General features: G+C 48.1%; 8 protein-coding genes across 8 annotated transcripts in view; 1 reads left to right on the forward strand and 7 right to left on the reverse strand.

Moving 5' to 3' along the window:
• The window catches only part of LOC123451387 (proteasome subunit beta type-6-like), a 4,293-nt gene extending 64 nt beyond the window's left edge, over nucleotides 1–4,229 (reverse strand). Inside the window, exons 1-8 of the mRNA XM_045128249.1 lie at nucleotides 3,999–4,229; nucleotides 3,421–3,497; nucleotides 3,245–3,300; nucleotides 3,033–3,105; nucleotides 2,813–2,924; nucleotides 2,422–2,495; nucleotides 1,943–2,017; nucleotides 1–657 (exon numbers count right to left, since the gene is read on the reverse strand). The exon at nucleotides 1–657 is cut by the window's left edge and continues 64 nt beyond it. Coding sequence (XP_044984184.1) covers nucleotides 526–657; nucleotides 1,943–2,017; nucleotides 2,422–2,495; nucleotides 2,813–2,924; nucleotides 3,033–3,105; nucleotides 3,245–3,300; nucleotides 3,421–3,497; nucleotides 3,999–4,134 — 735 coding nt within the window. The 5' untranslated portion in view covers nucleotides 4,135–4,229 and the 3' untranslated portion in view covers nucleotides 1–525. The remainder of the gene's footprint in view (nucleotides 658–1,942; nucleotides 2,018–2,421; nucleotides 2,496–2,812; nucleotides 2,925–3,032; nucleotides 3,106–3,244; nucleotides 3,301–3,420; nucleotides 3,498–3,998) is intronic.
• A 6,436-nt stretch (nucleotides 4,230–10,665) lies between these two features.
• Nucleotides 10,666–11,645, reverse strand: LOC123420348. Its single transcript, XM_045107331.1, has one exon. The coding sequence runs from the start codon at nucleotides 11,323–11,325 to the stop codon at nucleotides 10,879–10,881; it is 447 nt and encodes a 148-aa protein (XP_044963266.1). The 5' UTR covers nucleotides 11,326–11,645; the 3' UTR covers nucleotides 10,666–10,878.
• Nucleotides 11,646–30,136: 18,491 nt separating this feature from the next.
• Nucleotides 30,137–34,792, reverse strand: LOC123402584 (zinc finger CCCH domain-containing protein 39-like). Its single transcript, XM_045096512.1, has 4 exons — nucleotides 34,775–34,792; nucleotides 32,316–32,703; nucleotides 31,128–31,993; nucleotides 30,137–31,005 (listed from the first exon to the last, which is right to left on the reverse strand). Exons 1-4 carry the CDS (start codon nucleotides 34,790–34,792, stop codon nucleotides 30,637–30,639), a joined length of 1,641 nt encoding a protein of 546 aa, XP_044952447.1. The 3' UTR covers nucleotides 30,137–30,636.
• Nucleotides 34,793–34,968: 176 nt separating this feature from the next.
• LOC123420361 lies at nucleotides 34,969–36,017 on the reverse strand. The gene has a single exon (XM_045107343.1). It carries the CDS (start codon nucleotides 35,875–35,877, stop codon nucleotides 35,308–35,310), a length of 570 nt encoding a protein of 189 aa, XP_044963278.1. The 5' UTR covers nucleotides 35,878–36,017; the 3' UTR covers nucleotides 34,969–35,307.
• A 9,754-nt stretch (nucleotides 36,018–45,771) lies between these two features.
• Nucleotides 45,772–47,632, forward strand: LOC123420375 (zinc finger CCCH domain-containing protein 39-like). Its single transcript, XM_045107345.1, has 3 exons — nucleotides 45,772–45,857; nucleotides 45,985–46,620; nucleotides 46,737–47,632. The coding sequence occupies exons 2-3, from the start codon at nucleotides 46,003–46,005 to the stop codon at nucleotides 47,100–47,102; spliced, it is 984 nt and encodes a 327-aa protein (XP_044963280.1). The 5' UTR covers nucleotides 45,772–45,857; nucleotides 45,985–46,002; the 3' UTR covers nucleotides 47,103–47,632.
• A 5,958-nt stretch (nucleotides 47,633–53,590) lies between these two features.
• On the reverse strand, nucleotides 53,591–55,096 carry LOC123420391 (probable 2-oxoglutarate-dependent dioxygenase AOP1). The gene is made up of 3 exons (XM_045107346.1): nucleotides 54,531–55,096; nucleotides 54,075–54,405; nucleotides 53,591–53,987 (listed from the first exon to the last, which is right to left on the reverse strand). Exons 1-3 carry the CDS (start codon nucleotides 54,914–54,916, stop codon nucleotides 53,736–53,738), a joined length of 969 nt encoding a protein of 322 aa, XP_044963281.1. The 5' UTR covers nucleotides 54,917–55,096; the 3' UTR covers nucleotides 53,591–53,735.
• A 2,128-nt stretch (nucleotides 55,097–57,224) lies between these two features.
• On the reverse strand, nucleotides 57,225–58,195 carry LOC123420407. The gene has a single exon (XM_045107347.1). It carries the CDS (start codon nucleotides 58,051–58,053, stop codon nucleotides 57,559–57,561), a length of 495 nt encoding a protein of 164 aa, XP_044963282.1. The 5' UTR covers nucleotides 58,054–58,195; the 3' UTR covers nucleotides 57,225–57,558.
• Nucleotides 58,196–61,506: 3,311 nt separating this feature from the next.
• LOC123420424 lies at nucleotides 61,507–63,017 on the reverse strand. The gene has a single exon (XM_045107348.1). It carries the CDS (start codon nucleotides 62,951–62,953, stop codon nucleotides 61,757–61,759), a length of 1,197 nt encoding a protein of 398 aa, XP_044963283.1. The 5' UTR covers nucleotides 62,954–63,017; the 3' UTR covers nucleotides 61,507–61,756.
• Nucleotides 63,018–69,846: the final 6,829 nt, after the last annotated feature.

The raw sequence follows: 69,846 nt of genomic DNA on the forward strand, positions 1-69,846 counted from the left end.
ACAAACCAGACATAGTTTCCACTACTAGCCAGGCAGAGGCGAAACCTGGGTGCTGACGGTTTTAACAAGAAAAAGAAAAAGGAAACCTGCTTTGCATCTTCATCTGGGTGGTCAAAAACCTGGGTTTAATTCGTCCATTTCATGTTAGCGCTTCTACAGGCATGTTAAAGAGGTCACCCAAAATTTTAAAGTAAACTAAGCCATATTGCTCTACGCAGTTCTAGATTTATTTTCCTTTCCAGGGAGACTATCCACTACTACACCAGGAAGTATAAGTTTCAGCATCTAGCTTTCGCAGGTACATCTTTCCAGCAAGCAATGCCGGATTGCATTTCCTCGACCAAGACGTAGCCGTGTGTGTTGCCACAAGCATATGTCATAGTCAAGTTGCACCGCAAGGCACGCATGAACACCAGAACTTTTTTAAGTTGTAATAACAAGGAGGAAAACAAGTTGGTGTCAGCAGAATCTATTCCAAGCAACGTTCGGCCCAAATCTAGAACAAGACATCGGTACAATAGGATTTCACTGGACCATCGCATCAGAGCTCCCAGCTGCGAGAATGTCAAGGAGCGAGTTCTGGGGCTTCATCTCTTCATGCCACAGTGGCAGTATGTCACCAGGGTGGAAGCTCCTCTTAACACCCTCCTCGTTAATCTGTGAAATAGTCCTCAAATCAGTACGGCTAACTAGGTAGACAAAGTCTTTGGGAAAACAAAGAGCAGTTATTAAGGTGCAATCTCAAATTTTAACAAGGAGGCACATTTCGACAAGCTGGTAAGATTACCAAAGGCACAATTTGCAAAACAAGATGAGAACAGATCGGACAGAGAAAAAGGTGTGCCAACCTATTCCAAATGACATTTTAAGCACAACCCAATCTAGACAAGTTCAAAAAATGAAGGCACAAGGGTACATATCTCACACCTATGCAATGATTTTCCACGAAAGTTGGTACATTTGGTTTTAAAATTTTACTCGTCTCATTTTAAAAACCATGAGAAGAGACTGAGATGTTGGTTTTAGTTTTGACTGATACCTGATCTTGGTTATTGAAGCCATCACAGGAGAGTATTTATGTTGCAGAATAATAAGTCCATTCAAATAAGTCCAGATTTCTATAGTGTTGTGCTAAAAAGCACGGATACGGGGACACAGACACGGCGACACGCATTCGGGGACACGGGATACGGCATTTTCCAAAAACAGCCCATCGGGGACACGTCAAGTATATATATAAATAAATAAATAATGCCATGTAATATAGAGGTAAAAAGGAAAAAAAATTAACAAGAGATCGCCCCCAGTCAACAGTAACTCTCTTAACAAAAGCCCAGAGAGGATATTAGTAGTTGGGTCGGCCCAGCTAGTGCATGCCACGGATCAATCTGCACCGTCAAAACTCAAGCCCTTTCTCTCTCTGCCCTAATGCTTTGACCAAGCCGCCACTCTCTTGCCATTGCCCCTCCTCCCAGCGATGGATCTCTCAACTCCCCCGCAGCACCTCTCGCCACCCCCCTCCTCCCAGCGTGCTCCTCTTGCCGCTGCAGCAACGGCAGCAACGAAGCACAACAGCAGAGGCACAACAGCAACTGCGGCAGCGGCAGAGGCACAGCAGCAGCAGCACGGCGGTGGGAGGGTGCTCCAGATCCACGCTGCCTGAAGTCGGAGGAGGGTGCTGCTCCGACCGGTGGATTAATCGATCCCTTCGCGTGTCCCCTACGTGTCCCAGCCGTTTCCTCCCTTTTCTTTTCTTTTTTTAATTCATAATTCAGGAAATACGGCGGGATACGCGTATCCCCGCGTGTCCGAGCGTATCCCCGTGTCCGACCGTATCAGCACGGGGATTCGGCAACTTCTGCCGTGTCCATGCTTTTTAGGTGTTGTGTATTTCTGAACCAAAAGAAACAAAGAATGAAATTTGTATGAAAACAACACTTACAGTAACAGTGCGAACAACCCCTCCACTAGCACCATCACGAGCAATGGCAAGGGAAACCACCTTCACCACAAACTTCTGTTGAGATCAGGACAAGGAAAAACATGTTAGGAGATGCGCTGCAATGATCCAAAGCCTTACTAATGAGAAATGATGGTTCAGCCATACAATTCAGTACTATGTAACAGGGATCAAAAAAATCAGGACTATGTAATTAATATCACAATTTATTCTCACAATTTCAATGATGATGCTAATTGACAGAAAAGCCATAAAAAACTTTATTGCACTTCAAGGAAAAAAGAGCACCATTGCATGTCACAACTACAAAATAAGCACCATAGAAGCATTATGGAAACTGAAGATAGCTCTAGACTGGACTGTGGCTCATGCATTAGATAAACTATGTCCTATCACTAATGTTTTGGCAGAAAAGATCTCCTAATTCTTTCTAGTCCCTCAGAAGAAACTAAATGACGTACCTCAGCTTCTTCCTGGGTCATACCCTCTTTCCACTCATGATCCATCAATCCATACAGGTAACTGGAACCAGATCCTGAAAAGCCCAGCGATAACATAAAGTGTGAGAACGTGCACCTGGTATATCATACACTAAAGCCGGATTAGCATAACTCCATGCTCAGTGTTTCTCAGCACTCAACAGAGATAGATTGCACTCAACCAGAATAAGAAGTGTTGTTAACATCCCAGTATATTTTAAAAAACCGCAAGCGACTAAGTGCGTACAAGCTTGCCAGAGTGCACAAGGTTTGTTGCAAAAGAGACCTAGAAGTAGAAGCTACTAAAAGATGTCAACTCAACTACTCAAGTATAGGTAAGGAATGATGCACTTCTACTATTGGGGAAGCTAACCTCCAATTGCAAATGGTTGCCTCAGAATCGTTCCACCAAGAGGGACAGAGTAAATTTGGCCTCCCTCGTATTTGTCCCATCCACCAACTATCATTCCAGCTTGCAACATGCTCTGGACATTGATAAAGAATAAATAAGAAATGGCATGACATGTGTATCAAGAAGGTAAACAAACATTAAGCACCATCTCTTGTTATCTCGAAGGCTAGAGAAGATATACCTTGTTCTGATAGGCCAATAACCTAACTAAGTTGGATGCAACTTTCACGGTAGCTGGTTGCCCAAGCTGGATTCTGTACATGATAAAGGACAAATTTAACATCAGAAACTTCCAAATCAAATACTCAATTGACTATGATCATGACCTACGGGATCTAAGTTCCATGTAATTCATTCAATGCTAAAAAGTGGTTTGCACAAAGTACTTCTTACGTGTGCTGGTGGAGAAAATAACGTACATAATCCGAAATAATTTGTGTGTCAGCAGCCTGCAAGATAATGAGAAACATGCTACCAATGAGACATACGGCGTATATGAAAAGAAAATAGCATGTCTGACTAGCAAACACAAAGCAGACGATGAACACTGATGGTTTATAAGCACTTACAGATCCAGAGCGGCAGACGTAGACATTATCAGTCAGTTGACTAATCTTGTCCGAAGCACGGTTCGCCACATACATTCCTGTCAGGCAGCAAACAGACATTAAACAATGCAAGTAAAAATGCAGAGAGCAAAACAGATCAAATGTGGGGTTCATTTATTTATTTATTTATTTCGAACATACGCAGCAAGACTTTGCAACGCTACGGAGATAGCACAGCAGCAGTAACACCTAAGAGGAGCCATGTTTTCCTTCCAGTCGGTGGGAACATTGTGACAATGGTAGAAGGTTTCAGACTTGACAAAACACAGCACTGCACTCCAAACAAAAGGAGGCAGCAGATATCCGAGTTCCTCAACGACCCAATAATAACTATCATAGCAAATCCTGGGTTTCCCCTGATGTCGCAACTAGAATACCAGGGGAATCCCCAATAATAACATGGCCCGCAGCACCAGCCGCGTCCCTCACGGCGGAATCGGACGTCCGACGCGCCATCTCCAACCCTGACCTAGCCGCTGCTGGTGGATCCACGGGGCGGCGCATCAAGGGGGGGTCGGGATCGGGACAGGGGGGCTTACCGGTGCTGGTCCTGGAGTCGGCGGCGAGGACGACGCCGCCGTCGTAGCAGACGCCGACGATGGTTGTGCCCATCCGGTGCTCCCCGTCGGTGGGCGCGTCGGCAGAGGAGGGGCCCATGAGCGAGGCGGCGTCCATGGCGGAGATCGACGGACTCGAACCCTAGCAGGCGGTGAGCGAGCGAGCGAGATGTGGAGCGTGTGGGGGTTCCGCCGCTGGCAATTGTTGCCTGCGCCTCTGCGGGCGGATTTGGCCTCCCACGCAAGAAAGAAAGGAGACGGGCCAGGGCCGGTGTCTGGGCCGGACGGGCCGGTTTTCCTTTAAAAAATGCAAAATGCCCATTCAACCCAAAATCACTAATTAAGGAGTACGCATTTCAAAAATCACTTTCACCTTTTCAGATTATGACAAATGGCGTACTACATGGCGTGTCACTTGTCGCAACCTCGAAGTTTTTTTCTTTTTTCATATATTTTGTATTTTCAAAACGTGTTATCTCCTAAATCGTGCGTCCAAATCTTGAACCGTTTTTACCCTTGGGTTTCTTGCGTCAATATCTTCAAAACTATATCTCATGTTGATAGTTTTGACAAAGTCTTTTTTTACGGAAAAAAAAAGTATGCCTCTCGCAATAGGAAAAAACAAAAAACATAATTTTTTCGCTTTTCCTTTTTTGAGAGGCACGGTCGTGCCTCTCACGAAGGCATAACCATGCATCTCGCTGAAAAATGCATTTTTTTCCTATCCGAGAGGCATAGGTGTGCCTCTCGCAAAGAAAACAGAAAATGTGTGTTTTTTCTTTCCGAGAGCCGTGCCTTCCGTGAAGGCAAAACCATGTCTCTCGCAAAAAAATGTGTTTTTTTCATTTTCATTGCGATGCATCTCGTGATAAAAAAACAAAAAGGGGGGGTTTCGCACAAAAAAAAGATTTTTTTAGTCGAAAAGCTAAGAAAGCGGTGAAAAAACAAAACACCAAAAAGGTCATAAAAACAATCTAAAAATCCGAAAACACGTTCGACAAAATAAAAAAACGAAGGAAGCGCTCGGAACGCGATACGTGATGGCGGCTGAGAACGCGTCAAGTAATGACGCATGAAAGTGCTTACTGCGAGGCTCCTGAAAGAACGCTCGCTAACTAGTGGCTCTCCATACAACCTGAAATGTTTATCTAAAAAAAATGCAACCTGAAATTTTATCTGGCTTTTTGGATTTGACCAGTTGATATGAAGCTAGGGCTTGAAACCCGTTTTGAGATGTTTTCTAGGCAATTGATGTGAAGATGTGTCTAGTGGCCTTTACGAGCTTGTTGTCAATCTGTACTATGTCAATTTAGTACATGATAAAGAACCCATGTAGTCATGCCTTAGTGATGTATTTATAATGGTGAACTTCGTTAAAAAATATTATATCTTCCACCAATTTTTTTGCAACAACTATTCCAACTCCTAAATACGGAAAATGCATTTTGATTCCTCGTTGTACATGCATTTTGGTTCCAACTCCTATTAAAAAATCAAAATAGTTTCAAAGTATTTTTAGATTAAACTTGACTTTGTTTTGCAACAGTATATAAATTTTCGTAAAAAAAGTCAACATTGACTTCTGGACAAAAAAGACAAAAAATATTTACTATATAGGTCACTATTCACACTATTTTGACCGAAAATTTGTCTTTTTTGAAAAGAAGTTAAAGTATAATTTTATTTTTATGGATTTTTTCTTACAAGTACAATGAAAGATCAAGTTTATTTCAAAAACAATCAGATTTTTTAACTTTTTGTTGAATTGCTATTTTTTTGCATATAGGATGTATATACATCTAGGTTCTAAAAGTTCCCCTCCTCCTAAACACCCTTTATGGTGCTCGTCAACGTCCCTCGAGATTGTCACCGTTGAACTCGGGCCTAAGCTGGAGAACAAAATCCTTAGATGTTGTCGGCACCGCTTCGTTCGCAACAAGGTACACCAAATCTGGCACCCGAAAGGAGAACCGAAAACAGCCCCCACATAACCCTCAAACTCACCGCTCTAGTTGCCCCCATGATGGAGCTAGGACTGGGGATATTCAATTCCAAACAAGCCTAACCCTGAACTACTAAGTCGAAGGAGGTGGGGGAACCCCGAAATCACGGGTGCCTACAAGAGGGTTGCTAGATATTTCCTTTCTACCAAACAGTAATTTCGATGCTCGGGTGTTTATTGTCATGAGCAATGTTAATTTTTATCCTCTAAATTAAAACGGGTTTGTTGAGCATCATGCGCCTCATTTCTTTTGTGGCATTTAGCAACTTTTTCCAAAGCGGATTGTGAGGCCGAAAACCGAGACAACTTGGAGTGTCGACCACATGAGGGCGAGCAGTATGAGCGTGTGTCCGTGATAGCCAGTGGGCGCGAGTGCAAAACTTAGGAGGAGAGGGGCAAGAGGGCCGCTGAAGTTTTTCATCGAGGCTTGGCTTAGAGAGATGACGGGGCGACGATCATCAGAATGATGGGGGGAGATCGAGGGAATTGTTGCCTGCGCCTCTGCGGAGCGTGTGGGGGTTCCGCCACTGGCAATTGTTGCCTGCGCCTCTGCGGCCGGATTTGGCCTCCCACGCAAGAAAGAGAGGAGACGGGCCAGGGCCGGTGTCTGGGCCGGACGGACCGGTCAAAAGAAAAATGCATACGCCCATGCAACCTGAAATTTTTGTCTCAAAAAAAAGTGCAACCTGAAATTTTATCTGGCTTTCTGGATTTGACCCGTTGATATGAAGCTAGGACTTAAAACCCGTTTTGCGTTTTCTAGGCAATTGATGTGAAGATCTTTTTCTAGGCAATTTATGCAATTTATGTGAAGATATGTCCAGTTGTCTTTACGGGCTTATGGTCAATCCGTACTATATCGATTTAGTATTGTACTCCCTCCGTCCCGAATTAAGTGACGCGGAGGGCGAGCTAAGCTAGTATAAATTTGTATACAACTCGCATGAGTTAAATCGGGACAGAGATAGTACATAATAAAAAACGCATGTAGCCATGTCTGAGTGATGTAGTTGTAATGGTGAACTCCGTTAACAAATATCATCTCTCCTGCCTACTTTTTTGCAATAACTATTCCAACTCCTAAACATCCTTTATGGTGCTAGATTTTCATTGTTGAAGCTGGGCGTAAGTTGGAGAACAAAATCCATAGATGTTGTCGGCACCGCTTCGTTTGCAACAACAAGGTACACCAAATCTGCCACCCCAAAGGAGAACCGGAAAACACCCCCCGCATACCCCTCAATCTCACCGCTCCGGGTGTCGTCATGATGGAGCTAGGACCGGGGATATTCAATTCCAAACAAGCCTAACCCCTGAATTACTTAGTGGACAGAGCTTTGGGGAACCCTGAAATTGCGGGTGGCTACAAGAGGGAAGCCAGATATTTCCTTTCTACCAAAGTGTAATTTTGATGCTTAGGTGTTTATCGTCATGAGCAACGTTAATCTTTAGCCTTTAAATTAAAACGGGTTTGTTGAACATCATGCGCCTGATTTCTTTTGTGGCGTGAGTCACTGTTTCCAAAGCGGGCTGTGAGGCCGAAAACGGGGACAACGTGGAGCGCCGGCCACGTGAGGCCGAGTCATATGAGCGTGTGTCCGTGGTAGCTGGTGAACGCGAGTGCAAAACTTAGGAGGGATGCAGGAGGGTCGCCGAAGTTTTTTCGTTGGGGGTTGGCGTAGAGCATCTCTAGCAGACCCATATAAAGCTGACCCGCAAAAGTCGTTTGCAGTTCGTGAAAAAACGCTTTTGCGGACCGGCGTGGGTGGCAGCCGAGCACACCCCGCAAGACGGACCCGTATGAAAGGATATTCAAATCTTTTATTTTTATTACATTTTCAGGCATGAAAACACATTTTGTTGCTTTTTTATTTTCTTCAAAGACATTGGATACATCATGATTCACTTCGCCTAATCTTTGCTAAAACAGCAAGACAAAAAAAACTACAATTATACATTTTAGAAGATATCCAACTTCCATAACTGCTTCCACTAGTTGGATCAACATCTTCTCCATGCATTCATTGTTGATCTGGGGTTCTTCATCTTGCATTCTTCATTCTTTGGCTTTGATTCTAAAGAATTAGACGTTGCTTCCGCTCTAATTTCTTTTCTAATTACACATACAGCTGCATCGTTAGGCTCAATTATACTAAGGAATGCACAAACATCTATTAAGTTTCTTTCTATCAATAGATCGATTTATTCTTTTTCCCAATACCAAAATGAGTATCCACCTTCCTACACAGATGAACACCTCAATAAGCTAACGTGATTTAACCAAATAAGTTGACAGAGCCGAAGAGGAAGAAGAGTGTAGCCCATCGTTTTTGCATTTGAAGAATACCCATCCCAGGTGCTGTTGTGTGTTGGATGTGAGCCGCATCACTGTTTTTTGGTAGTCGTCGCACCGTATGAGCGGCATCGGCAAGCCGGCGAGTTGTTGCGCGACCATCGAGCTTGGGCGACGGATGGAAGAGTCCTTGTCGGCAAACCGAGCTGGCGACTAGAGGATGAACCAACACCTGCATGCGGCGCTGACGCTTTGCCGGGGTTGTGCGGGGTGCTCCATGACCAATCCATGGCTTTGGCGCAGCCGCCGATGGCCGAAAAAGCCAAATCCGATGGTCGCGACAAAACAGACGCCGATATGTACCTTGCCGGTGAGCCGAGGCACGAGGGCGTGGGGGAGGTCGATCTAGGGCCTACGGCGGCCAACCGGTGTGATCCCGACGGCTGGTGTGGCCAGAATCGAAGGCGGCGCCCGGCGACGGTGGGTGGGGGAAAAGCGCGGGTGAAATGTGCCACCAACCAACCGCTTCTAGATATATTTAGGCCATCGACGGGGCGAAGGGAGGAGAGGACATGCTTTTTCGCGGGTTGGGGGTGCACATTTTGCCGCGTCCCACAATTTTTTTTACGGGTCGGACGCGGTTGCGAGGATCTGGTCTGACAACATTTTTCGTCCCGACCTGTATTTTGACGGTTATTTTACAGGTTCAACCCTTTTACGAGGTGTGGTAGAGATGCTCTAAGAGGGATGGGCGGGACGGCGATCAACAAAATGATGGGGGATGAGGTCGAGAGGAAGGCGGGGCGACAATACGACGATAGCCGCCGGCCATGCGGGACGGTGGCAGGCGGTTAGGGCAGGGTGGGTCACGAGAGAAGGGAGGAACCACCTGATGGAGGATGAAGAGGAAGACGAAGAGGAGGTTGCGCGCTGCTGGCCGCTGGATGTTGATCGGATGGTCCATAAAAAGTGACTAACGATGGATGTTTTTTTTTGAGGTAACTTACGTATAGGCGGCCCCGAATTAAAATGATGATACTCTACTTTTTTATTTCCAGTGCTTCGAGTCATATGCATGCATAGAAATCACGAAGTTCTTTCGGTTTCGGGGTTTCGGCTGTTTCTTCTTCCCTGTATACTACCTCGAGTCATTGTCGTACTGCAGGAACCGGCTTGTACTCCACCCCAACCCATTGTACTACCACGTACAACTACTACGAACCTGAAGCTGTTACCGAAGCAAACACCAGCTGTTGAAACGATCTGTAAAATTCTGAATCTTAAAGCATCTCCAGCCGTTGCCAAGAGCACCACGGAATAAAAAAAAAATAAGGGATCAAATATTTCAGCGGGCTACAATAGGAATGCATGGAAGGGGCATCTTTTCAACCACACCCCATCCGAATCGAAAGTTTATGAAAAAAATGATTAGATGAGTCAAGAAAAATAACACGTAGGGAGGAGATATATGATTCACCGAAACTTCTGCATGCGCTTCCAAAAGCCCCAGCGCGTTGGGTTTTGTTTGGGTATATTGATGATACTAGCAAAAGGGCCCATGCGTTGCAACGGAAGAAAGAAATACCACACGCTCTTAATTATAAAAAAATGGTCTATAATCTGAAAATTTGTAGTTACGACACAAATAAAGATGGTCTTATCTTACTAAAATGCAGTTCAAAATTTCACAGGTCTTCTATTTTAACACGGCTTGCATATAGATTTAATACGTACAAAGAATCAGTCAAGTGACCTTCAGTTTCATCTATAATTCTGATTTTGTTGACGTGTTCATCCCCAACCCGGATGAGTACCGGTATGAAAGAAAGACGAATAATGACTTATTTATAAGATTGCACCCTAGATAGTATTTTTATTAAACGTTTAACAGATAAAATAATATCATATTTAAATTCTACATATTTTTCTAAACAAATTCCATATATAATATGTTAAATTTGGAGTTACGGTTTAAAAGATATGAGTATTTTAAAAAACATTTAATATATACTACGAGTTTAATGTCATAAACAGTAAGGTTTTTTTTATAAAATCACCTCGATGGATTTTCCGACGAAAGCGATAGCCTTTTTATTATATTGATGATTGATGATGATGATATTTTAACGTTCCGAGAAAATGTTGGAAATGTGGTTGAGCCGTTTTTCGATCGAAAGGCGTCTCCGAGCCTCATACCGAACCTGGCTGGAGATGCTCAACAAGTTGGCTGTCCGATCTCGCTTTCAGGTGGAGTGCTCGTCGTGTGTCTCTCACCCTCCTCCCACTTTTCTGTAGAAAGAGACGTGATCAGACACCATGACAACGTAAATGTAGCCAATAATAAGACGGACAAATGACGAAATAATGATTAACTAGCTCTTTTTCGAGCAATGAAATGAAATACATAGAATAACATCATCACAGATAAAACAATATGTTGGTCGTATGTACCCCCAGCTCTCACCAATACGAGAGCTAGCTTATTTGTTCTAGAAGCTACGGTAATTAATTAATCTGCTAGTCTAATCACCTGCTTACAATCTACACCACCTATAGCTAGATTAAATTCAGAGGGAGAAGCAGCCCATGCCGGAGCCGGAGCGTAGCACCAGGAACGGGAGCACGGCGTCGGGCGCGGGCGCACGCCCCTTGTCGGCGGCCGCGACGCCGTTGTACCTCCGGCGCGCGGACGGCCGGGGCAGGTTCTCCGGCACGACGTTCTCCAGCGAGTTGGCGTGCCACGGCGGGCACTGCCTCCGGTCGCTCCACCGCGCCGGCGCCTGCACGTGCACCAGCGCCGCCCCGTGCGCCGCTCCGTCGTCGACAGGTCCCCGCGCCATGGCCGCGCCGTCGACGGCGCCCATCGCCCCGACGGCCACCACGCACGCCGCCGCCGCGAAGCACGCCCGGCGCAGCGCAGGGAGGTGGGCGGGCGCCTGGGCCCCGCCGGCCGGCTGGAGGTGAAGGGTCGGAGACGGGGGCTTGAGCTGGTGGCAGCAGCTGATCGTCGGCATGGTCGCTGATCTCCTTCGATCGGTCTACTTGCTCCGAGATCTGTGTCTAGTTCTTATAGGCTCTGTCAGTCTGTCTCTCCCGACTCCCGGCGAGCTGGGGGCCGGTGCAGTTTCTTGGCAGGGGGGAGAGGAGGCTGCCTGCACGTTGCGGGGGAGATCGGCCGACCGGGGCCGTTGATTTGGACGTGGACGCTGGATTTGTATGTGCACTGGTAACTTGGCGTGTGGAACCACCTCCTCCCCGTCCGTCCCGGTGGCGTGCCGAGGGAGAAGGAGCAGTTGGGCACGACGTCGGACAGGGGACGGGGTGGGGTGGGGTGGGGCCCGGCCGCCGGTAGATATTTGGCGGTGGCGTGCGCGGTTCACGACGACCGATCGCCGGACGGACCGGGCTGGCAAGCTGGTAACTGTTCCGGTGTGTGGACTGTGGAGTTTTTGGGTGTGGTTGCACCACGAAAGTGCCCGGTTAAGAGCAACTCTAGCAGACCCAGCAAAAATTCGATCCGCAAAAAGCGTTTGCGGTTTCATGAAGATCGCGTTTGCGGATCGAAAACATTCGCGACCGAACAAAACCCATATCAAAACATGCATAATTTAAAAAAACACTTTCGCGGAAGAAATTACACAAACATAGTTTATCACATACTACATAGTTCATCACATTATCAACAAACTACAAGCATAGTTATACTACATACTACGTTAAACTAGTATTAGAGGGGTCGGATTTGACGGCGGCGAGGTCGCGGCAAATGGACGACGCCGTGGAAGAGCCGGACGCTCAATCCTCCTCGCCGGAGCTGCACAGGTCGACGTACTTCGCCGCCTACGACCACTCCCTCTTCACGGGGACAAAGCCCACGCCGGAGGACGACGAGGATCCGGCGTAGGAAGATCTCGCGAAGGAGAAGGACGCGCTCCGGCGGTCGTACTCCTCCGTCTCGCGGTGGTTGAAGCTCGCCGGCGGCGACATCCCGCGGTTGGTCCACCTCCGGGCGCCGCGCTTCCTCGCGTCGTCCGCCCGGACACGTCGCTCGCGCCCCGGGTCCCTCTCACGGTCGGATCTGCTGCCGGGGTCGCGTCCGGAGCTCCACATTCGGTCCCACATGGCGGCTGGAGGCGGGGCGGGTGGTCGCCAGCGACGAGAAATGTGGAGAGGGGAAAGGGGAATCGGGTGGCTCGCGACGGCGGGGATAGGGTTTGGACCCGCAAAATGGTCGCGGAACCGCAGTTATACTGCTCGGGGCGTGTGGTTTGCAAGCTGCGGCAAAAAAAAATGCGGGCCGGACGAGTATGCAGGCTCTGTTTTGATTGAAAAATTGGGCCAAGCCTGCATACTCGACGGAATTTTTACGGGCCGGGCGTTTTGCGGGGCCTGCTAGAGTCGCTCTAACACCGGTTTGGTCGGCCACGTGTGAAATGCATCGGGCCCGTGGTCTAATGACGGGTCGAGTCTGGTGTCTGGCGAAAGAGAAAGGAGCGGGCGGAGCGGAGCGAGCGCCGGTCGAACTCCATGCGGGAGAACACAAAGGTGCGGAATCTGGCATTCTGAAAGAAAAAAGGGGTGCAGAATCTGAACTGCAGAAGCGAAGAAAGGTGCACAGAATGTGCACTGCAGAAGCGCGTGGCCGACCCCCGCGGCCAAATTCACGGTTTTCACTTTTTTTTAACTTTAGCCCCATCTGATTCCGTATGTAACAAAATCGGATTTGATCATTTTCTTTGTGACGGTAAGCACCCACACCCTACCGTCATTCTCTATGGCGGTAAGGGTCAGGTCAACACAGAAGATGTCGTTTGACCCCGCTGATCCGACGGAGCCGCCTGCGTTGACCCAATTTGTACCGCCACAGGAAGTGGCGATAGGGTGTGGATGTCTACCGCCATAGCGGATGCCGATAGAGAAAATATCAGATCCAAAAAGAAATCATGAATGAAGTTAAATCGGGCTAAACTATATATGCCAAAAGGGTCAAAACCGTGAAATCGGCCACCTCCCTCACTCCCGGTCTCGTTGGGTTGGATATTTGTCAAGGTCCGGTAAGCTTTATTGTTTTACTGGTAAGATCAACGACTTAGATTTATTATATACTATTGTCTTTCATGTGAAAAGAGGGGTAAAATATGTTAGGATTTCTTTGATTCAAAGTAATTTCATAGGTTTTTAGAAAATTGAAATTCTTAGGATTTTTTAATATTGATCCTTCGATTCATTGGATTGGATCTCATAATTTTTCCTATGAAATCTTGTGTACTACATTTCATAGTAAATCTAACAGTCACTCCAATTTTGTTTTTTGTTCTTTATGTGACATCAAATGCTCCTTGCTAATCCCATGAAGTTTAAAGGGACGTGCCACTCCTTTTATTATTCCTATGTTTTAAATCCCGTGAATCAAAGAAGCCCTAAAACTTTTAAAAGAGCATCTAATTCAGAAGGAGAAATGGCCTCTATCGCCTACTATATCATTTGGCACATTTGGAAAGAGTTTAATAGGAGGAATATTTTTTGACATGATAGGAGGATTTTTCTTTGCCAGATCATAATTACTCCCTTGATCAGAACGTCAACGGCCTCCTTCTGGAGGCTTGTGGCGACACATTGTTTTGTGTGTACACTGTACAGCCAACGGCAGCTAGCAGATTCAGGCTTTCTTTTACTTGTGTGTTCCGTTACTGTTTTCCTCTAGGTTGTTTTCACTCCTTGTAATTATGCCATGCCTCTAGAAGGTTCGGCCCTGAATATCTCGATTGTTTAAGTCCGGAGAAACATCGTCATCTTGGCAGACTTTCTTCATGGTTGGTTGCACGGATATCCTCCAAGGAACAGGGATATCTCTTTTATGTGAGGGATGCCATCTGTTTGGATCCGAGACGAGGGAGGACAGGGGCAACCTGATGTCAAGAATATTTTCTCAAAACAGGGATGGGGTCAACCGCCCAAAAGGGGGGGGGGGTCGCGGCATCCACCCCATGCGATGTGTTCACTGGCCGGCGCTTCTCTCCTTCCTCCGCGCCGTCGGACGGTCCTCTCCTTCCTTCGCGTCACCGGCCGCTCCTCTTCGCCCTCCACGCCGTTGGCCGCTCCTCTCCTTCCTCCGCGCCGCCGGTCGCTCCTCTCCTTCCGCCGCGTCACCGGTCGCTCCTCTCCTCCCGCGTCACCGGCCGCTCCTCTGCTTCCTCTGCGCCGCCGGCCGCTCCTCTGCTCCCTCCGCGCCGCCGGCCACTCCTCTGCTTCCTCCGCGTCGCCGGCCACTCCTCTCCTACCTACCTTCCGCGCCGCTGGCCACTCCTCTCCTACCTTCGCGTCGTCGGTCGCTCCTATCCTTCCTCCATGTCGCGGCCCCTCCTCTTCCTCTGTCACCAGTCGGTCGTCTCCTTCCTTCGCATTGTCGACTTCGCACCCTTATCCTTCATTTATATCCCTCAAACCAAACAAAACATAGGATAACACCACCCTTTCAACCAAACAAAAAAATGACTATCCCTAATCAGGTGGTTGGGGATGCCCTCAACCACCCTAGCATGTCCCTGCAACCAAACGCACCCTTAGTTACCCAATGAAGAAACACACCCATCTGCGGGGCACGTCATACATGGTAAGAAACTAAAAAATACTAGAGGCTTTAACAAAGGGAAACCCTACGCGTCTGTCGGTTGATTTCTAAAAATTATCCGTCACCTGGGCAGCCGATGGATGCCCGAGCTGACATCGTTTGATCTAGCGTCCGCATCCCGCTGCATGGTCATTCGTTATTTTCCGCAACAAACGGTCTGTTGCAAAAACTAGACACTCTTCCTCGGCCCCGACAGAGCTGCGCCCCACGCGAGGTCGCCGCCAGCGTGCAGGAGCTAAACTGTCGTCTTCAAGTAGATGGCATCGAGAACCCGAGTTAATTTCTGAAACATCATCTCCGTCGCAGAAACAATGGCCATGTTATAGAAACAATTTCTGAAACAACAGTCGCGTTGCAGAAACAACGACCGTGTTGCAGAAAACAACTCCTGAAACAAACAGCCGGCGGATCATCGGCAGATCTAGCAATCTAACGGTCGTGTGTGGTCCTTTATTTTTGCAACAAAGATCATGTTGCGGAAACCTTTGAAACATATATCTTGCTACAGAAATTTTTGCAACACAGATCATGTTACAAAAAAAAAATTTACAGCAGAGATCATGTTGCACAAAGAGGATCAAAGAGTCGAACAATGGAGAAAAGCAAATTGGTTGAACGAGAGTTAGTGGTGGTGGATGCCCCAGGCTAAATCCACCGACTGATTGTTAGACTTTACCTTTAACAAAGGGGAACAACAAATTGAGAAACTCATTTGGTTTCTCTTGTCTAACCTGAATGTGAGCTCAATTATTGAATATTAATTGTGTCAACTAAATAAAAATAAATCAGCTTTAGTTGGCCATAAAATTGTTTTGTGCAATGCAATCCATGCAAAGGCTCGTCTCATACCTGCTAAATATGATGCCTCTCAAATCGTAGGTATTTCGTGTTTATTGCAGTATTCGAGTGGATAACCACTAGGAGAGTTAAGCCATGGAGGGGCTTACCGCCGGCACAATCTTAGATCGCCGTCGTCGCTCCAATTGGGTGGACATGAACCGCTTCAGCGTCACCATTTCCATGATAACCCGACGAGGAATCAGCCTCCCCCCTCCCCCCTCCCCACTTCCTACTTCGCCCTCCTCCTCCGCTGTCGCTCCGATTGGGTGGACATGAATCGGCATGTGTACTTATTTGGGCCAAGCCATGACCAAACCGGCCCAACTCGGGAGAAGCATTTGCTCACTAGCGCACACCCTATGTTTTTTTTCTTTTTTTATATATTTACGAAATTGAGAAGTATTTTATTTAAATTTTACAAAATGTATAACGTGCGTTCAAAATATGTTGAGACGGTAGTACCAAAATTGTTTAAAATTATTCGTACCATTTAAAAAAGTTTGTGATATATAGTAAATGTTCACGTGTTTCAAAAAATTATAGTTTCATGTTAAAAAATGTTTTATGCAATGTGGAAATAGGTTTATAAATGTTACAATATGTTTTACCATTCAAAACAGAGTTTGATGACATTTAAAATAAATGTTCACTCATTTCAAAAATATGTTCATGAAATTTTCAAAAATTGTATATACATGTAAAAAATTTGTTCATGTAATTTTCGAAAGAGTTGTACCATTCACAAAAACGTTTGTGACACTTAAAACAAATATTTACACCTTTCAAAAATATGTTCTTGACATGTCAAATTGGCAAACAAATGTAAGACAATGTTCACATAAATATAAAAAACGTTTTGTGCAACTCAAATTTTTTTACATGTATTTAAAAATGTATACATTTAATATATTTTTTAAAGATCAAACATGTATTTGGAAAATGTGGAACATGCTTGAAAAAATGCTATGCATGTATACCAAAAATTTAGAAATGTGTATTGAAAAAGTCAACATGTATTGAAGAAAAGGAAAAGAACAAAAGCAAAAATACATATAAATAACAAAACCGATACTAAAAACATAGAAACAACAAGAAGAAGAAGAAACCAGATGGAAGGTTCTAAGATTGGTTCGAAACTGTTCATGCGAGGTGACCCACACGTATGGTTTTTAGGGGGATCCGGTTGGCAGCGCCCACAGGACTAAAGGGACTCGGAAATTAAGAACGTTTCCAAACCGCTCAAGATGGTAACATATTGGGATGACCCATTTAGTGTCGCCCACCCGACTAGAGGGACTAGGAAATTAAAAAACTTTTCCAAAATCGCTCACAGCGACAGCAGCGCTTCGCGCCGCGCCCAAAAAAATTATTTGCCGCGCGCGCTTCGGCTGGTTTGGCGCGTCGCGCAGCGCTAAAATGCAGCGCGCGCGCCGCTCTAGCAGCGCGCAAAAATGCAAACATGTGAGTTTGACACAAATAAGTTGATGCATAAAAGTTCATCCAACCAAGTTCAAAATACAAACAAGTTCAAGACATATGAATGAAAGACACATCAATCATCATCTTCCAAGAAGAACAAGTGCTTCTCCCATTTCAACAACTTAGCTCGCTCCTCCATGCCCACCTTCCTCTCCTCCAATGCCACTTTCCTCTCCTCGGCGGCCACCCTCCTCTCTTCGGCCGCCAACCTCCTCTCCTCGGCCGCGGCATCTTGGTTCCTTGCCATTTTCCTCACCTCGCTGGCTTCTTTTCTTGCCTTCACAATAGCTTCCATAGCATTTATGAGCTCATCATCTCCTTTCCTCTTCTTCTTTTCGGTTTTGTCCTTCTTGCACCCATCCAGTCGTTTTGGTTTCGAGTATGAAACCGAGTTGGGTGTGGGGCTTCTCTTGTCCTCATGACTTGATGCATCCTCCTCCTCATCATCATCATTCAACTCAATTGTTCGCTTGCGTTTGTTGCTCAAATGCAAATCATCCAAATCTTCACGCTTCTTCCATTTCTCATCATCCTTCAACACTTCATAGCAATGAGGCAAGGTAAAGATCTTTCCTTTCTTGATCTTCCCTTTCTTGGTTGTCTTCGGTAGACGCCGCGCCGGTCCGCCGCCCTGCAAGCTTCTTCTTCGTCTTCGAGCTCCTGGAACCGTCCGCCTTCTTCTTCTTGCCGGATGTTTTTCCTTTCTTCGACCCCACCACGGCGGCACGGGACGGGACGACGGCGTCACTGACGGCGCCGACGCGACGCCACCCGTCGGCGTGGTCATCCGCGGCGGCAAGAAGAGGTTGCGTGCGAGGCCGACGGTCGGTGGAGCTCCGGCGGTGGCGGCGCCAACGCTCGCTGCGCTAGGGTTTTCGGCGGCGGTGGCGGCGGCGACGGCGGCCGCGGCGGGGGGCTCGCGGCTGTACAGCGGGGTGAGCGGGGTGCCGGTCTGCGCGTCCATGGTGGCAGGGGCGCTGGCGCCGGCGCGCGGTGCGAAGGAGGAAGAAAGAGAGAGAGAGTTCGCGCGCGCTCGAGTCTGCCGCGCGCGGAAGTGTGCGCTCCAAATTACCAGCGCGGGATGAGGCTATGGACAACGCGCCCAACTTGTTTTAGCGCGCGCGCGGTTTTTGCGCGCCCACTGGAGCATCACGCCGCGTCGCGCGCGCGCTAAAAAGGGATATTTTTGGATGCGACGCTTTTTTGCGTTGCTGTTGGAGATGCTCTCAAGACGCTAACTTATTGCAGGAAGCGTGATATATCCGCGGACAACTCTTTCGGAATTTTCTATTCATAGCTCTATGTGAAGTGGTGTTTGGGGTTTGTACGGGGAGGGGAACGGAGCGATTATAATGGGCTGGCACATTTAGCGGGTTGCAGCACCCTGGTTTTGAGACCTTTTCTAGCCGTTTTTTTTCCTGGTTTTGGGGAACTTCTAGAAGATTCCCTGAACCGTTTTTTTTCTTTTCTGTTTGTGTTTAAAAAAATGTTCTAGATTTACAAAAAAAAATCTAGATATTAAAAAAAATTGATTGAAGAAAATGGTCTGTATTTTCTAAAAATGTTCTTCAAATTCGAATAAAGTTCACACTTTATAATTTTTTTAGGAATTTAAAATTTGTTCAGGTTATTAAATTTATTCACAATTCAAAAATTGTTTTTAGTTTCAAAATTTGCTTGCAGATTCAAAAAATATTCATATTTTTATTGCTCACAATTCGAACAATGTTCACAGTTTCAAAATTTGTTAGCAGATTCGAAAATTATTCACATTTTTATAAAAAAATTTACGAATTTGAAATTTGTTTACAATTCAAAAAAAGACCAGGGTTTCAAAATTTGTTCAGAATTCGAAAAAATTTCACACATTTATATTTTTTTTTCATGAATTTGATATTTCTTAATGTTTTAAAATTTGTTCACAATTTGATAATTATTCGCGGTTTCAAAATATGTTCGCAGATTTGAAAAATGTTCCCATTTTTTTCGAAATTTCAAAAATTGTTCATGTTTTCAAAAAAATCCCTCATTTTCAAAATTAGAAATATGTTCCTGCTCTTTTAAAATTTGTTCACAGTTCAAAAAAGGTTCACACTTTTGTAATTTTGTTCATGAATTTGAAATTAGTTTACAATTTGAAAAACATTCGCAGATTAGAAAAATGTTCCCAGTTTCAAAATTTTGTTTCGAAATCTCAAAAAATGCTCTCATTTTCAAAAACCCTATCATGATTTTTTTTCACCAATTAGAAATATGTTCCTGTAATTTTAAAACTGTTCCCGCTTCCATATTGTTTCAAGATTTTTCAAAATTTCTTCTGAAGATTCAAAAAATATTCGTGCTTTAAAATTTGTTTGGGTTTTTTCAAAATTGTTCTCCTTTCAAAAAAAATGTTAATATTCAAAAAATGTCGTGTTTTAAAAAAATTGTCTGCGCTTCCAAATTTATTCGGGTTTTTTCAAGAAAAAATTCTCAAGATTAATGAAATGTTCGTGCTTTAAAACATTGTTCGCGCTTCCAAATTTGCTCTCAGTTTCAAATTTTGTTTTGAAAATTCAAAAAATGCTCGTGCTTTCAAATTTGTTCATGGTTTTCAAAATTTCTCTTAGTTTCAATATTTGTTTTGAAAATTCAAAAATGCTCGTGCTTTCAAATTTGTTTGTGGTTTTTCAAAATCCTTCTCCTTCTTAAAGTTTTGTTCTCAAGATTTGAAAAATGTTCGTGTTTTAAAAAAATATTCGCGCTTTGAAATTTGTTCGTGATTTTTCAAAATTGTTCTTCAAATTAAAAAAAATGATTTTTGCTTCAATACAAAAAGAAAAGGAAAAAGGATAGAAAAAACAAAAACTCAAAAAAAGTAAAAAAACACAAAAGAAAAATAGTAACAGAAAAATTGGAAATGAAGCTGAGGCGGCCCCATGTGCGACGCAGGACTCCCTGCCGCAAAGAGCGGCAGGTAGGAGCTCCCAACTCTCTCCTCCATCACGAATCGAGCTTCTCCCAAAAATATATATGTCTTTAGCAAGACCATAAGCTGGCAGCCCACTTAGATAGCAGACCAGCTCTAGATCCTGACCATAGGCTGGCAGCCCAATTAGATAGCAGGTGACACATTTGGGAAGGAAAAACAAATGGTTTGCATGCTCCTTGGGAGGGGCAGGCACATACATACATGATCTGTTCGCCGAGCCCTCGTCCGGACGGTGCTTCTAGTGTCGAAGAAGAGACGAATCTCATGGATCCGCCCGACATTTGTCTTCGGTGGATGCGTCTGGATTATGTCGTTGTTCGTCTACTTTTGTTTGTTTATACGTTAAATCCTTTAGATCTATGATTTTTTTTTCATTGGCGAAGGTTGTTGTTGTGATACGTTGCTCATATGATGTCTTAACACGACGACTTTTCAACACTATACTACAACAACACTTGTCCGGTTTGATTAAGGAGGGACGTGGACGACACCGTGTCTTCGGCTCATTTCAGTAATTGTGGATGTCACTAGATGGTCTACGAATATTGACGTAAGTTTTATTTATGTTGTTTTTATACTACCTTGACTATTGATGAATAAAAGTCTTATCTAAAAAACATGAGGTTTGATGGATGACTATGCGAGTAAGCGAGAGAGTTAGAGCATCTCTAACGGACGCGTCAAAAATCATGTGTACAATAAAAACCGCTGTTTTGGCGTGTGAAACGGTGGCTGCTTTCTCCCCGCGCTCCGTCGCCACGCCTTGTCCCCTCGTCTCTTCCAGCGCCTCCTCGCCCTCGCGCCCCCGTAGCAGCTACGGCGTCCGCGCCCGTTCCTCCGGCGTGTTTTATGCGGAGATCCGCTCCGACGACACGCGCCTTGAGCTCGGCTCGTTCGAGACCGCCCGTGCGTACGACGCAGCGGCGTGGCGCCTCAGGCAGCCTCAAGCGCAGATGAATTCCCCTGCTTCTGGTCACCGAGGAGGACCGCCGCGTCCGGCAGAATCGGGAGCGTTGCCTTGTGATCGCTGATAGGGACGAGGCCACCATGGTGGAGTGGCGCCAACGCTTCTCAGAGGACGTTGCCGTCGAGAACGAGTTCTAGGTGCGGAGGATGGTGAAGCGAGCTACGCGTTGCCAGGACAAGCGTCATCGCAAGGCACTGACGATTTTCCAGCTAGGCAACACGAATACGATTTGGGACTCGAACGATTCTCGATGGGAGGACGCGATGCTTCCCTCATCGGACTGCACCACTGAGAAGGAGGAGTAGTCTAGTTGTATTTTATTTCATTGGAATGTTTTATGAATTTGAATCTGCTTGTTAGTTTGTATTTGAATTTTAATGTTTGTCAATGAACTATTTGTATTTTAATTTTAATTTTTGTCAACGAATTAATTGTATTTGAATATATCTCCGTGAATCTAGGAACTTTTGCTTGCATTGTATTATTTGGTCTACGTACCAAACTATAACATTCGAGATTATGCAGGATTATACATCAAAGATTTAGTATTTGTTTTTTATATATGTTTAAACGCGTTTAACCGTGCCTATTAAAGCATTGCTTTGATACGTTAAATTTTACAGCATCTGAAAAAGCTAGCACGCCGACGGTAAAAAAAGCTCTTTCAAAGGTCACATTTTTCAATTTTTTTGTGCATGCTCGACACGTATGAGGCATGACGGAGTGCAGCTTTTGGTAAGCTATACCTACAAAATTTTGCAATCAATGACGAAGTGCATCTTTGGCGGCTGCATTTTCTTTTACCAATCGACCCGCCTAGCATGACCAATTCAGAGCTGATCTTGACACGACCGCCCATCACTGCGCCGGCAACAATGAAGAGTTAACAAGACCGGTGACGATGAGCTAGCAGCAAGTCAGACAGAGCCGGCGCCGGCGATCTCATCACAATATATATACTACAGAACAAAGCTAATAACTTCACCTCAGACTACCACACGCAGCTACTACATATATCACCGTGCCATCCCGTCGCGCCAGCAGAGCACGAGGACACGCCTTCTCCGATCGCATGGCCGGCCTCGTGTCCCGGCCGCGCCGAAGCGTGCAGGTGTACTGGGCGCGGAGGAACTACCAGCGCCTCGGTTCGCCGTCGCGGCGCAGCCTGAGGGTGGCCCGCCTCGGCGGCGCGGCCGGGGGCAGGCCGCGGACGACGCCAGCAGGCGCCGTGCAGCGCCGTCTGCGGTGGCTGGCCGGCGTGGCCAGGCTGCGCGCGGCCGCGCTGCTGTCTCCCGTGCGGCTGCTCGCGAGGCTGCGGGACGCGTACGTCGACGCCATGCTGGCGCTGGCCGGGGGCGCCGGGCGGCCGTGCGCCGCGCTGGCGACGAAGCCCCGGGAGCAGGGCGAGCTGTGGGCGAAGCGGGTGCCCCGGGCCCGGTCGACCGCCGGCGGCGACTTCGAGCGGCGGATGATGGCGCACATCTACAGCGCGCTCGTCACGCCGGAGCTGCCCGGCGCCGCGCACGGCACGGCCTGATTAAATCCTGGGCATGCCATGACAGGCTTAATAATTTGCTGGCTGTCTGCACCGGCGATTAACGCTTCCTCGTGTTTCATCGAATCGATCTGCGTCCTCTGTTGTTGAGGTAGTGGCACAAGTGTAACAATAGTGCCGTGATTTCACGATTTTACGTTCTTAACCACAAGCTACGCACATGAATTTTGCAGTGATGCAGCTTACTTGGTCACAAGATAAAATTGCCTGCTCTTGAAAAGTTGTGATTGAAACCAAACCTCCCACATTTCACCCAGATCAATAGTTAACTAGGGCTCATTCTGAACTTCTGATCACGATCCTTCCATTGTGCACTTTGTGCAAAAGTCCAGAGAAGAATATGCAATGTATCTAGGTCTTGGAGCATCTTGCTTGCGCTACTGCACGAAACCCCATCCGAGGCAGAACTAAATTAGCTATCCAAGGTCGCAAAGTGCATAGAAAGGACGAGCTCCATAGAGCTTTTGATATTTTTTTCAGCGAAAATACTACTCTCTCCGTTCCTAAATATAAGTCCTTTTAGAGGTTAGGACTACATACAAATATATATGAACATATTATGTAGTGTAGATTCACTAATTTTGCTCCGTATATAGTCCCCTACTGAAATCTCTAAAAAGACTTATATTAAGGGAGTAGTATTTTGTTAGGGTTTCATGAATATATGCGTATTTGTAGTATACACTTGTAGAATTTCATGAACATATGTGTTCATATGTAATGTGTAAAAAATATGAACGTATATGTTCTTTATTTTTTAAGATCTTTCTTTAAATTTTGTTAGACTTTGTGTCTTCCTCGGACAGACGAGACGGCGATGGCTCCCTGAAAATGAAATAAGTTTTTTTCTGCCTAGCCCTCATTCTGATGGTGTGTCTAGCATGGTGGATGAGCGTGTGTAGGTATATCCCCCGTGGATCTGTCTTTAGTAGATTTGCTCGGATGGTTGTTGTTTGTTTTTGTTCGTGTGTTTTCAGGTTGGGTCCTTCTGATCTACGCTACTCTTTATTATCGACGGCGGTTGTTGTTCCGGTGCATTGGTTCTATGGGACCTTAGCATGACGATTTTCCGACTATCTACTATAACAAATTTTGTCTGACTCCGACAAGAAAGGGGTGATGCAGCGTCGCGCCTTTGGCTCGCTTCAGTGTTTGTAGTCGCCATAGGTGGTCTATAAATCTGAATATAATTTTTAGTATTTCTAGTGTTCGTTATACTACCATGATTGAAAATAAATAGATTAATTTTTTTCTTCTTAAAAATACAATTAAAATATGAAAATAGATAAATACACATATTATAATGGGCTTTTATAGTGTTTTTGGACATATATTTATCTTTTTTTGTGTAGGATGCAAATAGTCGAATTACTTGTGGTAACTTTGTACATACTTGATAAACATGCGCATGTATTTGTATAATTTTTTTTGTTTGCAAAACGGGCTTTGCGGAGCTATTCAAGGTGGGTTTCCATCCGTTTCCCACCCGTCTTGCTTATAGGTCACTGGTTTGTATCCTTTTCGCGACGACTCACATATTGTCTAACTCCAACGGGTCGATCTAAACGGATAGCGATTTTGTCCGCCTTTTGTCCGTTTGAATCCGTCAGGCGGACACAAACGTCCGCTTCGTCGTTTGGGTCGGCGCATTCGTCCAACGCTGGATCGATTCATTTTCGCCGGCGTGCACCAAACATGCATAATATTAACGAAAATGTCCGCTTAAATATTAAAAAGCCGACCACGAAGGCCTACGAGAGTCCACACGTTACATTATTGAAAAATAAAAAGAAAAAAACTTGGCGTCCTCGGCGGCAGCGGCGAGGTCAGGCTGTGCCGGAGCGGGGGCGGGCTCTGCCGGCGCGGGTAGTGCTGGTGTCAGCGGTGGCGCGGCAGCACGGGCACGCTCGCGCGCCTGTTGCATCGCCATCTAAGCTTCAAGGTAGGGAGCCTCCTCTGGAAGAAGCGCGCTGACGCGGACGACGAGGGTGTTCGGGAAGAAGGCGGGCGTAGCACGGGCGCGTTGGTACGCCAGGTGCATCGCCCTCATAGCCTGCAGGTAAGCGACCTCCTATGGCAGCATCGCACTGGAATAGACGATGCGGCTGTCGCCGTTATCCATGGTTGCTGGGTCGTCGACGAGGAAACAATGGGGTAGCGAGATGTGGACGGGCGGGCTTCTGGAAGAAGATGGCGGAACCCACTACACGCTCGGATTAAAAAAGGTCGGCCGCGGTCGCCGACACGTGGGCCCGAGGATGGCGGCCGTCATAAATTATATTGACTGCGGTGGTTGGGGCGGACACTGAGAGGGGGTGCGCGCGTCCGCTTCGCGTCCGCGCCGACGCATTTCAGTCCCAAATTTGGGCCAAAAATGGGTCGGCGCGGATGCGAAGCGGACGTGTTTTGGTAATGGGTCGGCGCCGTTGGGCCATCTTTTTTGGCCGCGCCGACCCAAACGGACGGCGGCGGACGAAATGGGTCGCCCCATTGGATCTGGGGCGACCCATTTCGTCCGCCGTCGTCCGTTTGGGTCGGCACGGACACAAAAGGCGGCCCAACGCGCCGACCCAAACGGATGCGCGTTCGTTTTTCGTCCACGTGCGACCCATTCCCGGCCCATTTTTGAGCCGGATTTGCGTCGGCGCGGACACGTGACGGACGCGCGCACGCTGGCCCTCTCCTCCCCCGGGCCCGCTGGTCGGTGGCACATTGTCCTCTCCCCATCCAACAACAACCCTCGCCCGCCTCCTTCGTCGTCGCCGCCGCCACCATTTTTGCCGGCGACTCTGCCAGCTGCCCACTCTCAGCAACGTCGCCCCACATCCTCCGCCGTCTCGCCGCCCCACATCCGTCGTCGTCTCGCCGTCGGGGAGCCGACTGCTTCCCACCCCGCGCCCCCGACCAAGAAGCCGCCTCGCCGCCTCTCGCCGCCCGGCCAGATCCTCACCGGCGGCCAACTCATCGGACGCCGGCAGGGCAGCTAGCTGGTCCGTGCGGGCCGCGAGTCCCCTTCGCCGGCCGTCTTCTTCGTCGACGCCCGCAAGTTGTTCGACAGTTTACCAAGGTACAAAAAAATGGACAACGCCGACGAGTTTTTTTTTCACAATTTCCTTTTCGACTCCGATGATTCGTCGTCCGATGACGAGGAGAAGATGTTGGCTGCCATGTTGGTTCATCACCACCTCAACAACGAGCAGTCGTTGTTCCATGGCTCCATTCCGGGCCACCTTCCGGCATTGAATCGCAACCGAGAGAGCGAGCATTTCCTTCTTTGGAAGGACTATTTTGATACAACAAACCCATTGTTCAAACATCAACAATTCCCCCGCCGTTTTCCGTATGAGTAGGCATGTTTTCAACCGTATTAGAGAGGGAGTGGTCGGCTATGATGACTATTTCGAGTGCAAAGCTGATGCACTACTGCCATCCGAATGCTTGCATACGGAGTGCCCGGTGATCCCATTGACGAGTACGTCCGTATGAGTGAGTCTACTTGCCTAGAGTCCCTGTATAAGTTCTAAAAGGCTGTTATTGTTGTGTTTGGCCCTGGGTACTTGAGAGAGCCGACTGCTGAAGATTCAACCCGTTTGTTGGCGATGAATGCCAGCAGGGGCTTCCCAGGGATGCTTAGTAGCATAGACTGCATGCACTGGGAGTGGAAGAACTGCCCTTCTGCTTGGCAAGGGCAGTATAAGGGCCAGGTCAAGGGTTGCACTGTCATACTAGAGGTCATGGCGTCTGTAGATCTCTGGATCTGGCACTCTTTCTTTGGCATGGCCGGATTACACAATGATATCAACGTGCTTCAGCGCTCGCCGGTGTTTGCTAGGCTTGCCGAAGGAAATAGCCAACCAGTGAACTTTACTGTCAACGGCCACAACTACGACAAATAATACTACCTGGGTGACGGTATCTATTCTGAGTGGACCACTATTGTCAAGACAATACCCGCCACTGTCGGAGAGAAGAGGAAAAGATTTGCCCAAGAGCAAGAGAGTGCTACGAAGGATGTCGAGCGTGCCTTTGGTGTTTTGCAATCTCGATGGGGCATCGTTCGGTATCCTGCTAATACCTGGAGTACGCAGAAACTATGGGAGGTGATGACTGCTTGTGTGATCATGCATAATATGATCGTAGAAGACGAGCGCCCAGAACGTCTGTACGATCAAGGGTTTCAGTTTGAGGGTGAGAATGTTGTGCCTGAGCATGGAGGAGCAGCAACGTTTGAATAGTTCACACAATTTCATCAAGAGATGCGTGATTGAGAAACTCACATGCAACTGCAGAATGATTTCGTTGAGCATATGTGGGCTCATGTTGGCAACTAGTAGATTTATCTTCTTTTATTCGTTAGCAAAACTATGAACGAACTATGTGAGACATTTTTATTCAACTTGTAGTAACTATGCTATTTTCAATTCAAACTATGAAAATCATGCAAAATAGGGTGGCCAGCCGACCACGCCGGCACATATGGGTCGGCGCGTTGGCCCCGCTGCCGACTCATATCTAAAACAGGGCGGACGCCCGGCGGACGAAATCGCTGTCTGTTTGGGTCGGTCCGTCGGAGTTGCCCTTAGGATATTTCGATGAAGGATGAATTTTATTTGCTTAGAACTAACTATCACAGGGATATAAATATAAATACAAATATCACATATCCAGCGTCAGCACAGCTAGGATGCATACAACGAACATGAGCGCACAAACACAATAAATCACACCAACAACTAGCAAAGTGAAACATTACCGTAACTATGCCATTGTGGAGTGAAAAGAAGAATACTCGAAAGCGATCAAAATAATGATCAACAAACTAGAGCAGCAATCATATCAGCACCAACCATATGTTGACATCACCAGTACCACAAGAAATATTTTTCAACAACAACGCCTTCATGAAGGGAACGGCGCTCACGCCCTGTCATCGTCGGATCCAATCACTGAAGGAAATATCATAGGTTTTCGCCCTGAAGAATAAGTCCGAGCAATGCCTTCAACAAGGTAACGACATCAGAAACATCACCATTGCAAGATGTAACCAATAAGGGCCAGACCTTAGGTTTTCACCCCGGAGATCGAGACCCATGCTTGAGAAGCACCACCAATTCAAAAGTCATTCTATGTTGTCACCATCACTTTCCATGATCCCAGCAGCTACATGCATCGCATGGATCTTGACGTGAGATGCCACAGACGGGAAGACCATGCTCTCACAAGCAGGTACCGGAGCCGCAACAAGAGCCAGTCGCCACCAATAGCTCCGAACAGCGAAGGTCGTCATGGCACATTGCAATGAATGTGCATGCCGAGTGCAATATAGCCCATCCAAACTTGCCACCACCGTGATTTCAGACTACTCTCAACCAGAGAAAGCAAAACAAGAGGGCATCGGTCATTCGGTAAAAAGAGTCTTGATACATATGTAGGGTGCGGAAGCAATTACAATGAACACTCGCAACAGTCATTGTCAGTCTGCTCATAAAATAACACCTGCTAGACACAATATGAAGTCATTCTCCGTACCATTGTAAACCCAGCTAAGCTAAATAACCAACTACTGCAATGCTAGACAGACAGACTGCAACTGGGAGCTTAAAACTAAAACAAATCAACAATATGGCATCTAGCTTCCTCAGAAACTGTAACTCATTTCTCCAATCTTCCAAAACCAAAACAGACTGAAGTCCCAAGTCACCTGTATGCACTTCGAGAAACCGGTACCCAAATAACATCAATGATGTATGCACACAACATATTCAGTTAGAGCAATAATTGTTCGACGTGTGCATCGTGTAACGCAGAAGCCGTATGTTGACCCTCCTTTTTAAAAAATAAAAAGAGTTGCAGCAACAATTCTCTCTCAAAAGGCAACTAAGAAACTAACAAGATCATGTACGCAACCAATGGCTATGTAACAAATAACCCCACCCAACATATAATTTCACCTATCCAATGATCCAGAATCCCAGATCGACCCGATGTAATGCAACGTAACCCACAGATAACAGCTCAAAGAGCTCACCGTCTCTAAATGTTTACCAATTTGATCATTCAGTACTTGGGCTTGCACGGGTCAGAACCAAATCAGAGCTGCTGCAGTCCACAAAGACCCATGTTGCAAAAGCAATTCAGAGTAACACTTGACCATCCATCAGGCATTAGTCAATGTCTACAAGGCAGCAAGATCAAATAAGTCATTATACCGCGTTGTTAATACGTTGATAAATCCCCAACCACCCAACAGCCATTTTTGGTGCTAGGCTAACAGACTGCAACTAGGAAACAAAGTGGTGCTAGGCTTGACAGACTGCAACTACAAGCAGTCGAGCTCTTGTCCGACAGGCCGCCCCAACTGGAACAACAAGCTTAATGACCCGGAGAAAAAAGAGCATGAGAAACTATACACAAGCCATATCATTGGCATCTATGTTCGACATGTTCCTCAGAAAATCATATGACTCATTTCTCTGACTGTTCAGGAAAACAATACAAGGAGATAATACCCAATTAACAACCTCAATGATATACTGAAATATAACAGATTTAGTTACATTGCTACACCGATAATGCAGTTACATCAAGGTTGAAATTCTAGACAGAGCAATGCAATAGAGACTACAAACAAACAATATGGACATGCTCCTAAAAAATCTGCGGTAACACCTCTAGTTACGGCTGTACTTCAGTAGTTATCTACACCCGAAAGCAAACTAGGAAACAAAAGCGCTGCTTCACGTATAACACATTATGTAGGATTTTGATATGACATAGCATAGCCACCGTCGATTCACGATTCATTGTGTCGTTGTAACAAAATCAGGCAAGATTTCATTGTAGGTGTGGCAATTCTGAGGAAACAAAGTCACACATCCATCATCACTCACCGTTTATGGAACAGACACAAGATCTCAAGCAGTCAAGTATTTGCCCGCCAGCTCCCTTAAAAACATAGACAATGCAGTGCTAGACCGACAGACTGCAGTTAGGAACTGGAACATCAAGCTTAAAGATGAGGAGAAAACAGAGCAACAGGAACTGTAGGCAAATCATATCACTGCCATCTATGCTTGACATGCTCCTAAAAAATTCATATACTAACTCATTTCTCCAACTGTCCAGGAAAACAATACAATTGAAGTATAAATAGTCTGAATTTCCTTCCAGAAAAACAGTATCAAAATCACACCAATGATGTACTCAGATTTGGTTGCATCACTATGCTGATAATTTCCTCTCAAAACGCGCCTAAGGAACAAGTTCGTGTAACTGCAACCGATGGCTACATAACAAACCATGTCAGAAAGAACCCCAAACATATAAATTCACCTATCCGATGATCCAGAATCCCACATAAACCCCATGTAACCCACAGAAACTAGAGGCAAATCATATCATTGGCATATATGCTTGACATCCTTTACAATTCATATAGGAGTAACTCATTTCTCCAATTGTCCAGAAAAGCAATACCAACTGAAATCTCAAGTAGCCTGATCTTCCTTCTACAAGACAGTACCAAAATAACACCAATGGTGTACTCAAATACTAACAGATTTGGTGACAAGGCTACGTCGATAAATTCCTCTTGAAATACAAATAAGAAAAAGAGATCATGTAACCGAAACCAATGGCTACATAACAAACCATGATCCAGAATCCCAGATCAACCCCCATTTAAAGTAACCCAACGAAAAGCAGCTCAAATATTCACATTTTTGCCTGCATGTCCTAACTCTCTTGACTCAAGTGTCATTTGCTCTGTGCATCTAAATAAAATTTTGCCTTAATTGGGTCTCCCATTTTGGTATTTTTGGTTTGTTTACGAGGGGGGAGGAAGGAGTGAGGGAGTGACGCGAATAGTGACCAGGCGTAGTGATCAGGGGTAGAGGAGGGGGATGTTGTCGGCGGGGGTGATGGAGTGGCGGAAGTGGCAGCGGTGGCCGTAGGGGCAGAGGCCGCCGCCGATGACCATGCGGCAGACCTGGGTCTTGTAGCGCGGGTGGCGGATGATGGGGCGGAGCTCGGCGATGCCGTGCGCGAACTGGCACTGGTCGCCGTACAGGCACGCCCCGGTCTCCTCCCACTTGTTGCACAGCTCCGTCTTGTACATACCCTGGCTGTACACCTCGAACTCCAGCCCAGCGGCAGACTTGACGACGTGGGCGCGCTTCTCCCCGCCGTCGGTCCCGCCCTTGTGCTCCTCCGCCTTGGCGCCGCCCACGTCCACGCCCACGAACATGCGCTGCTGCTCGCATTGCACAGATACCAGCAAATGGTCGAACAGGTGAGTGTCATGGATCGGATTGGCACAGAAGCGCGGGATTCAGTCCAACGAGTGGTGGAGGGGTTGGGATTCGATTATCTCACCGAGCCGACGTCCATGGGCTTCGTGACGCGATGCTTGCCGTCCTTGGCCATCTTCAGGTAGCCCGTCGAGCGGATGGAGATGCTCTTGGGCATCACCGTGTGTTTCTCGGCCGGGGAAGCGGGGCGCGGGCGCGCCATGGGCATGGGCAGCACCGGTGGAGACGCCACGGCTGGCACCTGCACCTGCATCTGCCCGAGGTGGACTCCGCGGAGCTGCCCGGCCAGCGCGACGGCGGAGGCCTGGTTGCCGCCGAGCATGGCGAAGCGGCCGGCGAGGTCGTTGTTGGCGACGCGGAGCTCGGAGTTCTCGAGGCGGAGCGCGGCGGCCTCGCGCGCTGCGTCGGCGAGGTGGCTGAGGCAGAGCTCGTAGCGGTTCGTGGCGTCCTGGTACTGGAGCGCCAGGCGGGCCAGGCGCAGGCGGTGCTCCGTGGCCGCCGCATCGTCGACGCGGGAGCCGGAGGAGGAGGAGGAGGACCAGGGGGTGCCGCCCGGCTGCGCCCTGGGGCTCGGTGTGAAGGGGCTGCCGCGCGACGACGTCCTGGTGCAGGGGGTGACGGGGGTGGCGCGCGGCGACGGCCTGGGGCTCGGGGCGAAGGTGGTGGCGCGCGGCGACGGCCCGGGGTTCGCGATGAAGGGGCTGCCGAGCGGCGACGGCCCGGGGATCGGGACGAAGGTGGTGCCGCGCGGCGACGGCGTGGGGATCGGGACGACGGGGCTGCCGAGCGGCGACGGGCTGGGGCACGGGACGAAGGGGGTGCAGCCGGCGTAGAAGAAGCAGACCGGTCTGGGCCAGAAGCCGAAGGGCACGGGGTGGGCCGGGACGAGGGGAGCTTCCTGCATGGCGGCGGCTCCCGTGAACGAACAACCTGCAGCGAAGCCAAATGGATCGGAATGTCAGGAATACTCGAAGAAAAATCCCGCAAAAAAAATTAAAGAAATCTCCGCAGCTAGCATCCGTAACAGCCCACGATCGAGCACGGGACGAAGTCGAAAATCAGAAGGAATTCAACGGCAATCCGCAACGCCCAGAGCAAGCAAGCGACTCCTGCTCGCAATGCGCGGCCCCCGGAAACGACGGATGGAAGCCTCTGGCTGATCAAGCGCGCGACTAATAACAAAACAATTAATCGAGCGAGGGAGCAGCGACCCAGGCGGCGGCGCGGGAGGAGATGGTCGGTCGAACCGCACCTGCTAGTTGGCCGGTGAGCGCCGCCCGCGTGCGTGCGTGCCGCCGACGGAGGGATGCGGCGGCGGCGGCGCCGGATTCGGTGCCGATTTGGGCGTGGAGGGTGGGGAGAGAGGGTGTGGGCGCCGTCGCTGGGCAGTGTGTATAACCGTCGCCACGACGCGGCACGCGGCGCGGGGGTCGAGGAGATCCTGTGGGGCCCGCGCGGCAGCCTCCGGAGCCAGGGTGGGTGCAGGTGCGCCCTGCGTTCGCGCGCGGTCTGTGTGTGTCTCTGCCCTGGACTGGACAGCTGTCCGTGACCGTGCGCGGCACCGCAGACTTGGCGAGCACGCTGCCCTCGGCGACACCTTTTGGGACGGGATGCACTGCGGCGTGGCCCTCGGGATGTTTCTGCGCACAAACGAAAATTAGCAATGCCTGACATTCGAAGACATTTTTGATCAAAATTTGAGCAAACTACCACGCTTTGGCTCAAAAATGCCGCCCGCCTTTGGTTTGGTGGCACCGTCGATTTCCAGGGGCCTCTTTGGTTCGAAGGTTTTTCGTAGGTATTCACAATGGTCGGAAACGCTAGGACTTCTTCCTCAGCATTCCCCTAGGCTGCACTTTACAGAAACCTTCCATAAAGAGTAGGTGTGTGCCGTGATTGTAATAGACACGGAGGCAATTTTCTTCCGAGGGGATAGACAGAAAGTTTTCCATGTTCCTCGATTCCGAAAAATGTTTGCGTTTTGAAAACAATTGTTCGTAAATTTCAAATAATGGTTATGAATTCAAAAATGTTTGCATATTTTATTTTTTTTTTCCAAATTTTTGAAAAATGTTTGTCGGTTCAATTTTTTCACGAACTGCTAATGTCGGTTGCAGTGAAGATCCATAGGAGAAAGAGAGGTTGAGCGCAATTGGTGCTCAGGGTCGCAGGGTAATGTGTTGGCTGGTTAGAAAATTTAATCTCACGTGTAGCTGGTAGACAGCAAAGTAGAGCTCAACATTTTGGATGTATGATTTGTATCGTGGTGTAATATGGTTGAGAGTGTGTTTTTTAGTAGAAGTGTTTGGGCCAGCTTTTTTCACTAAAGATTCTTCAGAATCAAGATTCTGAAAAACTCCCAACAAAATTTGCCATCGAGTTTTCTTCTGAGACTATGGTATGTGTGTGCTAAAATGTTTGGAATACCCCTAAACTAAAACTTTATGCTGACCTGCTAATATTTGATTCTTTCAACATTTTCCCTCGAATGTGAGCATGAAAACGATTTACCAAAATCATAACGCACTAAATTTTAAAGTTTAGAAGATTGTAAAGTTTCCTTAGTAACAAAAGGACCCCTTAGTCATGGAAGACACAAAACTATTTTCCGCACTTGGCAGTGAACATCGGTTACTGATGTTCATGGTTAGAGGTAGAACAACTCACGTCAGACCGAAGCATTTGACCATGACCGAAGCATTTGACCATGAAAGCGGTCTAAGCTTCATGAATGGAGAAGATGTGCCACAACTCATAAGATGGAATTTTCAATGTGGTCATCCCGAAGGCACAATCTCGTCGAGAGTTTTCACAATTCAGACATATTGTTCTTTGTAATGTGATTTTTAAGTCATGCTCCATGCATGGCCCTTACTAACAAACTAACATTGATTCTTAATGATAAAAATATTAACATATTATTAAAAATAGTATTCACATAATTAAACTAATATGATTTGTATAATTTTAAAAAGTGTTCACAATTAAATAGTTTTTATATATTTAAGTAAATTTACATATAATTTAAAAAATGTTGCATTAAAAAAATCATTTAGTACGTAAAAGTGTTTATGCATTAAGAAAATTCTTATGTAGTTTTAAAAAGTGTTCACTTGTTTGAATAAAGTTTGGGTGTTTGCAAGAAAACATAAATACTTTTTTTAGAAATTAGAAACAGTTGTCTGAAAAAATAATTACAGATTAGTGTGGCACCAGATTGCAGATCCTCAAATGAACAGTTTTAAAAATTATACAAAAATAATAATTCATAGATATTATTTAAATAATGTTCATATTTAACCTTTTTAACGAAGTTTATTAAAGCGTTCATACTTCAAAGGATATGATTTAAGGATATGTAGTATAAACACTTTTATCCAATTCTATATAAAATATGACAAATTTTCACATGCACCCTCTTGCCTTCTCTTTTTTACATGTGAGGTAAGAAGATAAGAGTTAATCAAACCATTAATTAATAAAATCAACGGCTCAGACCTATTATATATTGTTACCTTTCATTTGAAAAGAGGGGATACAATGAAGCATGTTAAAACTGCTCATAAAATGTTCATGTGCAATATTCATTAGACCAATATTTTGAATAAACAATACTATATATAACATAATTATCCTTCATAAACAACAATTGCCATGTAGGCATAACTTCTTTTTATTGTATTGTATTGTTTGCCGACAGTTGAGGCCTACATGGTGCCACACTGCCATGTAGGCAGTATAGACGGTTCCAAACGGTATACAGTGCCACGTCAGCGCAGGTTACGTTTTTTTTTTTTTTTTGCATACCGTATTGCACGTAGAAGCCGTGTTTTTCAAACGACTTTTCTGTATTCTACAAACTGCAAGCACCAAACTAATCATCCGTGACAAATTCAAGCATCGTATACACCAATTGCCACGCCACTTGACATGAGTGGTAAGTTATATCAAAAACAAAGTATACACCAATTGCCATCAGGTGGGACGGTTTGGTGAATGATAACTTCGCCATTTTTATCCATCCCTGAGACCCTGACTGTCCCCGAACGACAGATTGCCAAAGCGATACAGCAATAGGAGTACAAGTGTACCACCACAATTCAAATTGAAATTGCACATGTTGGAGTACGTTTACAGAGGATGTGGATGATATATATTTTCTGAAGACGAAGACATGGCAACGTCGTGCTCCCGCTGCCGGGCGACCGTCGGCCGCCTCGAGCAGTCCGGCAGTAACTCTAACATCAAGCGGCGACGGGCCTTGGGACGCGGCCGTAGTTTTCCGGCGTGTTGGAGACGCTCTTCTGGGCGCGCAGCTGCTGGTAGAACCTCCTGATGAACTCGTCGGCTTTCCTGTCCACCTGCTGGTGCTCGCTCGCCGTGAACGGCGAGCCCGCGGTGATGCGCCCGAAGGCCGCCGGCGACGCCCACGCGGCGGGAGAAGGCGTGGCCACCGCGAGCCCGTCCTCGTCGTCGAAGAGGTGCCGCCCGCCGTCGTTGAGCATGTCGAACACCCTGGCGATGTCGGCCGCGTCGTAGCTGTGGTGATAGCCGGCGTTTTCGTCGTCACGGCACTTGGCCGCGAGAGAGGAGGAGCGGGAGCGAGCCGCGGCGCGGCGGTGGAAGTTGACGAAGCCGCCGAGGGCCTTGCTGGCGTCCCTGCTGCGGTGGAGGTCCATGGAGAGCTTGTGCCCGGACGACAGCACGCCGCGGCGCAGAAGGTAGACGACGGTGCGCGCCAGGCGCCACAGCCGCCGCCCCACGCTCTTCGGCTGAGCAGCACTGGTCTTCCCGGCGACGACCTTGCCCGCCATTTCCAAGTGGGTAGCAAGTGGAGCTCACTTTCGTCTCGCTCTTGGTCGTTGGATAGGTGCTAACGAACGATGCTGTCACTCACTCCCGTGTCGTTGGACAGGATTATGGATGTCAGGTATTTGAAGGAGCGAGGGTTGCGTCTTCTGTGTCGTCGCGTGCCGAAATGAGGGATGGTGGTGGCTTTCATTATTGGTTGTGGTTGGCCAAGGATATGCATGCGGCCTTTTTTGGCGCACCAGCTTTGCCTGGTTGGAGTACTTTTTTGAGGTTGCATTTGCATGATTGGGGTACAATAATAGTGAAGCCCCAGGTTTCCAGTGTCTGCATGGATATGGATGTCGATGTTCTCAACATCTCGGGGGACTTGGAGTTGTCTGCATGGATATGGATGTCGGCGCACTCTAGGACGTATATACTTGCTTGTGCTTTGAGAAAATGACAGACTCCTGAGCTCAACTTTAACCAAGATGAGACGAGACGTGCTCATCCGTCCTAAGGAGGCCGTGTATTCATAAGGGTGAGTTTACGATTCGTGTTGGGAGCGTCTGTCTCAGTATTATGTTTTTCAATGCTGAATTTTAGCTATATTCCATTCACCTTTTATAGGCATTGGATGTAATACTTTAGGATGCGTATGTACTGATGTAGTTGTATCTGTTTTTGTTTTACATGTAAATAAAATCAAATTATATCTCATCTAAATGAGTTCAAGGCACTTCCTATGTTTTTTGTAAGGCAACATAGAAAGAAAAAAAAATCATCATCTCATCCAACAAACGACTATCACGTATACATGGTAACACAATTATTGATTGAAAAAAAAGAGAACACAATTATTGGTGCCTTAAATCTGCTTTGGATAGGCCAGGGCCACGTCCTTTCTTTTCTTTTTCCTTGCAGATAAAGGACACTTGTTGCCAAAATAAGGGCGCTTTGCATGATCCACGTAGCAGACAGACAAATAAGGTGGCATCACACCTAATTTTATCTACACGTAAGAGGTCGGTGCTACAAAGTACAAACTCATGTCCAGAAAGTTTGGTTTCAAGTGTTCAATAGTTTGTTATCCAAATTTTGTACTCTCTCCGTCTGGAATTACTTGTCGCAAAAATAAATATAAATGGATGTATCTAGAACTAAAATACATCTAGATACATTCATTCCTCAGACAAGTATTTTTGGACGAAGGGAGTATAATTTAATTTACTAATCTTGTGCTGAATTGCCAAAAATTATTTTGCTTTCCTAGACCTTGCTATCCATCAACGCCATATTGGTTGGTAATCGAGTTTGTTTGAGACACATAGACTTTACCGCCGATGTGATCAAAGATGAATCTACGGTGCACGATCGAGCGGTCTGATGAGTGCTTCACGTTAGACCTCTGAATGGAAGTGTTTCTATGTGGATCGAGCGATGTTACATGTTTTGCTCATCATGATTGGAGAATGAACGTAGGATGTGCCGACCACGGGAGAAGCGCCATTCTCGACCAGATCATCCACTCATCCATCAGGGCGGCCCAACAGCATGTGTGGCAAAGGCAGCCATCCTTTAGCTAAAAGATCATATGCCACCCAATTTACTATGACCAAATACCTTTTTATTCTTCTTATGATTATGATGAAATTCATCCAATTAAAGGGATAGCAAAATAAATTCACGAACCCCATGGCTGACACCCATACTCTACAAAACCTGAAGGACAACCAAGAAAGGATTGGCACCTAAGGATTCTGGAGTCGCAATCCATCTGCCATCCAGATTGAGATACCAATTGGGACTCGGTTTTCGGCCTTTAATTTTTTTGCTAATCGTTGTTCTTCAGTTTCCAGTTCAAGGTGACGTAGCTTCAAGGGTCAGAAGAAGTAACTATCATGAGTTCATACAAGCTGATCTCCTTACTGCCAATACTCCGGTGCTTGTAATCATTGCTAGATGGTTTACACACATGGATCCCTTTTTTTTAACTTTTCATGTCCTAGTCCATGATGTTTGGTAAACGGATAAAACATGCCGCACAAAAAATGGGTAGCCATGTTTTTGTGTTTAGATGTGCCATGAACTTTGGAGCCTAGAATTATGTTGTCTTCGTAATTTCTCCTTTTCTTATGAATAATAGAATTTGTACTACTAGTGTTTGACGTAAGGGTTCAACAATCCTGAATACTCCTACTTGAATAGAGCAGTTATAAATGCCATTTAGTTTAAAATACTCGCTTCGTTTCATTATATAAGAGCATGGTTGGCAAAGGATATGCATGCAGGCTTTTTTGTCGCACCACCTTGCCTGATTGAAGTACCTTTCCCCCTTCCTTTTTAAGGTTGCCTTTGCATGATTGGAGTACAATAATAAGTGTGGCTAAATCTCAGTCGATTGAAATTTAATAAAGTCTCGATCAACTGACATACTTTCTTCATCCAAAATTACTTGTCATAAAAGTGGATAATAATGGATGTATGAAAAAATAAAATACATCTAAATACATCTATTATTATCCATTTTCGTGACAATAATTTCGGACGGAGAGAGTAGTATATAAGAATAAAATGGAAAAAGAAAAAAGAAAAAAGTTATACGAATTCCGATGCAAGATCAAAGGCCTACAACATCAACTGAGACATAACAAAGTCTAAGTTGACTGGGACTTAACAAAACTGCAATAATAATATGGGAGATGAGTGCAACCCCAGGTTTTCATTGTCCACATGGATATGGATGTCGATGTTCTCAATATCTCGAAGGACTTGGAGTTGTCACGAGTTTTATGTCTGACGCACCCGTGCTGATGCTCGTGCCATTGGTGCAGTGCAGCATAGGCCGCTCTAGGCTATATATACTTGCTTGTACACCGAGAAAATGATATACTCCTGAGCTCAGCTTCTTTAAAAATATTCTTTCATCCCGCCGCTATACAGATATAGTAACCACCCAATACAATTGAGAGTCTAATGCTAAGACAAACAATACAATCACGCCCAGAAGAAATAAAAGAGGAAGAAAAAAACTAATGTCAATAGAGTCCCATCGACGAAAACGATGACAACCCGCAACCTATGCGCCCTCGGACGAATTTCCACCATGCTCCTAGCACTTTGAACCACCGCATACCAAGAAACATCTTCAGGAAGGAACACGAAGATGACGACGATGCTGTTCCGACTGGTCCTAGGGTTTCCCCTAGTACGTGGAGGGACGCATGGAAGGGGAATACCCGATGTCCTTCAGGAAGGAACACGTCGCCCACGAGCGCCACCACGTCGATGTCGGCCAAGTCAACATTGTCCACCAAACACCCACAACCCCGCCGATCCGTCGCGCTCCACCAAACTTGCCGCTCATATCACCAACATGCGCCACCACGGTCTTGGAATCACCACAACCGTCTTACCATGGTAAGAGAAGCAAGACCAACGGGATCAAGAGGGAACAACCGGGAATGAGGAGCGGTAGAATCAGCAGCCATGCGGGAGGGGACAACCTCAACCGCCATCGCCGACCACCGAACGGACGCAACAAGAGGAGCACACCAAGCCCTCGGCCCGGCCGAGCCCGAAACGGGCTCGTGAAGCTCCCGTCGTCGCGCCGTAGTGGGTGCACCGACGCCTCCGCAACCCTCCCCCTCGCGCGCACGAGTCGCACCTCCGTCCACCGAAGCCGTCGCTCGCGAATCTGAGCCAGGCCCACCGAGACCCAGATGGGGCCCAAAAGGGCCCAAATCTGGGACGAGAGGGCGCCGCCGCGCTAGACCGCAGCCAAGTAGCCGCGCCACCGTCTCCTCACCACCGACAGCTGTGTCACCTCAGGCAACGCGACAATGTCGCTGACTCTAGGTGCACCGCGCCGCGCCCGCGGCGGGGAAGGAGGGAAGCCAGTCGCAGCCGCTGGAGGCCCAAATCCGGACCCCAGCCACCACCACGGGGCACAGCCGCCGCATGGCCGAGCACCCTTCCAACGCAGCCGGACCGTAACATGCCGCCTACCGAAGAAAGCGTCGCCACGCGCTTCGGGGCCCATGCACGCCCGACGCCACCGCCCAGGATGGCTGCCCCACACCCACCACTTCCAAAACAGGGGAGAAGTTCCCCCGCCGTCAGCCACCACGAGGGTTCCCTTGCGGCTCCGCTAAAATGATGAAGGAGGGAGGAAGGAAGGGGTCGACGCAAGGGCAAGGGAGTATTCGTTCTCGTGAGCTCAACTTTAACCAAGATGAGACATGCTCATCCGTGGGAGAAGGTCGTCTATTCATAATGGTGAGTGTGCATGCGTGTGTTATGTTTTTTGTAAGGCAAATGGAAAGAAAGAAAAAACAATCATTTCATCCAACAAACAACTACTTTCTTTGTTTCTAAATATTTGTCTTTTCAAAGATTTTACTATAAACAACATACGAAAAAAAATAAATGAATCTATATTTTAAATTATGTCTATATACATTTTATGTAATACAAATTAAAATATCTAAAAAGATAAATATTTAGGAACGGAGGAAGTATCACTTATACAGAGTAACACAATTATTGGTTGAAAACAAAAAAAAAGAAAAACAAAGAAAACACAATTATTGGTCTCTTAAATCTGCTTTGGATAGGCGAGGGCCACGTTCTTTCTTCTCTTTTTCGTTGCGGATAAATGACACTTGTTGCCAATAAGAGAGCTTTGGATGATACACGTAAGAGGTCGGTCCTACAAAGTACTATAAACTCACGTGCAGGAAGTTTGGTTTCAAAGAAGTCATACGAGTCAAGTGCTCAATAGGTTGTCCACGGTAGCCTACCTATCCAAAATTTTGTATAATATAGTAAAAGCATCTACAATCGTAACCTGTAAATCGCGTCCTCAATCACCTGTGGGAACGACCGAACATTTACGGACACTGATCGGTCTCCTCTTAAATTTTAATTTTAACAATCATGTTTTTCTTTTTTTTCTATACGTTCGGTCACATACATGAGATTGGTGGAGATAAAATGAAAGAAAGAAAAGAAAGAATAAACAAAGTAAAAAGATGGATCAAATTTTATATGACGGATCGAGGACCACTAATCGAACACCTCATACTCATTCCATATATGAGGGTAATATGAAGAGTGCCGAACACTCCACACATTTCAAGAGGCTATGAGGGATCCGGTTAAGTCAACTTTTTTCCTTGCTTGCAAAAAGAATCAATTTTTTTCCTTCTCTATCCTCTCCGGTGAGTGGTCCATGGGTCTGCCCAATCAATATGAAAAGTCTGGCTATAGATACCCTAACTGACACGGCGAAAATATATTACATGGACTCGAAGACGTTATATGTTATGCTCATCATGAAGCGGGAGAGGCGATGAGAGCATCTAAAACGGACTTGGCAAATTCGGCTATCTATATATCCGCGGATGCATCCAGATGATCCCTCATATCTCGTGTTTGGCATACATATATGTTAAATTCGAACTCTTAAATACATGCAAATCTATGCACGTTCATCATACACGCTAATATCCACGTAAATAATAAATATTTGATAGTGAAAATACATAGTTCTTACATAATATTTATTTAAACTACACAACTCAATCATTAGTTCTTTGGTTTTCATTGTGGATTCACATATGCTTCACAAGATCATTGAGTAGTTGTGTATGCACCCGATGAGCTCGAAGATTCTGAAGCATCTGCAAAAAGTTTACAAGTTGGTTTGCATCTTGATTTTTCGGGATTTAAACTTGTTCTCTAGGCGCTTTAAAATCATTGGTTTGGGAAACATCATTACCCTCATCCCCAACAATCATACTGTGCAAAATAACATAACATGTCATCAAGTGTCACAATTGTTTTGATTCCCATGTCATAGCAGATGATTCCTCATTACAGAGCCTGATGAACACCGGAGACCGTTAAAGCACGTTGATGTCATTGTGATAACCCGACATTCTACAAAAAGCATGTTAAATCCGCAAGTCATGTGGTGCCACTGCTTCGAGTATGATGTTGGTCCCTTTTTTGTGATCTTGATACATACCTCGCAAATCTTTGTGGCGGTTCTTTCATTGTCAATGCATACAATCAGTTGACCCGAGCATTCTTGGAAACCCTTTGACCTCTTTAATAACAAACAATTTTTCTGTGTCCTGCACATTTGATTCTCTCAGATACTCTGCTCCAAACACATGCATGATGGCGCGGGCAAATTTGACAGTTGCCTTTAGGAATGTGCTCTCCTCCATCCGGACCATCTCACCAATGGCATCTGTGTCAATACCAACTGCAAGCATCCTCGGAGCAGCTGTGCATTTTTGTTTAGCATAGGAAGAAAGTTGGCCGCAACAATCCTTCTGAGCTTGAAGAATTCATCATAAGCCTCCATTCCCTCCATAATTTGTAAAAACAATGGTTTCTGCATGCGAAAACGATAACGAAACCACGGATCATACAGAAAAGCTGGGTCTGAAGCAAACTAGTCCTTCTAGAATAGTCGTGCTTCGTAGACCGTGATACGTCGCTAACGTGCCTATATTTTTTTTTATTTCATGCTACTATTTTATCAATCTTGTATGCTATATAAGCCATTTTATATATTTTTTGGTAACAAACCTATTATCCGAGTGCTAGGTGTTGCTTTTTTGTGTGTTTTTGGATTTTTCAAAAAATCTATGTCAAACGGAGACAAAACTTAATGAAACTTTTTGACTACTTTTTCTAGACCAAAAGAGGACCTGGAAGCGTCGAAAGGAGACCAGACACCTCATGAGGAAGCAACAAGCGCAGGGCACACACCCTCCCCCCCTCGTCACTCCCCTGTGACACTATTCTTTCGTTGTGACAAGTTTGTGTTCCTCCGCGATCCCTTCTGAAGTCCTTTTTCGGTACTCTGTCAGAAGGGGGATCCGTCATGGAGGCCATCTTCATCAACCTTGCTACCTCCCCAATGATATGTGGGTAGTTCCACCAGGACCTACGGGTCCATAAAAGTAGTTAGATCTCTCTCCCTCTCCCTCCCTCCCTCCCTCCGCCTCTCTCTCTCCCTCTCTCTCTCTCTCCCTCTCCCTCTCTCTCTCTCTCTCTCTCTCATATAGGTGGGCGATGTTGCACATGCACACAAATGCCAATGAGGCTAGACGCTTCCGGACCTAGAACATATATGAGGTCAAATTAGCATATTATGGTTAGAGATGCTTTCAGTCATCTGACCAACTTATGAGGTTGAAGACACGAAGAAACTTACATGTGGAGCCGGATGGTACCTCCATTTACATAGGGTCATGTCAACATGTAAACAAAAAAAAGTGTGCCATTTTGTCCAAATTTTGGCCATCGGAGCATCTACAACCGGAGCTTCATATCCGTTCTAAACATGCACTTGACCTGCCTGGCCATTGTCTAGACAAGAAAATGGTATCCAATACGACATGACAAACCTAGCACATACGCCCGGGCTAACCGACACTCCCCATATCCGGATATAAGTAAAGCGAATATGAGGACAACTAAACGCGCCGAGCACGTCCGACATGTTGGATCCATACTACCATGGCCCACCTCGTCCCCACCTATATCCGTACATACACGCACTCCGAATCAAACAATAGTCACTTCACTGAACTCCAAATCGTCCCGAGGATCCTGTTCGGTGAACTCCGACCGTCTTCAACATGTTGGGTGATGAATCTGGTTCCGCTACATCCATCAAGTGGGGCCTTGTCTCTTGCAGGGCCGAGGAAAAGATGATCGTTCACATGGCTCTCCACCAATCTATGAAGGACCGCGGTCAGGCTTCATCCTGCAGGAATCCATCGCGTCTACTCAAATGGCATCTGGATTCGCCTTCGTCGGAGGCTCTAGACTCCTGACCGTGGCCTCGCCGGACGGAGTGATCACCGCTTGGCGGAACAACCCCTCCGGTGGCGCGGCGTTCCTATGGCGCTGGGAGCAGTACAGGGATTAAGGCCTTGTTTGGTACTAGTGTTTTTGAGGAGATTCGTGGGGATAATCCCCCAAGGTATTGGGTGAAACCCCAACCTTCACCCAATCCCTTCAAATCACCATTTATCCCCAATACACTAGGTAGGGGTAGTGTATTGGGTATTGAGAAAAATGCACTATAATTTGGAGATTTGTGGGGAAATGTGGGGATGAAACATGTCAAATACACTAGAACCAAATGGTGTTATGGGATGTGTGGGGATTGAGGGGTTTGACGGGGATAATCCCCACAAATTCCCTAAAATACACTAGTACCAAAAAGGCCTAAGTGGGAACACCGATACACTGGCTGTGGTTGTAGGAAGAGTAAAGTCTATTTTAAACCTTAAAATTAGGTTAGTCTGAATTGAACCTTGAACTATCAATCCTGGAATTCATACCCTAACCTCACTGATCCCGGTCAATCCCGACCTTAGGTCCATGTAGACTTATTTGGGGGGCAGGAAAATAACAATTCAGGTTGGGATCACACTCTGCTCTCGCTGACTATGTGGGTCACAAACCAGCGAGCGTACACGGATGTGCCGCTCGCCGCGCCCTTGTGTCCAGCATCAGAGTACAGTATTTGCACAAGAAAGCCCGAGCTTAGATTGATGCGCCCTGGCTAATATGTATGCGACCAAACCGGGAAGGGATCTCGCGCTGCGTTTGAACTTTGACGAAAGGGCAGCAACAGCAACCGGGGCAAGATGAAGATGGCACGACCAAAAGTGCCCCCGTTCCTTCGAGCGTTTACATCAGTTGTTGCTCTGCCGACGTTGTGGTGCGCGCCCTGTCGCGCCATGCTGAAGCTGCCTGATGCTCGAGAACAATTTCTCCGGCGAAATTCCGGCCGCGTACGCGAGCTCCACCACGCTGCTGAGGTTCAGGATCAGTAAGAACTTGCTCACCGGCGACGTGCCCGAGGGACTCTGGGCGCTTCCCAAAGCCGAGATCATCGACTTCAAGGGGAACCAGTTCACCGGCAGCATCGGCGACGGGATCGGGAAGGCCGCGTCGCTCACCAGCCTCTTCCTCGCCGGCAACAAATTCTCCGGCGTGATCCCGTCGTCGATAGGCGACGCCGCGAATCTACAGAGCATTGACGTGTCATCGAACGAGCTGTCCGGCGAGATACCGCGCTCTTGGTGGCCGTGTCGACGTCGGCTCCTCGTGGGACAAATGGGTGAGCGTGGCCAACATCTACGGACGTCGGTAGCCGTGTGGTGTCGGGGTCGCGTTCTTCGGTCGGGGCAGCTCACTACAGTGATGAACAACGCGCGCAAGACGTATACCATGTCCGGCTTCTGAGAGCTCAAGCAAGTATGGGGCCTTCATACCGTTATGGGCGCCGGCGCTCAGCGGTCTCGTGACGTGGCGACGGCGAGCGCGAGGGAGGCGGGAGATGGCGGAGGACGAGACAGCAGCATGGATGCAAACCAAGCTCGGTGCCTTCCAGTATTCGTCAAGTATGGATACTAAACAAGAAGCTCATGTTAGTCAGTTCGTTGTGTTCCTTGGATCATGCTGATGTGTTCTAGTAATACCCGTTCGTAGTGCTAGCAGCAAATGAGATAAGTGAGTGATCCCCGTCGGGATCTTTCCTTTCCAGGAGCGGCAAACAGATCCAAGGTTGAAATTGACTGGGATAAGTAAATACAATGTATGAATTTCAGGGATTTAAAATTCAAGGTTTAGTTTTGATCATACGTACAACTTCAAGGTCTAAAATAGACTTCACTCTTGTAAGAGAACCGTGCTCGCCAAGTCGCGGCGCACGGTCACGGACAACTGTCCAAGGCACAAGGAAACACACACGCTGGACACTACGCTGCCCCTTGTTACGGAGACTGCCGGGCGGGCCCCACCGGATCTTTTCGACCCTCGCCTTGGCCAGCTTTAGATACGCGACGGCACCCGCAACCCGCGCCCCTGACACGTGACGTCCTCCTCCTCCACGCCCAAATCCGGCGCCGCAGCATCCCTCCTCCTGCGGCTCGCACGCAGGCGGCGCTCATCGGCCAATTACCAGGTGCAGTTCGGTTGCTCTCTCGCTTGATCAATTGGAGGTCTCCGTCCCTCGTTTTTGGGTGCGCATTGCGAGCGGTCTCGATGTGAGATCAACTTGTGACATTCCGATCCATGTGGCTTCGCTGCAGGGACACGCCGCCGCCGCCATGCAGGAAGCTCCCCTCCAGCCGGCCCACTTCGTCCCGAGGCCCAGGCCGTCCGCGCGCGGCAGCCCCCCCTTCACCCCGAGCCCCAGGACCTCGTCCTCCTCCGGCTCCCCCTGGACCTCCTCTTCCGGCTCCCGCGTCGACGACGGCGACGTCGATACGGCGGCCGCGGAGCATGCCCTGCGCATGGCCCGCCTCGCGCTGCAGTACCAGGACTTCGCCAACCGCTACCAGCTCTGCGTCTCCCACCTCGCCGACGCCGCGCGCGAGGCCGCCGCCATCCGCCACGACAACTCCGGGCTACGCCTCGCCAACAACAGCCTGGCCGCCCGCTTCGCCATGCTCGGCGGCATCCAGGCCTCCGCCGTCGCGCTGGCCGACCAGCTCTGCCGCCTCCACCTCGGGCAGATGCAGCCCATGCCCATGGCGCGCCTCGCCTCCTCGGACGAGAAGCTCCGCCCCCTCCACGTCGGGCAGACGCAGGCGCAGGTCGTGCCGGCTCCCCCGGTGCTGCCCGCCTCCCCGGCCGAGAAGCACGCGGCGATGCCCAAGAGCATCTCCATCCGCTCCAAAGGATACCTGAAGCATCGCGTGACGAAGCCGGTGAACGTCGGCTCGGTGAGATCATCGAAACCCAACCCCTCCATTCCCCCGACTCAATCCCGCGGCTCTGTGCCAGTCCAATCCATGACGCTCACGTGTTCGACCATTTGCTTGTGTCGACGCAATGACAGCAGCAGCGCGTGTTCGTGGGCGTGAACGGCGCGAAGGCGGAGGAGCACAAGGGCGGAAGCGACGGCGGGGAGAAGGGCGGTCAGGTCGCCACGGATGCCGGCGGGCTGCAGTTCCAGGTGTACAGCCAGGGCATGTACAAGACGGAGCTGTGCAACAAGTGGGGGGAGACCGGGGCGTGCCCATACGGCGACCAGTGCCAGTTCGCGCACGGCATCGCCGAGCTCCGCCCCATCACCCGCCACCCGCTCTACAAAACCCAGGTCTGCCGCATGTTCATCGGCGGCGTCCTCTGCCCCTACGGACACCGCTGCCACTTCCGCCACTCCATCACCCCCGCCGACCACATCCCCCTCTTCCACCCCTGATCGCTACACATGCCAGTGCTCCATCGCAGACGACCACTCACTCTACTCTCGTAAACTATATATGCCACATCAGAAAACAAACAAAAAACACCAAAATGGGTGACCCAAATAACGCAAATTTTGATTTAGATGCACAGAGCAAACGACACTTGAGTCAAAGAGAGTTAGGACATGCAGGCAAAATGTGAATATTTGAGCTACTTTTCGGTGGGTTACTTTACATGGGGGTTGATCTGGGATTCTGGATCATGGTTTGTTATGTAGACATTGGTTTCGGTTACATGATCTTTGTTTCTTGGTTCTGTTTCAAGAGGAACTTATCGACGTAGCCTTCTTACCAACTCTGTTAGTATTTGAGCACACCATTGGTGTTATTTTGGTACTGTCTTGTGGAAGGAAGTTCAGGCTACTTCATACTAAAGTTGTACTGTTTTTCTGGACAATTGGAGAAATGAGTTGAGTATAGTAGTATGACTTTTGAAGGGAATGGTAAGCATATATGTCAATGTCAATGCCTATAGTATCTGTTGCTGTGTTTTCTCCTGATCTTTAAGCTTGATGTTCCAGCTCCTAACTGCAGCCTATCAGAATCGTACATAATGAACCGTCAATATGTGCTGATCAACGGTGGCTAGTCTGTCAGTCATAATCGTACATAAGGTTGATTTACCAGTTTCCTAGTTCCTTTTTTAGTGTAGATTACTGCTGAGTATTTCACTGTCGTTATTTGCGTATTTCTGACTGGAGTACTGATCTTATACGAACATGTCCATATTGTTTGTTTCTAGTCTCTATTGCCCTTCTCTGTCTAGAACTTCAACTTTGATGTAACTGAATTATGGATGTAGCCATGTAACTAAATCTGTCGGTATTTGAGTACCGTATTGGTGTTATTTGGTTTCCGTCTTCTGGAAGGAAGTCCCATCAACTTCAGACTTCAGTTGTATTGATTTTCTCAACAATTGGAGAAATGCGTCATTTGACTTTTTTGAGGAACATGTCGAGCATAGATGCCAATGATATGGTTTGTGTATAATTTCCAGTGCTCTTTTTGTTGAAATTTGGAGGTGGGCCTTAGGCCCACTAGAGAATTTCAGAAAATCTATAAGGGCCCATGTAGGTGGTGGCATGGCAAGGTGGTGGGAGTTTAGTCCCACCCCGCTAGTGGAGGAGAGTTTGGACCCCTTTATAAGGGTCTCTCTTCCACATGCTATTGGAGAGTGAGAAGAGAAGGTGCCTTCGCGCACTCCTCCTCCGCCGCCCGCCTCGTCACGACGCGGGTTGCGGGAATGAGCCGAGCCGCTTATTTTTGCCGGTCAGGAACGGAGAATACGTAACGGACAAGGCACGATCCGAGACGTCGGATCGTGATCGTTACCGACTCGGACGTGGGCTTGGCCCACGTCTCTCCACCCGAGCCGCCTTTATAAGCATGCGATCGCCTACCCTAGCCGTCACGAAATCAGATCACATCTGCCTCACGCGTTCGTTCCTTGAACTGCTGCTGCCGCCGGCGACTCCGTCCCGTTTACCGCGTACACGGTCGACGGGAGAGCAGGCCTCCGAAACCTCGCCTCTCCGGTTCCTGTACGGGAGAGGGGCGATTAGGTTTTTGGGGAGCGATCACGCGACTGCTCGCTTCCGTCCGTCTGCTTCGTCTACGTCCGCGTCGCCCTCGTCATCGCCATGTCTTCACCAAGCGAAGCTGATCGTCTCCGCGAGGAAGCCGAGAAGAAGACAACAGAGGATACTGCCTCCGCCGCCGCTGCTGCTGCTACGGCCAACTGGCCGATTGGAGGGTATGACTCGTTTATCCTCTTGTTCGTATTTATTCTAGCAGTACTACTTGTTTGCATAGATGTATCCACTATATGCGTAGTATGTGCTAGGTTAGCTCAAGATCAGTATGTCATTAGTCTAGTCAATGCCATGCTAGTTATTATTTTGTGGATTAATCTACTCGGAAAATTGCCTATTTACTCAACACTTTTTTCTCGGGGTCTTTAAGCTTGCTGTTTCAGTTCCCAACTGCAGTTATTTGGATATTTCTGACAGTTTGGAGTTCAGATCTTAGGAGGAGCGTCTCCACACTGTTTGTTTCTATTCTCTATCTTTTCTAGGGGTGTTCTACAGACCTGGCCAAACGGACCGTGCTTTCTGGTCTGGCTCAGAAGCACAGCGATTCGGCATGCCACGGGTTAATCGGGCTTTGCTCGGGCCTGAAAGCTGGGCATGCGGGCCAGCACAGCATGACCCGTTTACATTTTTTATTTTTTATTTATATATATAGGATATAAAATAGGCCAACAGGCCGAAATCGGTCCGAAAAACGGCCTAAAAGACCAAATGCCTAGCAGGCCTATCGGGCCGACGGACCAACTCATATAGGTTATGTATCGTGTTTGGGCCTGACGACTGCGCACGTGGACCGACACGACACGGTCCGGCTAATATTTGTGCCTGGACGGGCCATGCCGGCGTTTGGCCAGGACCGGTGTTCTAGTCTGCAATGATCTGCACTCTCCAGAAGTTCAAACCTTGACGTTCAAACTCTCAGACGCAGTCTGTCAGCCTAGCACTGAAAATGGCTGTTGGCTCGCTATTTATCTGCGTTTTAACGCTGCCAGAAAATCAATCGATTGGTTCATGTTTTCCAAAAACAAAATGGATTTTACTGCTGACAACAGGAGAATTTGAGCTCGAGTTGAGAAAGGTACTCCGGTGATCAGCCATCTATATGTTTGTATTTTTGTGCAAAAGGACTAGCTACCGATTCAAATTGACGGAAAAGATCATCTGTAAGATGAATTATCAGAAAGGACCAGCTGCACCGTAGCGGCGGATGCGTCAGCTGACACGTAGCATCTACGGTCACACATGGAGACGGCAAGACTGTTCATCACACTGCTCATACACGGGACGGTTTTCGGACAAAAAAAGGAAATAGAGCTAGTAAACAGTACATGCCATCACATCCTGTGACGGCAACATTGTTCATGCGGGGACGTGGATGAATAATAATTTCAAAAAAATCGAAAAAATAGCAAAGAACATCTAAAATTTTGCACCCTTTTAGAAACTCAAGCGTCTATGCTGCCCAATACATTCAGATTTTTTTGATTTTTTTCTGCTGCTTTTTTTATTTTTATAAATATATTGTTCATACATATGAACAGTGATGCCGTTGTCCGATGTGGCGTCACGTGATGTTCACTCGTCACGTTTGCACTTACCGTTACAATGCAGCTGGTTTTTTCTGGCAATTCGTTTCACATGTGGTCCTTTCCGTCAATTTGATTTGGTATGTGGTTATTTTACAAAAAAATCCTATATGTTAAGAGCATCTATAAATGCAACTTGCAAATTCAACGTTCAAGGGTCCGCCGACGCGTCAGGGCGCGTCTACGGACACTGATCGGTCACATCTTAAATAATACATTCCATAATAGGATACCTTAAATTAGAAAGCTCATATTCATATTATTAAATGCAACATAAATATAATACAAAGCAGAGCTCGTCCAGCTGTGTCGTATCCATTTCCGACGGCCGGTTGCGTCTCTCGTAGTATCAGTCCAGTCGTCGGCGAGGTAGAGTAGGACACGGGACACTAGCCGGCTCACGGGATTCAAGCGCTCGTCGTCTCTCATGTCCTACTCTTCTTCGTCAGAGCCCGTGACCCGGACGGTGCCGATGCACGTCAGGTCAATGATGGATCCTTCCTGGAAGGAAACAATGTCGACCACGACACGGTTGCGACAACCGCACCCGTGCATTATACGGGGCTTCGTAGAGTGCGACTCCGCCTTTCCAACCTCCACCGCCGTTAGGGCCTCCACTACCTCGCATGGCGGGCACTCCGCGCCATGTTAGCGTTTGAGGACGCCCAAGCTGCGTCCTAGACGCGCCAACGAAGGGGTTGCGCGTTCGCCATGACCTTCACACCTTCTCTATTGAGGCAGCGACGTCGGATCCAGACATTGTCGGAGCCGACACAATGGATTCCCGATGCCGCGAGTCCCCGCGCTGCCGAAGGGCGGGCGCTTCTCGGGAGCGACAGAGTCACAAGCCGGACAACCATCTGTTCCTTGGGGCCGCGTGGGATGAACTCGTGGTCAACGTATCTGGAGGTGAAGAACTCTGATCCGCTGCCATCATGTTGAAAAAGGCCAGAGATCGCCGAAGGTGAGCTTGGATGACGGATGGGAGTGAACGGGGGTGGAGTGAAGTGGCAAGGGTTTGGTCCAACGAGCGGATGAGGACGAATATATGTGCAGTTGATGCGGGCCAGTGCGGGCCATGCGGGAGTGCCCGACGCGTCCGGACTCCCCCATATTCACCTTATATTTGGATTGGATATGAAAGGTGTCGATCAGCCCGGAAGTTTAAAACTCGTTTGAGGGGTCTAACTGGGATGGATTTTTGTGATCGGTGACTGCTTGAACGAGTTGCGTGGACATTTGCGACGGTACAAATTTGCAAAGAAATTATAGGGTGGGCTGAACTGCATGTATTATGTAAATATATGTTGGGCTGTACATATAAGTGATTGGATTGGGCTTTTATATTAGTAGTAAAAATTAACTTTGCAAAGCTGGAGGGGGGTTGAAGGGAAAATTCTATGTGCCGCATTCTGCGGCAGATTGTCGACGCTTCGCACAGTAGCTGTCAGCGAACGATGGGGTTTGTGTCAGCCCGTTAACGCTTTCATTGATCCCGTTTTTGGGAAACTTCTAGAGGTTTCAGTCGGTTTTTCTCGGTTTTGGGAAATTTTTAGAAGGTTCCCTAAACCGTTTATTATTATTATTTATTTTATTCTTTTCTGTTTGAAAAATCTTCTGGGTTTTGAAAAAATGTTTCGGAATTCGAAAAAATGTTCCGGAGTTTGAAAAAATGTTCCAAGAATTAAGAATGTTCCTTTTTTGTGTTTTTGTTTCAAAAATATTCTGGGTTTTGAAAAAATATTCCGGAATTTGAAAAATGTTCCGTAATTTGAAAAAATATTCCGAAATTTGAAACAAATAAATTAAAATCAAAAACAAATCGGTTCAAGGAACCTTTTAGAACATTCCCAACACCTGAGAAAACCAGATAGAAAAATCAAGAAAGTTCCCAAAACCGCAAACGCTGGAACATGTTAATGGCCGCCAGTTCACCATTGGACACGGCTACAAGATACAGCTTAATGGTCCGGCCCAGGTTTGTTCGCCCTGTGCGGCTCGTTGTTGTTGGACGCAGCGAGCGTCACATAGGAGGTTCCGGATTGAAGTCCCCCTGGTAGATTCGCCGGTCGGGCGTCTTCAATGATAGGTGCTATGAAATAAAATTCCTAACACATCGACGGTTACATCATCGATTCCTTGTATTGTTCTTCTCAGATTTCACACGGGATGTGAGAAAGACAATGGAAATTATAGAGTGCATTTTTAAAGCATGGATGCATTAGATGACTTTCTTTTAAATAGTTTATACATACCATTTTGACACTATTAAAAATCTGAGGCTACAATGCAGCGCTTCACCAAAACGACTTTTTTGAAGGTGTATTTTTGAAACATGGGTGCATTGAAGGATTTTATTTTAAATAATCTAAAAATACATTTAAATTTTCAAAAAAAAAGAAAAGAATTCTACACGACCATATGGATCGATATTAACACAAGTGTAAAGTTTGATGATGAAACAAGTAAATATTTGAGCTATACAAAAATGACAAAATGACGATTTGTAAATAGTGAATAATACATGCATTGTTTATCTTTCCAAAATCATGATTTTATCATTAGTGTGTAACTCACGTGGTTGCTTATCTCATCATCACAATTTACACATGTGTAACATACATCCAAATGAACATGTGAAATTATTTTTTGAATTTTTCAAACTTGAAAAATACCATTTTGACACTATTTAAAAAGTCAAAAATGCTAGACCTACGTAGGAAATTTACGCAAAGCTACGTTGTTGACTTTCTTAACCAATCACCTCCCCCCTCATTTTCACAAGTGGGCCTGGGCCTTTTATCCTGGCAATTGAATTAAGCCGAATCAGCTCATTTGTAACATTACGTAGTTTCTTTACGTAGGTAGCAAAGCTCTTAAGGACTCGTTTGGTTAAGGTGGATTGGGGAGGTTTTGGAAGGAAAATTCCCGGAAGGGCCAGAAACCCCACAAATCTTCGGGCACCCATTTGGTAGGAGGGATTTGCTTAGCCCAATCCCTTCGTTCCCCTTCAATCCGTTTCTATCCATGTGTTTTAAAACCCTCCTCGAAAGACTAGTGGAAGCAAAGCACCGGGGATTTGAGAGGATTGGATGAAACAAAGGAATTCACCCAATCCCCTGAAATTCCTCCCTCTTAAAACCTCTTCAATCCCCCTTAACCAAACGAGGCCTAATACGGCTTCATTGCATCCTTCCATCAAAGTGATTTTTTGGGGGACGATGTCCATCTAACGGCTGTGCGGGGTTTAGTCATGCGACTGGCGCGACCGGGCGAAGTTTGGGCCTTTTATACCAAAATACTAAAAATCATTTCCACGTGTCGCTAAAAGTCATCAAAACACAATTGCAGATCGGTCAAGCTTAATTCATTTGACGGTGCACTTGTGACTCCACGGCGCCTGGAGCTACAGCTACACTCCACAGTAGGCCTTGAGCTTGTCGTCATGGCGACCACCCTCCTCGGAGACACAGAAGCGAACGAACTCGTCGTAGTCGTAGTCCCTGAAGCGGCGAGGGCGGCAGCCGGCCTCGTCCACGAGCTCGTCGCGCACCCGGATCGTCGGTTCGCCGGGGACGGAGAAGAGGATTGCCGAGTACCTCGTCGCGTCCCCGCCCACGCTTATCCGGTGGAACGGCGCGTGCACCCGGTCGTTGGACCACGCCTGCGCGCGCAATCCAAGCTCGGTGGTTAGTTAATGCCATGATGGATGGAGTGGAGTGAGCGCCTGCAGTGCAGCGTGGCGGCTTACCCGGAGAGCGTTGCCGGCCATGACGACGAGCGACGCCGGCGACGGTCGAACGAGGACCCACCGCCCGTCCCTGGCCTGCATCTCCAGCCCGTCGACCTCGTGCTGGCACACGACGCTCAGCGAGTTGGTGTCCTGGTGCGACCCGTACCGCACCTCCCTCGCCAACTCGTCGGCTGTCGGCGCCCCGTACTCTGACATCCGGAACAGGTGCCAGAAGGGCGCGCTCTGGGCCTCGGCCTCGTCGACGGCCACCCCGAGCCCCTCCATGACCATCCGCCGGACCGCCCCCTCCAGCTCCGCCATCCGCGCCGCCGCGCCGTGCACGGTCTTGCTGCCGTCGGCGCGCCAGAGCAAGAGTCAAATTAACAAGTCGATCGATCTGGCCGTCAGCTTCCGGCCGGCGAGCCTTCTAACTAACTACTCTAATTGACACCGCCGGGGGTGACATGTACGTACCAGAAGGCGGCGTTGTCGGCGCCGGGAAACAAGAGGTCGGCGAAGGCCTGGACGGCGCCCAGCTCGGGCCCGTCGACGATGGCGAGGCTCTGATAGGCGTGGAGGCCCGGGAGGCCGCCGAGGTAACCGTGGAAGGGCTTGCCGGGCCCGTAGTGGTTGCGGCGCTTGGCGTCGGCGGGCAGCGCGAAGAGCGGGCGGACGGCGCCGTCGAAGAGCGCTGCGCGCTGCGCCGGGGCGAGCGCTGGGTAGTGCGCGTCGAAGCAGCCGAAGGTGGCCAGCGCGTCCACCACCTGCGCGCGCGTCGCGTCCCACCGCCCCGTCCCCGGCGCCGACGCGTCCACGCCGGAGAAGTCGATCCTCGGGAGCTCCCCCGCCTCCGCGCCCATGGTCCTCCTCGCCGCCTCCCGAAGTCTCGATCGATCTCGGCCGAGGGTCTGACTGACCGCGATGGGGTTGGTGGCGATGGATGGAGTGGAGTTCAACGCACGTAGCCGCCATAGTTGACTCCGTGAGCATATCAAAATGGCAAAGATTCGATCTTTACCGAGAAAAGAATAGAGAAAGATCAAGAGAGTACGTTTTTGGACCTGACTTTGTCTCTTCATCTGCGTTTCTTATTTGAGTAGTATAAAACTTTATAAATCTCAGAAATCGGTGACCGAATTTGTACATCTACTGGTAACATTATTGGACTAGACCACCAGCGGATAGGATTGCATAAACAAAAATTACGTTGCTATCTCGTAGGCACTTCCGTACAAGAATTGGAGTTCCTGCCACGAAAATTCCCAGCTAGAAAAGCTCGAGGCTCCTGAGTTGTTTGAGATCGACTCGTATTTTAACATGACTTGAAATCGATTCAAAATAAAATAAAAAGAGCTGAATATGAGTATTTTATGTAGGTCGATGGAAAAACGAGCTGATCTCGAACTAGTGTTGGCTCGCTGGATATTAGCTTGGTAGCATAAAGTAAATTAAATAATCTTCATGTTTATTAAGGAGAATTAGGATCATCCATTGTCATATATGTTTTGCACGTTTTTTTTTTCTTCATTTTATCTACCAGCAAACATGGAAAGTAAGTGTGAAGAAAATTTGGCCTCAATATGACATGTGGCCAACGGTGTGTTCAATATCTTTATTTTAACCAAATTTTGAGAGCAGACGGACCTTCGTTGTCTTCTATGCACAGTCTCCTGTTATTAAACAGTTTCAAATTAAGAAAGAATAAGTCAATTTATAATTGTTTTACTGTGTTGTGGCTTGTCTTACTTTAAAATTTGCTTTAAAATAATATTAGAAATCATATTATTTAGCTCGAAAATAGCTCGAGCTCGACTCAAAATCGTTACAAGCTAAGAGCATCTACAACCGGACTTAGAAAATATTTTCGCTTAGAACCACCACAATCCTGAAGTTCTGACACAGATGGTTCTGAACGCAGCCATGGAAAAGTTCACCTTGACTGTCACGAGAGGTCGGCTCGCCTCGCCATATTAATGCCGTGCGCCCGTTAAGCAGCAAGATGAATTCCGTCCTACCAAACCTCAACTGGGCCGTGTCTAGTTGACGCTAATGCTAGATGATGAAGTTTCTTCTGGATGAACGTACGTACACTAGTCGATCGTAACGGCACGCAGCCAGCCACGTGCATGCGTTGACAGGGAAGGCTCTCGTCCGCACGCTCACATTTTATCCCATCCCCATCCCATCTTGTAAACTTCCACGCTCTGCTCTCTTCTCCTTTGTCAAACACATGGGAGGAATATGGACCGTTGGACTTTCCATGCAGATTGAGATTGCTATGAACGCAGCCATGGAAAAGTTTACCCTGACCACAATGACGCCAAGTGGAAACTCAACTCATGTAAAAAAGATAGAAAGTGGAAACTCAACTCAATTCAACTACGTCGCGTCTTATCTTTGAAGCTTCTTCTAGATGAATAGCACGTGAAATGAAATACGGGTCAGTACCAGCAAGCTTTCAAGTCACACTCAGTTTTATTAAAGTTTGTATATGAACAGTACATAGCCACATGCATGCGTTGACATGCAAAGGCCCGCCAACTGCAGTACCGTCATGAATACTCTGTTTTAGTACGTGCCATGCAGTGGCGGAGCACCCAGGTGGGCAAGGTGTGGCAGCCGCCACACCTTGATTTGCTCCAAATTCTGTTTATACATACGGTCATTCACCCACACTGTAGGAATACATTGACAGGATTAAAGAAATAAATGTAACCTGTGATGGCGATTCATCCGATGCAAGGAATAACTAAGGTTATGTTTGCTACCTGATGTTTGGATGGAATGTGAGCTACTCGCAGAGCATGTGCGTTTGTCTTTTTCATTATGGAAGATTCGCGTGATTCAGTCGTGTCATGGGAAGAAAATCTACCGAGTCAGGATTAAGGAGCTAGCTAGCTAGGTAGTCAGTAAGACATTTATGTGTTTGCTGTGTGTTTGTTGCGAGCAAGCGGGGCGAACCAGTGAGGGTAGATGTGGGTATCGAGCAAGCGGCGGGCGGCTTGGCCGTTGGAAGCGGTACACCTAGCGGGCGGCGGCAACGAGTGATGACGAAACTGCGTGGACTCCGGCAAAGGGTCTGTCTTGAGGTTTCGCCCCACCTTAAATTTTTTTCGTCCTCCGCCACTGGTGCCATGCATGCTCTGTTTTTGCCAAACACATGGTACCTAGTATGAATTAGCATCAGGCTTTTCTATTCAGAGTTCCAGACAATGGATTTGGACCGTTCGACTTTTCATACGGATTTTCCTTGAAAACGCAGCCGTGGAAAAGATTTGCCTTGACAAGGACGCCAAGCATGCATACAAAAGTGTCTGAACAGCTTAATCAGAATTGATTTCTACTGGGACCTTTCTTACAACAAGTTACCACAGTACAAATCATGAACAGTGCCGCCGCTTTTGTAGCAGCAACTAATGAAAGGGAGCACACCATCATCCTGAAAAACCTCGCTTCAGATCGATCGACCGATCAACACGAGAAAAATTCGACCGCCCGGCAGCTAGGCGCGCGCGGGCGGCGCCGGCAGGTGCGCGGCGGAGGAGTGGAGCATGGTGGTGAGCTCCTTGGAGGCGACGATGGACTTGTAGATCTCCATGACCAGCCGCTGCTCGAACTCGGACGCGCGGGCCGTGGCCGGCGGCAGCTGCTTCCGCCGCGGCACGCGCCTGGCCCAGATGCCCTCGGGCCCGCCGCCGGGCAGCGCCGTGGCCGACGCCTTCCGTGCCACCGCCAGCATGCCGCCCACGTACGCGTCCCGCGCCCGCGCCAGCAGCCGCCCCGGCGCCGCCACGAGCGCGCGCACGGCCCGCGCCCGCCGGACGAGGAGCCCCCGCAGCCGCACGCGCCACCCCACGCGCCGCGCGCCGCCCAGGCGCTGCGTGTTGCTGCCTCGGGCAGCCGACTTGCCGCCGGCCTCCAGGCGCTGGTAGTTGCGGCGGCGCCAGTGCGCGCGCACGCCCCTCGTGAACCCGATCGGGAACGCCTCCACCTCCATGGCTCGGCCGGCGGCGAGGTGGACGGACGACCGGGGAGCTGAGGGTTTGGTGGCGAGGTGCTTGCTTGTCTCTTGGTGTGGCGTAGGTGCTGGGTGAAATGAGAGTTTGGTGGTGGATGGAGCGAAGTGTGATGCCGGCTCGGGTGTTTTATGCAGAGTCGGGCGTGGTTGGTGGGGGTTGTGTGACGTAGTAACAAAATCATGGGGATTTGATGCGGATGCCGTTTTGGCGGCAGTGGCCACGTTGAATTCACCCGTCCCGGCGTGCGTTGCCGTGGATAGCCGGCCCAAGGTCGTTTTCTTTCTTTCAATTCATTTGCGTCGATCATGCGTACGTACGTGCATGGCCTGCTGGCCAGCATATCACTAGTAAATGCAGCATGTTACTACGTGTTGAACGTCTAGAAGGCGCCTGGAACCGGGATATGGCTGACTAAACTGGTTGGTTGACGATTCCGTTGCTTCTGACATTTTAATTTACTTGTGTGTGTGTGTTAATTTGACCACTGGCCAGTCTAGCTTGCTTGGGGGCAACTACTCCCTCCATTTCCTCATACAAGGCCACAAACGCAAAACACAAGTACGAGTGTAGTGTTTCTCAATCGCCTAGTAACATTTGAAGTTCAAATCAACCACAAGTACGAGTGTAGTGTTTCTCAATCGCCTAGTAACATTTGAAGTTCAAATCAATTTGTCCCTTGGGCTTCCTCCTGCCCGTCAACCCCCACCCTCCCGCGCAGCCACTAGTCGAACCGTTGCCCCCTGCCGCTCAAAGGTCACCTCCAACGCACGTGTAACCGCATTGCTCTTTAGTCCCTAACTAGTGGCCGGCCGGGAGGTGGTCTGGTCTGGTCTGGTCATTGACGATGAAAGTTACTCCTTCCAGGAACACAGTGCTCCTAGTCGTAGGCACGAGTACATGTGTTAAGCCTGCGGAATAATCGCTTAATTTGGAGGTCAAGTTAGGTGCCGTGTCAAATTAAAGCACGTGGCGCCGTAGGGAGTCGTTAATCAATGAATCAAGGAGCGGAGCTAATGGTCATAGTCAACTAAGGAATCACGGGTCATGCATGAGTAGCTTGCTGCTTTGCAACTTCTTTCATTTAACTATTGCGTACGTGCCCGTGCGTTTGGCATGGTGTTTCCAATCCGTGGTGTAGCTATGATTTCTCGTTTATAAGGATCCACTGAGCTTTGTTTTATACTCCCACCGTCCCAAAATAAATGACTCAAAAATAACTCAGTTTTGTACTAACTTTAATACAAAACTAAGTCATTTTTGGATCACTTGCTTTGAAACGAAGGAAGAACTATACATATACCATGTATGATCATGTATAACCAGGACTCGACCGATCGACTCTCCCTTTGCTTGACCGCGCGCTTGCACTTTTGGGATGGCTCGTGACGTGACAACCCAACGGAATGGTCCACATATCCAGGGTTTTGACATTTTACGGCTCCCGTGCTTACATTGGATCATGGGTGTTTTATATAGGATCTGCAAATTCTTAGCCGTCTGAGAACTGGTGTTGGCTTGGACGAGTAAACAGTTTGAACATCCCGTCACTTCGCTTCTTAGCGTTTGTATTTGACCGTTGACCATTTAGTAAGTAGAGTACCATCTCTGTCCTGGTTTATTAGATTTCTTTGTATTTTGTATTGAATTTTAATTATAGATTTAACTAACATAATGCAGTGGTGGAGCTAGCCTGCTCAAGGAGTCGGGGCAAATCCTATGTGTGATGACATTGCCCAGCATTTGCCCCACTAATTAGCAATACTAATCCATGTTGGCTTTGTGTTATTCAACCAATATATAATGGACGTAGCAGCCCGGACAGCTGCCCATGGTCGCCGGGAGCTAGCTCCGCCGCTGACATAATGCTAGTGCATGTCATAAAATATATCGTTGGATTTGTATTTAAACATAGTTTTTTAATGATATTACTTTTTCTGACATGAACTAACATTTTATCGGTTAACTTAAATCTAGTCAAAGTTTGACACACAATACAAAGAAGATCAATAAACAGGAGGAAGGTAATAGTTTGGTGTGCTTTGATGAGTTTGCGTCGCTGGCTACTGGGCCGTTAATTTTATCAAAATCAACGGAAGATAGTATCCCAGCGCAAAAATAAAATAAAAATAAATAAATAAATCCGGAAGATAGTATCGTCTACAACCAGGAATTTTCCTTCATGTATACTGTGTGAGTCATGAGATGGTAATACTAAAGTGTCTAGTCAAATCAAACCAAATCGCGTTATTGTGCCTTCAATTGACCAGCCAACGAATAGTCAAGGGAGGAATCGCATGGGTCAGTGGCTTGCTGGTTTATACGTTCGTTATGTGTACGCATGCATGAGAGTTTAAAATGCTGAATATAGTATATATAAAGATTCGTGTGATGACGATCGGGACTAGCTATGTGAAGCGATAGATATAAGGGAAGGGAAGTGACGTGCGGTGAGAACCGGATCAACAGAAGCCAGGTTTGACATGCCGGCCCAGATGCCGTCAGAAAAAGTGTTTGCGTGGATCGTGTCAGAGGAAGAGAACAAGTTCTTTGCTCGAATGATTTTTTATGCCTGGTGAAAATTGTGATGCCCTTGGGTTTTGGGTGGTGGTTTCTCGTCGGACGGAAGAGGAGTCGGAGTTTGGTGGATGAAATTGTGTGTGTCATGTCGGCCGCCTCGTGTCTTGTATGGAGAGTCCGCTGTGGTTGGTGTGGACACGCTAAATTCAGTCGTAGTGCAAGTGCAAGTGCACGAGGGTTGGTGACCCGGCGTGCGTTGCTAATCCATCCGGCCCGTCGTTTTCTTTCATTTACTCACACCAGTAAACGTGCACGTGTAGATCCACGTCTAGACTAATATTGTAAATATACATAAGAATTAACATGCAATAAAAGATATTTTGATTTAGAGACTTTTTTCAATTTTTCTAGAGAACATCATTTTCGGGGTCAAATTAATATTGCCAAAAGGGGGGCTGAAAATGTAAGTCATTTTCAAATCTATGAGGAAAAAAGTGTGAAATTGTCATGGATTGATAAGTATATTAGTATTGATCTTACAAACGAAAACTTAAATATTTGTGCATACTTTAATTTTTTAGTCAGAATTGCACCAAAATGGGGCTGAAACTAAAAAATTGAGGGTAATTCATTTTGACAAAAATGTATGAAACTTATATAGAATGATAATAATATTAATTTTTAATTTACAGAATTTTTTCAAATTGTTATGAACAATTCCTTTTTTATCAAAATTTGACACAAAATGGGCTAAAAATTAAACTATATATATATATATATATATATATATATATATATATATATATATATATATATATATATATATATATATATATATATATAGGCATTGTTTGGTTGTTGTTTTATACTCTTTGGGTGTATAAAAAGCGGCGCGAAAGCCGTAAAATCGAGGTAGAGCTAGACTTCAAATTAAGTCTAAAATGCGACCAGACCGTCAAAACTCGAAGGTGTGGTTTTACAATAATGCTAGACCAAAGGTTTACTTAACCTTTCAAACTAATTCTTCTTCCCACTCTGATTTTCAGTGAATGTGGGGTCCCTCATCTTTCAATTACCAACCACAATCCTACATATCAGTTTGGACGTAAAAATCTTTAAGTAAACCTTTGTAGACGTAGCATTAATCGTGGTTTTATGGTGCAGCTATCCTCCCTGGCTTGGAGGGAATAGCCACGTCACCGGGAAGCCTTTTAACGGGCACACCGGCGTGTCCAGGAACAAGTGCGACCGCCGCGTCCTCATGTCGTAGACGCTGCAGTAGAAGGGCTCCTGTTTCTGGTAGTATCTATGATTGTATCTTCCAGCACTGGCGTCCTCCGTGAAGAAGATACGGCACCCGGTGTCCTGCTCGGCGGCGCCGGTAACATGAACCGCTCGGGAGCACCATGGCCCGACGAACAGCACCCGGTCGTCGCCGACGCTCGTCAGCCAAACCCACCGCGGCCGCGCCAAGTCCGCCTCGAACACCTTGAACCGGGTTCCCATCTCCAGCTCCAGCGCATTGCATAGTACAACCACCGGCCCTGTCGCCGTCTGCTTCGCCTTGTTCATAGGACGATCCTCCCTGCAGACCAGCAGCAACGTCCCGCTGGATTCTAGCAGGTATCGCGGCGAGTCTTCGACGGCCCAACGGGGGTTATGCAAGATGTGGTCGACCCGTGACACGGTGGGATCGCCGGTGCCGATGGACACGGATAAGAGCCCGTCCCAGCTGTCGAGGGCGTAGAGCTTTCCCCCGCACCAGACAATGTCTTGGAGGTGGCGAAGCTCGTCGGGTGTGCAGATCGACCACCACGAGGACGCCCCTGGCCGGCACAAGGCGAGCTTGCTATACGTCGTCGATGCCTCGTTATCGACCACGATCGCGGCGATGAGGTCGTGGGAGCACACGACGAGCTTCAGCATGTTGGGCTTCGGCTGGTCGTTGGCGACGAGGAGAGGCACGTTGGGGGCGTATGTGTCGGAGAGGCCGGGGAGCAGGATGGTGGTGGACATGGAGAAGGGGCTGACCAGCGTGTACGCGCCGTCGAAGCGCTCGAACACGAGCCACTCGCCGCAGGAGCTCTGCGCGTGCGGCAGCTGCCGGTGGCGGTCGAGGTGGAGCGGCAGCGGCCGGAAGGCGGAGCCCGGCAGGCTGTAGAACGTCCGGTCAGGCAAGGCGAGCCACGGGTAGTGCGAGGGCGGAGGGCTCTGCCGCGCGGAGGCTCGCCACTGTTTGCAGACGGCGGCGAAGCGGACCCGGTCGGCATGGCAGGAGAGGCGGCGGAGCACGACGCCCGCAAGCTCGATGGGGATGCTGGACCATCTGGGAACATCGGCACGCCGTGCTGGCGACGACATGATGGTGGGTGTTGTTGCTGACGGTGGACGTGGACGAGACAGCTCCGGCGTGCTGCAAGCCTGTATGTCCACCGGTCCCTGCGTGGGAGCAGTATATGTACAGGCGGCTGGCACGACACCAAGACGTTTTCCTTGCTGATTCGGAAGCGTCATCCTTCCCGAACTCGGACTAGCTCAAAAACTACCAACGGCTCCCAAGGTATCGGGACCTCCAACCGACCAGAGAGCAACAAGGTGACGCTATTTCGATATCCAGTATTGTTTGGGCATTTCAATACCTCTCCTCTTAGATGATTTTGTCAATATAAAATTTGAAGAGGATTTGGCCGAGAAATTACGTTCGTCCTAAAGTTTTGCATCTTAATTTTATTATTTGTGTTGAACGTGAGGAAGGCTAGAATTCGCTTCAGAGACGAAACTCGTCAATGTAGAAAAGTAACACCTAAGCAAAATATGTTAGAAGGGTGAGAGAGATTGGTGGAATAGTTATATATATTACAATGACCAATTTAAAGTACAATATAAGGTATGACAAATCCTAGTCTATATTATATTTCTTAATAATCAAGATACTCAACATCCCCCCGTAGTCACAATGGTAGCGACGCATACGGTGAGACTGGAGAACAATCCGAATGTAAGCCGACAGTCATCCTCCCACTGTCGTAACGGTCGATGCATCGCGGAAGTTATGGCCGGAGTGGAAACCGACGAGGTTGCTCAAACAAGGCGGTAGCCCTTTGTGCCGATGTCAAGGTAGCAGAGAGCGTAGGGGGGGGTGTAGCCGTGGTCGAGGTAGCCGAGAGCGTAGAATGGTGTAGCCGTGGTCGAGGTAGCCGTGCGAAGAACGTCGTGGTCGATGTCGAGTTGGGTTAGCCGGTGTCCAGGAAATCGCCGTAGAGCCGCACGTGCAAAGAGGCGCCGAGTTAGTCGTGAGCGCAGTGTTGTTGAAGTAGTGGTGCGCCGGGAAGAAGACATAGTTGAGAAGCGTCGCGTCAGGTTTGCCAAGCCGGGGGACGCATCATGGATGGAGGCACGCATCGGTGTTGCCAGCATCGCGCATGCGTAGACGGACGAAGTCGATGTTGACGATATGTCGCTCCACGCTTGCTAGGCCTGGGAACACAGGGGGACGAAGGCACGCGTCGGTGTTGCCAGCACCGGGCATGCGTAGACGGGGACCTGCACAAGTGTCAATGAGGCTAGTAGAGAAGGATTCAACGATAGTTGCGGCACAAATCGGTAGGGGCGATGTTACCCGCGATGGTCGGAGTAGACGAAGTGGTCGGGGAAGACGACGTCGAAGCTGGCGATGAGGTGGTGCTGGACGGAGATGAAGGGGGTGGACGTGTGACGCAGCTCCGATGAGCGAGCTGCAGCGACGCCGAAGGAAAGCGGCGGCCTGACAGCGGCTGGTTAGGAAGGCAACGACATTGCTCGAAGTAGGCGAGGAAGAAACCGACAGCGTAACGAAGACCGACGCGGACGATGGCGTTCTCGCACCGAAGGAGATGGGACGGCGCATACCAAAGAAAGTCGAGGCCCAGGAACGGCGGAGTGGACCGCGCACCGTGGCGCTATAGCCCAATGGGGTGACGAAGCGACAGCGCGCGGGTCGTGGCGACGATGGAAGACCTCGGGGCGGCGTCGTAGACCGCGTGCCACGATGCGACGGTCCACGGTTCCATGCAGCCACAAGGATGACCTCGGGCGGCGGCAGCGACCACGTGTCGCGGCGCTACAGCCCGAAGGGGTGGTGTAGCGGCAGCTCGCGGGTCACGGGAACCGCGTGTCACGGCACTACGGCCCAAAGAGGGCGACGTAGCAGTAACGAACGAGTTGGTGCAACCGCGGGGAGAACCAGGGGGCGGTGGTGCTGCGGCCCGACGGGGCGACGCCAAACGTGGCCAAATGGGCCATGCTTCCTGGGCCGGGCCGGAAGCACGGTGGCCCGGCATGCCACGGGCCATGCACGACACGGGCTAATCGGGTCGTGCCAGGCACGCAGCCCGTCTCGGGCCGTGCCTGGGCCTCAAGGCTAGGCACGCGGGCCGGCACGACATGGCACGTTTACTGTTTTTATTGTTATATATATATAAGATAAAAAATAGCTCAACATGTCAAAATCGTCCCAAAAAACAGCCCAACAGTCTAAAATCGGCCTAGAAAACAGCCTAAAAGGCTAAAAACCTAGCAGGCCAGCGGGCCTGGTGTGCCGACGGGCCGGCTCGTATAGCTCCCGTGTCATGCCTGGGCCGGGAGGCTGAGCACGTGAGCCGACATGGCATGGCCCCGCTAATATTCGTGCCTCGACGGGCCGTGCCGTGCGAGGCCCGTTTATGGCGGACCGTGCGGTGCCGGCCCGTTTGGCCAGGACTGGGTGATACAGCGGCAGCCCGTTGCTCGATCTATGGAAGGGCGCGTCTTACTCGGGACACTCTTCATGGGACCTGCGGAGGCACGCGCAACCGACGGCCAGATCGGTCGCATGGTGTAGATGAGGTCGATAGTGGGCGAGCGGATGATCGTCGGGGACGTCGTTCGGTGGAGGCGGGGTGGCGCGTCCGAGATGAGGCCGGCGACGACGGTCGTGGGACGGAGCTGACAGCTGGCCCGACGCGGCCGACGAGGCAGCCGGCTCGACGCAGCCGCCCCGATTCGGCCGATGACGGTCGCAACCGGAGCCGGCAGCCGACCTGAGAAGGCCGACGATGCAGCCGGCGCGAGGCGGCCGACGAGGCCGACATGACCGTCAGCCAGTAGTCGGCCCAAGGTAGGCGGCGAGCCCGACGCGACTGGAACCGGCTGCCGGCCCAAAGGAGCCGACGCTGGCGGAGCTGGGAGTCGGGCCAATGCAGCCGGCCCGAGGCAGACGGTGCACGACCATGCAAGGCGACGGTGGAGGCAGTTGGTGATGAAGCAGTCCCGATCCGAGAAGGGGGACAAGAGCCGGTGGAGGGTGACAGGCAAGCAGACGCGCAATCGACGGCCGTGAGGGGCCGCCGCGTTTCACGAGGCCACCGGGTCGGTGAAGAGTGTTGGGGAACGTCGCATGGGAAACAAAAAATTTCCTACGCGCACGAAGACCTATCATGGTGATGTCCATCTACGAGAGGGGATGAGTGATCTACGTACCCTTGTAGATCGTACAACAGAAGCGATTAGAGATCGCGGTTGATGTAGTGGAACGTCCTCACGTCCCTCGATCCGCCCCGCGAACAATCCCGCGATCAGTCCCACGATCTAGTACCGAACGGACGGCACCTCCGCGTTCAGCACACGTACAGCTCGACGATGATCTCGGCCTTCTTGATCCAGCAAGAGAGACGGAGAGGTAGAAGAGTTCTCCGGCAGCGTGACGGCGCTCCGGAGGTTGGTGATGATCTCGTCTCAGCAGGGCTCCGCCCGAGCTCCGCAGAAACGCGATCTAGAGGAAAAACTATGGAGGTATGTGGTCGGGCAGCCGTGAGAAAGTCGTCTCAAATCTGCCCTAAAAGCCCCATATATATAGGAGGAGGGAGGGGGACCTTGCCTTGGGGTCCAAGGGAACCCCAAGGGGTCGGCCGAGCCAGGGGGGAGGACTCTCCCCCCCCAAACCGAGTCCTACTTGGTTTGGTGGGAGGGAGTCCTTCCCCCTTCCCACTTCTTCCTCTTTTTTTTTCCTTTCCTTTGATTTTTCTTCCTTGGCGCATAGGATTTGGTGGGCTGTCCCACCAGCCCACCAAGGGCTGGTGTGACCCCCACAAATACCTATGGGCTTCCCCGGAGTGGGTTGCCCCCCTCCGGTGAACTCCCGGAACCCATTCGTCATTCCCGGTACATTCCCGGTAACTCCGAAAACCTTCCGGTAATCAAATGAGGTCATCCTATATATCAATCTTCGTTTCCGGACCATTCCGGAAACCCTCGTGATGTCCGTGATCTCATCCGAGACTCCGAACAACATTCGGTAACCAACCATATAACTCAAATACGCATAAAACAACGTCGAACCTTAAGTGTGCAGACCCTGCGGGTTCGAGAACTATGTAGACATGACCCGAGAGACTCCTCGGTCAATATCCAACAGCGGGACCTGGATGCCCATATTGGATCCTACATATTCTACGAAGATCTTATCGTTTGAACCTCAGTGCCAAGGATTCGTATAATCCCGTATGTCATTCCCTTTGTCCTTCGGTATGTTACTTGCCCGAGATTCGATCGTCGGTATCTGCATACCTATTTCAATCTCGTTTACCGGCAAGTCTCTTTACTCGTTCCGTAATACAAGATCCCGCAACTTACACTAAGTTACATTGCTTGCAAGGCTTGTGTGTGATGTTGTATTACCGAGTGGGCCCCGAGATACCTCTCCGTCACACGGAGTGACAAATCCCAGTCTTGATCCATACTAACTCAACTAACACCTTCGGAGATACCTGTAGAGCATCTTTATAGTCACCCAGTTACGTTGCGACGTTTGACACACACAAAGCATTCCTCCGGTGTCAGTGAGTTATATGATCTCATGGTCATAGGAATAAATACTTGACACGCAGAAAACAGTAGCAACAAAATGACACGATCAACATGCTACGTCTATTAGTTTGGGTCTAGTCCATCACGTGATTCTCCCAATGACGTGATCCAGTTATCAAGCAACAACACCTTGCTCATAATCAGAAGACACTGACTATCATCGATCAACTGGCTAGCCAACTAGAGGCATGCTAGGGACGGTGTTTTGTCTATGTATCCACACATGTAAATGAGTCTTCATTCAATACAATTATAGCATGGATAATAAACTATTATCTTGATACAGGAATTATAATAATAACTATACATTTATTATTGCCTCTAGGGCATAATTCCAACAGTCTCCCACTTGCACTAGAGTCAATAATCTAGTCCTCACATCACCATGTGAATTACATTGTAATAAATCTAACACCCATACAGTTCTGGTGTCGATCATGTTTTGGCCGTGGAAGAGGCTTAGTCAGCGGGTCTGCTACATTGAGATCCGTGTGCACTTTGCATATATTTACGGCCTCCTCCTCGACGTAGTCACGGATGAGGTTGAAGCGTCGTTTGATGTGTCTGGTCTTCTTGTGAAACCTTGGTTCCTTTGCTAAGGCAATGGCACCAGTGTTGTCACAGAACAAGGTTATTGGATCCAGTGCACTTGGCACCACTCCAAGATCCGTCATGAACTGCTTCATCCAGACACCCTCCTTAGCCGCCTCCGAGGCAGCCATGTATTCCGCTTCACATGTAGAATCTGCTACGACGCTTTGCTTGGAACTGCACCAGCTTACTGCACCCCCATTAAGAATAAATACGTATCCGGTTTGTGACTTAGAGTCGTCCGGATCTGTGTCAAAGCTTGCATCGACGTAACCTTTTACGGCGAGCTCTTCGTCACCTCCATACACGAGAAACATCTCCTTAGTCCTTTTCAGGTACTTTAGGATATTCTTGACCGCTGTCCAGTGATCCACTCCTGGATTACTCTGGAACCTGCCTGCCATACTTATGGCCAGGCTAACATCCGGTCTAGTGCACATCATCGCATACATGATAGAGCCTATGGCTGAAGCATAGGGGACGGAGCGCATATGCTCTCTATCTTCATCAGTTGCTGGGCACTGAGTCTTACTCAATCTCGTACCTTGTAACACTGGCAAGAACCCTTTCTTGGACTGTTCCATTTTGAACCTCTTCAAAACTTTATCAAGGTATGTGCTTTGTGAAAGTCCTATCAGGCGTTTTGATCTATCCCTATAGATCTTAATGCCTAGAATGTAAACAGCTTCTCCTAGGTCCTTCATAGAGAAACTTTTATTCAAGTAACCTTTTATGCTCTCCAAAAGCTCTACGTTGTTTCCAATCAGTAATATGTCATCCACATATAATATTAGAAACGCCACAGAGCTCCCACTCACTTTCTTGTAAATACAAGATTCTCCAACCACTTGTATAAACCCAAATGCTTTGATCACCTCATCAAAGCGTTTGTTCCAACTCCGAGATGCTTGCACCAGCCCATAAATGGATCGCTGGAGCTTGCACACCTTGTCAGCATTTTTAGGATCGACAAAACCTTCGGGTTGCATCATATACAACTCTTCCTTAAGGAAACCGTTAAGGAACGCCGTTTTGACATCCATCTGCGAGATTTCATAATCGAAAAATGCAGCTATTGCTAACATGATTCTGACGGACTTAAGCATCGCTACGGGAGAGAAAGTCTCATCGTAGTCAATTCCTGGAACTTGTGAAAAACCCTTTGCCACAAGTCGAGCTTTATAAACGGTCACATTACCGTCAGCGTCCGTCTTCTTCTTAAAGATCCATTTGTTCTGAATAGCCTTGCGGCCTTCAGGCAGTATCTCCAAAGTCCACACTTTGTTCTCATACATGGATCCTATCTCGGATTTCATGGCTTCTAGCCATTTGTTGGAATCTGGGCCCACCATTGCTTCTTCATAATTTGCAGGCTCATTGTTGTCGAACAACACGATTGATAAGACGGGATTACCGTACCACTCTGGAGCAGCACGTGATCTCGTCGACCTGCGTGGTTCAACAGAAACTTGAACTGGAGTTTCATGATCATCATCATTAACTTCCTCCTCAACCGGCGTCGCAATGACAGAGGTTTCCCCTTGCCCCGCGCCACCATCCAGAGGGATGAGAGGTTCGACAACCTCGTCAAGTTCTATCTTCCTCCCACTCAATTCTCTCGAGAGAAACTCCTTCTCGAGAAAAGTTCCGTTCTTAGCAACAAACACTTTGCCCTCGGATTTGAGATAGAAGGTGTACCCAACTGTCTCTTTTGGGTAACCTATGAAGACGCACTTTTCCGCTTTGGGTTCCAGCTTTTCAGGCTGAAGCTTTTTGACATA

Source organism: Hordeum vulgare, chromosome 1H, assembly GCF_904849725.1.
Source record: "Hordeum vulgare subsp. vulgare chromosome 1H, MorexV3_pseudomolecules_assembly, whole genome shotgun sequence".
Classification (NCBI taxonomy): Eukaryota; Viridiplantae; Streptophyta; class Magnoliopsida; order Poales; family Poaceae; genus Hordeum; species Hordeum vulgare.

Coding starts and splice junctions, on each gene's coding strand:
- LOC123420348 (XM_045107331.1), bottom strand. CDS start 11,325: ATGCCGACGATCAGCTGCTGCCACCAGCTCAAGCCCCCGTCTCCGACC.
- LOC123402584 (XM_045096512.1), bottom strand. Junction 31,994..32,315: donor GCTCACCGGCCAACTAGCAG/GTGCGGTTCGAC, acceptor GCTTCGCTGCAG/GTTGTTCGTTCACGGGAGCC. Junction 31,006..31,127: donor AGCCCATGGACGTCGGCTCG/GTGAGATAATCG, acceptor CAATGCGAGCAG/CAGCGCATGTTCGTGGGCGT.
- LOC123420361 (XM_045107343.1), bottom strand. CDS start 35,877: ATGGCGGGCAAGGTCGTCGCCGGGAAGACCAGTGCTGCTCAGCCGAAG.
- LOC123420375 (XM_045107345.1), top strand. CDS start 46,003: ATGCAGGAAGCTCCCCTCCAGCCGGCCCACTTCGTCCCGAGGCCCAGG. Junction 46,621..46,736: donor AGCCGGTGAACGTCGGCTCG/GTGAGATCATCG, acceptor ACGCAATGACAG/CAGCAGCGCGTGTTCGTGGG.
- LOC123420391 (XM_045107346.1), bottom strand. CDS start 54,916: ATGGGCGCGGAGGCGGGGGAGCTCCCGAGGATCGACTTCTCCGGCGTG. Junction 54,406..54,530: donor GCCGACAACGCCGCCTTCTG/GTACGTACATGT, acceptor CGCCGACGGCAG/CAAGACCGTGCACGGCGCGG. Junction 53,988..54,074: donor TGGCCGGCAACGCTCTCCGG/GTAAGCCGCCAC, acceptor TTGCGCGCGCAG/GCGTGGTCCAACGACCGGGT.
- LOC123420407 (XM_045107347.1), bottom strand. CDS start 58,053: ATGGAGGTGGAGGCGTTCCCGATCGGGTTCACGAGGGGCGTGCGCGCG.
- LOC123420424 (XM_045107348.1), bottom strand. CDS start 62,953: ATGTCGTCGCCAGCACGGCGTGCCGATGTTCCCAGATGGTCCAGCATC.